Source organism: Cryptomeria japonica, chromosome 7 (genome assembly GCF_030272615.1).
Source record: "Cryptomeria japonica chromosome 7, Sugi_1.0, whole genome shotgun sequence".
Classification (NCBI taxonomy): Eukaryota; Viridiplantae; Streptophyta; class Pinopsida; order Cupressales; family Cupressaceae; genus Cryptomeria; species Cryptomeria japonica.
The window spans coordinates 398,075,865-398,147,953 of record NC_081411.1 but is presented as its reverse complement, the minus strand read 5'-3'; the positions used below and the strand labels follow the sequence as shown (position 1 = coordinate 398,147,953).

The window sequence follows — 72,089 nt, the reverse complement described above, 5'->3', positions numbered from 1 at the left end:
TCCATTCTGTTGTGGAGTTCTCAGTGCAGAGACTTGTCTTTTAATACCATGATCATTGCAAAATAAGTTGAATTCATCAGATGTGAACTCTCCTCCTCTATCTGATCTAAGACATTTCAGTTGTCTTCCTGTTTCATTTTCAACTCTTTCCTTGTACCATTTAAACATTTGAAAAGCTTCTGATTTTTCTTTTAAAAACATTACTGACATCATCCTTGAATAGTCATCTACAAATAATATGAAATATTTATCACCATAATAACTTTGAACTTTCATAGGACCACAAAGATCAGTGTGCACTAGATCTAAAATTCCCTTAGAAGTGTAAGACTTACTTGTAAAGCTTGATCTTGTCATCTTACCCATCTGGCATCCTCGGCACATAGCATTCTTAGATTTTTCAAGACTCGGTAGACCTCTTACTCGGTGCTTCTTACTTATTTTGATCAAATTATCAAAATTTACATGACAAAACCTTTTATGCCATAACCGGGTATCATCTATCTTTGCATACAAACACTTGTTAAGAGTTGAGTCAAGGTGAAATGTGTTACCTTTTGTTTGTGTCCCGGTAGCAGCTAACTTTCCATTTTTGTCATGAACTTTGACAATTCCTTTCTGAAATTCTATTCGGTAACCTGTGTTGTTTAGTTGTGCTACACTCAACAAATTGTATTTCAAACATTCAACCCAATAAACATCATTGCATCTTGCATTGTCAAGAAGTTTTATAGATCCTTTACCTTTCACTGGACATGGTGCATCATTACCAAATCTAGCATAGCCTCCATCATAATCTTCTAATATAACAAACTTGTGTTTATCTCCTGTCATATGATGTGAACATCCACTATCTATGATCCAAGAATCATTAGTGTTTATGTGAGATATTAGGGCTTTTTCTTCATACCTTTCTTCATCTGATCCATCTTTGATAGCCACATAAACTACTTCCTCTGTATCAGTTTCATCTGATTTATCATCATTGGATTCCTCATCAGCTATTAAACATGTCTTTCTATCTCTTCTTCTGAAGTCTCGGCGTCCTCTATAATGATTATCTTTCTGTCTGTCATCTCAGTAATCTCTCTTTTCAGTAGAATCTTTGCCAGGACAGTTAGAAGCTATATGTCCTATCTTATCACAATTGAAACATTTCAAATGTAGTTTTCCTTTATACTTACCTTTGCCTCTCGGTAACCTTCTGGCTAATAGTGCTTCAAACTCTTCTTGCTTTCTGATTTCCTCATACAGTTTGTGTACTTCTTCCATGTTCTTGTGAAATCTTTCACTTGCTCCACTGTGATCTCCTTCAGAGTGCTTATACTTTCTTTCATTGTAATCATTAGATTCATCAAGATGAAAAGAACTAAATGCAGATTCAACTTTGTTTACAGAAGATCCACTGTTATCAAAGTTACTTAACTCAAATGCATGTAGCTTACCAATAGTAGCATCTAAAGAAACTGGCATATTAGGTACAGACCTCAATTCATTGATTGCAGAGACTCGGATTGCATAAGCTGGTAGAAGGGTTCTTAACAACTTACTTGTTATATCCTTTTCTTCAATAGTTCCACCTGCTCCTTTGATTTGATCGACAATCTCCTTTAGTCTTGTATTGTACTGAGTTATGTTCTCACCTTCATTCATCCTCATAGATTCAAGTTGTCCTCTTAGACTATCTACTTTTGCTCTTTGAACATGTTCATCTCCTCCATATACTGATATGAGCTTATCCCACATTGCCTTTGCATCATTGCAGCCTTCTAGATCATTAAACTCTGAATCGTCAATGCAGATGTTATTTCAATCATTGCTTGAATATGTTCTTGCTTTGCCTTTATCTCTTCCATAGTCAATGGATAGGTGCTCGGTGTAACAAAATCATTCTCCAGATAGTATACAGCATATTCTCCAACTCCTGATAGATGCAGCTTCATCCTTTTCTGCCATGTAGAGAAACTGGACTTGTTCAGCTTCAGTGCATCCCTCTTATACATCTTTGGATCTTTAACTCAAGTGCCTTTAAACATTTCTTCTAGAGTCCAAAGCTCTGATACCAATTGATAGTTTTGATACTTAATGTAAGTACAGATCCAATAGCCAACAAGATGAGAGGGGGGGGTGAATCATACAAACTTAATCTTCCATAAAAACATCAGATTCAACCTCGGTAACATATACTTTAGTAATATAACCAAAATTGTTAAACATGCAAACTCAAAAGCATATAAACATCATAAACCTCATAACACCAGATTTAACGTGAAAACCCAAATAGGGAAAAACCACTGTGAGATTTCGGACTCACTAAGAAATATACTCTTCTAGAGTATGCTCGGTTAAAAGCAAATCCTGTTAAAGATTACAAACACATTGCTAGATGTGACCCGGTTAAAGGATTTCCCTCAGATCTGTTAGGATCTTCACCTTGTTAGAAGTGACCTTGTTAAAGGATTTCAAACACTCAATCAGAATGTCACCTTGCTAGAGGGTTTTACAAATAAGACTGTTAAGTCCACTCAGTTAAGAGATTTTCTGTCACTTTCACAAAATAACAGTAATTAAATCTATCTGCAACTTCACATCTAAAATGCTAAAGTAGATTCTTATTTGTTCAATACAATCTAGACATAGAACTAATCTTGTCCATTTGTTGGGCTTCTATACTCTATTATTCAAACAGGTCTTCAAGCTTCTGTGCTCGGTAATCACTATGTAGCATCCCTGTGCATACACTTGCCCACATACATTGTTTATCAACAGTTTCCTATTTATAAACAATTAGCTAACCGCTTAATCTCCTTGATCACATTTCTCATGATCAATCATAGCCATCAGATCTTCAATCTTGTCCAGGTTCAATGCATCTTTCGATCTGAAAACATTTTACCCCGCCTAGGAAATTGCATATATTTCATAGAACTTGTGCCAGAGTATTGCGGTTCAATCTGAACTGTAGATCTTCATGCCGAATTTCCTTTGCCATAGATTCATTAACAAACTATATTTACGACATACCAATCATTTAATCAGTTCCAGCTCATCAGCTTCCTTCATTAAATAACGCATGTAACCATTTAATGCATTCTGTTATAGCTCAGTTACAACTCGGTTATAACTCGATAAATACTAAACTTTACTCGGTAGACATTCCGCCTTCATTAACCGATAGCGATAACCTTAGGGTTTACCGACTAGGTTTTTTGCTTGGTAACATAGTATAGTATTAACCTTACAATTTACAACATATGTATGATGTCAAAACAATCTAAACATCATGATCTCATCATTGTCTGACTCGGTAATAGTTGCCCATTGAATACCTTATTCATCCCCTTATTCATCATATTCTTTCTGTGTCTTTTACCGACATCTTTATATTCTTCAAATCATACTTCTCAAGATATGGCAACATCATACTGAGTTAGAAAATCAATTTCTTGACATCAATGACAAAATAATAATATCAAGACAGTAAACATCCTTAATCAGTTATATCCATAATCATCAACAACCTTCTCAATATCCTTATTGAAATGTCAACAATCTTTCATTGTCTGTTATAATGCTATATTGCCAACATATATATTATTAATTAAAGTTAGACTTGTATAGTTTAGTATGTAAGAACTAGATATGGAATTGAAAAAAATATTGTATAGGGAAAAGGAAAAAACTAATACTATAACAGTAGGCCAAAATATATTTTTTACTTTTGCATTTTTAATAATAAAAAAATTGACTTGCATGTCATTAATTTTTTAGAACTAAAGTGTATAAATATAATTGAATCAAACAATAACATAAAAAGGATTAGTTGACTATTAATTCATTAATTGATTGAAGTTTGATAGAATTTATTTGTTATAAATATTAAATTGAAAAGAAATAGTTAAAGTTAAGATATTATATTATATTATATTATTATATGCATCTTTTTTAGTATTATATTATTATATAATATTTAATTAAATTATTTTCATTATATTTAAGAAAATTATATTACTAAATTACATAAGGATTACCCAATTTAATTTTTATATTTTTAATGTTGCATATATTATATATTAATTTTATAAAAAAATTAAAAAAGTTTTATTTAAATTTAAATTCTTTAAATTTAATATAATTTTTTTTAAAAAATAGAATTTGTTAAATATTTGTCTGGTGGATGTGTAATTTAAATTTGATAATTTTTATAGATTTGAGAGTGGATCCGGAAAATCCGCTAATAAGATGTAAATTTTCCAAGCCAATTAAATTAGAGAAAAATATTTTTTATAATTTAGAAACTTAAAAATCGTGCATCTTAACTTTATAAAAATTAAAAAACATAGATCAAAACAAAAATACATAATTGAATAATAATGAGTTAACAAAAAAACAATGCAACTGATTGCACTAGTACTAACACAACGACAAGTACTAATAAGAGACTGAAAATTTGTAACTCTAGTTTATGTTCCATTATTATGTCCATCAACACTACAAAGCTCAAATAAGAAAGAATACAAGCTTTGAACAAAAATTGTATAATTTTTATATATAAGAATAGTTCATGTCAAACTTTTTGATCCATGTCAATATGTTTATAATCAAAATCAATATAAAAAAAAAGATCTCATAGAATTAAGTGATTTTAAATTAAAATAATTATAATGAAATTTCTTAAATGATACATCAATATAGCTAAAACTAAAGCTATTACCCACCATGCATGAAAGAAGAGAATATGACCCATTTAAATTAAAATATAACTTTTGATTTTGTAGTTTATATAAGTAACATGAAAAAAAATGTTTAACAAATCAAGGTGATAGCTCTATATTTTCTCTGATGGATAAATAAATTCTACTCTACACAAGTGTAATTATAAAGATTTTGCAGGGGAGAAGAATGATGATGAGAAGATGAGTAAGGGTAATAAGTATTGTAGAGATCTTCTGGATTCGATTGTGTTAGCAAGCTTTTTTTATCATCAACGTTTCGGATCAGACTCTGTGATCCATCATTTCAATCCTCTAGCTCTCTTTCATCTTGATGATGGATCACAAAGTGTGATCCGAAATGTTGATGATAAAAAAAAGCTTGCTAACACAATCAAATCCTGAAGATCTCTACAATAATTATTATGGATTATAAAAAAATGATATCTTTAAAAGGGTAATAAGGGTAAATAGGTGAGTCCCTAGGTGAGAAGGGACCTTGTTCACGCACACATAGCAACATGAAGAAGCCTGTAGAGGAGGCAAAGAATGATTTGTAGAACCCGATCAATCTTCACTTGAATTTCTATTAGTTGGAAGCTGCAAAGACTCTTAAAAAGTTGCAATAGGATGTTCTTATCATTTCTTTTTGGTTGGTGTGCATCTATGTTTTGTCTATTGGCTATGTGATGGCTAGTAGTAGATTGTTTAATCTCCCTTTAAAATCTGGTTTATTCTTAATAAAAAATAATCTGTAGAAGTATAAACCAAGTACTTCAGTTACACCAATTTTTTTTTTGGTTGGTAAACGGTAGAGCTAGATGAAATTGTATTAAAAACTAGAACGATTACATGTCATGGTCAAAACTTAGATTGCTCAAAAATTGGGGGTAATCTCCCCAGATAAACCAAATTCTTCTACAAGAGCAGAACCGACGAGAATAATCATCAAAATCTTTAAAAATGAGGCAACCTAATAGCCTCAGAAGTTTGAAGTTTTAACCAAAACCTTCTAACTACTAAGTTTGAAAATATCAACAAAACATTGATCTTTGATAATTATAAAATTAGAAACTTTGCATCAAAACCAAAGACCATGTCTGTTTTTCATGAAATTCAAATAGCCCTAGGTTGAAGCTTCGGCTCGAATACGACCCCTACCTCTACCTCTGCCTAGAGCGGTCAGACGCCCTCAACCACGGCCCCCTTGCAGAGCATCCCTTCTACCAGTAGCAGCCAGCCCTTCGCGCTCTAGCTCTGGCGGAAGGAAACCATTTAATCTGGCAAAGTCTATAAATTCATTCTCCCTGTCTCCATTATTTGGCTCATCTCCCAGCAGCTTCCAATCAAGAAATTTGACTGCCATTACTACAAAATCTCTATGACGCCTTAAGGCAGGGCCTTTAAGGTCCAAAAGAAAAGGGTAGAAGTTAATGGTTTCACCCAGAATTAAAAATAGGATCATGTCTCTAGGGTGAGGCATTCCAATGCCAAGAATGGCATGGTTGAGGATTGTATCCAGGCCCTCCAACACCTCCTACTCAAACAAATGAATTGTCAATGCCAACACCTTCTCCTTAGGAACCTAGTTATCAAGGAGAGAGGCCACAAACCTTGAAGAAATATGGGAATTATCTCTCGAATATTCCTTCATGCTCAGATGCCCACAGCCAAGAATTAACTTGACTGCCAAGATTATCGTTGCCACTGAAGTTCAAAGGAGTGTTTTGAGTCTCAAATCTGTGATTTCTCTGAAGGATACTTGGTGACTGTTGCAGGAGACAGATATAGGAGTGTCCACCCCAAAGCAATAAATTGGCTCTGGGTAAGCTCTGATTATGAAGCTGAAGGGAGCTTCTTCCATTTTTATCGAAGGAACCCAATAAAAAACTCTCTCTGCAACTATGAAAACTAGAGGTCGAAAGAAACTTCTTAAGCAAACAAAATGACAGCTACAAGACTGGACAAAGGCAAAAGTAACTACCCAACATTCTCGATGCTTCCATACTCATAAATGCAAACTGCCTTGAGTAAGTAAGCCCAATGGGAAAGGTGGTGAAAAACCTGCTTCCAGCATGTGGAAAATAAATGATCGATCCTTGGAGAATTGCCAGCAGGATAGCGCATCTCTACACATTCTGATGGCGGCATCCTTTCTTCCTTTTCAGAAATATTTAACAGATTTTGCTGACCTCATCAATCCAACCTTAGACATGGCTATCAAAGTAGAGGGCATCATGGAAAGAAATGTTGTCTGAGGTGGACGTGCCAAGGCAGAGGGCATCATGGCATCCATCTCAGCGACACCTTCGCAATCCGCAAAGTCATATCTGAGTCAGCGATGGCAAAGCAAAAAGGCACCACGGCCACCAACTTAACAACTCCAGCACAGACCTTGTTGTGGTGGAAAAGTGACTTGACTCAAAAGACAAAAGTCATTGGAAACTTAATGGGTCGCTGCATTCAAATTCAAATTCAAATTCAAACAAAGAGCCATTCAAGTGAAGACCCCAAGAGGATCAATGGGCACTTGGGGATTAAATTGGAAGCTATAGCCGTATGAGATCATCCCTTTTTTTAACACTGGAGCAATTAATTATTGAATTCAACTGCCCACCAACTAAGAGCAGTTCCATCAAAAGAAATCTTGGAAAGGGCAACCACGTCAATGTTTGCTTCTCTATAGATGTGCTTGCAAGAAAGGTTGTCAAACGTGGGTAGAACTGCCAGTATTTTATCCACTAGTTCTTGCAACCTCCACCTAGGGGAATTTGTGGTTTTTATTGCATTGATAGCAATAGTTGAATCCCCTTCAATCGCTAAGTTCTTAATGCCTCTTTTGGAACACTCTATGAGGCCTAGCAGAAGGGCCTTGAATTGTGCAATATTGTTTGTATCCGGGGGGTGGGCACAACCATCTTTCCTTTAACTACTCATCTATGATCTCTGACTACACAACCAACTCCAAAAGCACCTGGGTTACCTTTTGACGCCCCGTCAAAATTCAGTTTTAGCCAGCCAATTTGGGGTGGAGTCCAAACTGCACTTCCTCTATCATTGTTCTTCTTCCCTAAACATGGGGGAACTTTTATCCCATTCCACCTAAACCTAATTCTTCCATCCCAGGCCATGAAGGCTTTATCCAAATTTGAAGAGAGAGCTAGACTACTATTTATATTCTCAACAATGGCGGCTTCCAAGGAAGATAAGACTGACTTAAGATTTCTAGCTTTGCCATCAAATAGTCTCCTATTATGCTCTTTCCAGATCTCCCAAACTAGGCAAGAGGGAGGAATTTCCCACAAAGAGCTCAAAATGTCATCTTTTGTTCTAATTGGCCAACTTTGGAAAAGTGAGACAATATCATTTGGGAGGATTGTTATCCAACCAAGTTTGGCACATAACCACCTCCAACATTTTGCTGAAAAGGACAATTTAGAAGGAGATGATCTATAGTTTCCTCATGGGCTTTACAAAAAATGCATTCAGATGGACCCTCAAACCCCATTTTCCTAAATCTCTCAGTTGTAAGGATTTTCTTTTTAGCTACCAACCACACAAAAATGCCAGCCTTGGGAATAATTTTACTATTCCAAAAGATCTTTTGGGGCATTCTCTGATCCTTTGAGGCCCCTTGACTTGCAAGAACGTTATATCCTACCTTGGCACCTTATTGACCTTATTTAGATGGAGTCCAAATCAGGGAATCTGCCCCCATCTCTGAAAACCAATTGCATGTCCTTAATTATCTCAAAAAGTTGGTTTAATTCATTAGAAGGGAGAGGGAGGCCCTCCAATTTCTTCCATCTCCAGCCAAGGAAAGAGAACTCCATTCAAAATTCAACATAATCCCTTATATGAATCCCCCAATGATGTCTCAACCACTGCCTTGTTGTTGGTATAGAAATTAAGCTGCCAATACTAGGAAACCCTCCCCATGAATCTTCCCAGAAGAGACATGAAGAACCATCACGGACATCCCAAGAGACAAAGTCTGCTATAATATTTCTGCATTTGACGATAAAATTCCAGATTCAAGATCCTTTAGGATGGTGAGAGGCCCTCAAAATGTTGATAGCTTCCCCTGCTGCTACATATTTAGTATGCATTATTCTAACCCATCTTTCTTTGGGGTCTATAAGCATTTTCGAGACTAATTTAGCACCCAAAGCCTTATTATGGATCCGAAGGTTGTGGACTCCTAGTCCACCTGAGGATTTGGGCTTACAATTTTTTTCCCAAGCAATTAGGGCAATTTTGTGCTTTTCTTCGGTGTTCTACCAAAAGAAATTCCTCATCTTTTGTATGATAAAGGAATGCATTCCTACAAAGAGAGATAAAAAGCACATGAGATAGATATGGAGAGTTGAGATAACTACTTGTAGCATAATCAGTTTGCCCGCCCAAGAAAGCCACTTCCCTTTCCATGAATTGACTTTCTGATCCTTAGTTATACCATTTTAGATAAAGTAAATAAAATATTTATTAAAAATTGTATTCAAGTTGAAATGATCATTAAAAGGATCAATAGGATCGTCAAAACTGATTTTTCCTTCTAACTCTCGTGCAACCACCATGCAAATTAGCTTGAATACAATATACAAAAAATAAAAACTGCATGCATACATCTTTCTCAACTTGAAACTCAGTAAGATATCGGATCTTTGAATTGTTGAGACATGGAGATCATCTAGACGCTCAAACATGGGCTTGTATACGACTTTTCTTCTCTGTTCCACAATGTTTTTCTAATAGCCAAGGTTTGGATTTACTCATTCATAATAGCCTTTCCCTTTTACTCTAAGAAAAGAGGTCTGGAAATTTATTACGTAAGTCTGAATATTTTCATCTCTAATTCTTTCAGACCTTTCCTCAAAAGGCAAAAAGCTTCGCTTGTATTTTTGTTGGAGTTCAACTGGGCCACTTGGAAGACATTCAATGTACCCATCGACAAGATGCTTGTCAAAAGTACAAACTGCCCTCATCACAGCCTCCCAAAGTGGTTTTTTGATACAGTTGTTCACTGCTAACTTTTCCCATTGCTTCAAGCCCAAGATGAGGATGAAATTAGCGAAGAATTTTTTCAATCAGTGGTCGTCATGAATATGTTCTTCTGCAAACCAGGCCTGGCCATTAATTGTTTTGATTACATTTTCAGACTAGAATAAACCAACACAAGAATCCTCTAAATTTGTATTGATAAATACATTTGTTGATCAAAAGACGCTTCACGTATCTTTGAACCAATCCACCTGAAACATAATCATCATTTGTGGCTCCATATTCACACTGGGTTAAAGGAAGATTAACTAGCATTCTTAGAAGTAAAGTAAAAAAACAGGAGGATGACAACTAGCGAGGATGTTACATTGGTTTTTGTTGACCAATATTTTTGCGTCCATATGTAACTTAAATACGCCTCGCCTCTAGATAATTAAATCAGCCTAAGCAATGATATAATAACAATAGAAACAACACCATTACAATTTGTACATTTATTTAATTGCAAGAAAATACAATAAAAAATTAAAGTAATAGCAAATATTTGTAAATCTAGTGTAAAGGTAAAAGAAAATGCAAGGTGTAAACAACAAAGACAATTTGGAGATGTATACAAGATTTATGACTTAAATTATACAAATTGTTTCATCATCAATTCTCATACTACATGTTCCATCATCAGAATGAAACAAAGAACAGTGTAGAGAGCAAAGTGATGATGGATCATGTATACTACTCTCTATGTTTCATCCTGATGATAGATTATATAGAATGATTCGAAACATTGATGATGAAAAAATTACACATAGTTTAAACCTAAAATTTGCTATAAAACAAAGAACGGACATTTTAGACTTTATAAATTAGCTCTGAACAATGTCTTTCACCTTTATCGAACATTCACAGTAATTGTATTATTTCATATTAGATCACATGGCCAATCATTCCCCTCTTGTTTTTTATTATTAAAGCAACGTTAACAAGGGCACTGACCCTTAACATAGCCAAAAGGTTATCAATTAGCATACAATAGCCCATAAATGGCAAAAGAGAGACAAACAAAATAGGGGTACAAACCCAAAACCAACAAGGTTGGACAGAGCAAACACAACAAGGCCAAAGGCCACAATGAAACCTATCAAATCTGCAACAACCCAAAACCCAACTCAAGAATGGAGAGAAACACCCAAAACTTGACAAAGAGGGGTTTGGGGGAGGAAAGAAGACTTCCTCTTTCGCCTACGACAAACAACCATCGAGGAAATACTATCATTAGGAACATCCAAAGAAAAATCAAGCAAGGAGGACTTCGCAGAGTTACAGTCAAGCTACTGCTATAGAATAGTAGCAAATTGTTTCTCCAAAACAACATCATGAGCAAGAATCACCAAGAGTAGAGCGGAGTTGCCAAGCAGGAGCAGTAGATGGGGGAGCCTCGGGGACAAAGGAGGCCATAGTAGCAGTGACAAGAGGGTCAGCAAAGGCTCCATCAACAATAAGGGGCACCTCATCCCGAGAAGAGACATCATCCTCTTGAGAGGAGTCGCCAGAATTAGACTTAGGAACATTGATCGTCAAGTAATCATTAATAGCATCCTTCCACCAAGTATCAGCACCTTTGCAGTGTGAGAGAGAATAGTCTAAAGCTAAGTGACCCGTTGAGAAGCATCTCCAGTAGAAAAAGGGGAGGCCCTCATAATCCAACGATTGATTTCATGGTCTATCTCCAACCATAAGAACCACATCCCTAGGAAGGGGAAAAGATATGTCGATATCGATTAACAAGCAAGCAAAGCTAGAATGACCCATGGAAGATGTGGCATCATCAATCTTCAAGAAATTTTCAATAGAATTACCAATAGCCTCATAACAAGAAAGCTCCCAGAAATGGATGGGAAGAATAGGAAGGCGGACCCATACCGGATGAACATTAAGAGGTTCGGTAAGAGGGTTGAAGGAAGTAGTCTAGGGCTTCGTAGAGAGGGATTGATCACCCCAAGCCCAAAACTTACCTAGAACCAAATCGCAATCATGAGTAGAGGTAAAGGAAGCAATGAAAAAGCCTTTAGCACAAGGAAAAAGCTCAATGCTATGAGCGACTAAAGGCTTCTAGGAATCACTTACCCAGCAATGAAGGTCCAAAAGAGAAGGTCAAAACCCAGCAAATCTGCAAACCAAAGCGCAGCGTTGGTAGAAATCAACATTTTCCACAACCTCCTAGCCATAGACCACAACAGGAGAGGTCTTGGAACAAGGAAGAGGACAAATTTCCTTGGGAGGATGAGTAGCAGATCTGGCCACATAAGCAAAGCTTTGCCCACTAGCAAAGGAAGGAAGTCTCGGAGGAACATTAGCATTCACAACAGGATCACCCACGGAAGGAGCAACACCTGCACCCACAGTAGCAGAATCGATACCCAAACCCTCAGTAGAAATGGTACCCACATCTCTGGCATCCACAAAAATGTCAAGCAGAGACGCAAGGGCAAGCAAAGGTTGGCTAGAAGCCACAACACCCGCACAAACTACATTGATGACGATAGCAGAACCCCCATCAACAGATGCATTCAAACAGGGGTGGGTAGGAGAGATGTGTGGAGAGAAGCGAGACATTGAAAACACCTACCAACATAATTTGATTTCTAAATAGATAGAAAGAGGAGTTCGAAACTTTAAAAAAACTAAAAGATGAAATACCATACATAATTAAATCAAGGAATTATGGGTTCAAGCTCCACATAGGGTGCTAGAATGTAAGAAGAGATTTAATCAAAATATATATTCAATGTGTACCTTAAAAATAATTGTAAACCTTAGATAAAGCATGATTAGGATTTGCTTTACTTTCAATAAAGTGTGGATGCTCAACAAATATGCAAGTTTCTCTATAGTCTATTGATGATTTTCTTTAATTTTTCTCAAAAGGGATTGAAGAAGAAGAATGGATTTTATTTTATTTTAAGAATAAATGGTTGTGGATCAAATTTAGAATAAGAAACTTAATTTAGAATTAATTTATTTGATTGATTTGTGAATTATGTTGTTTGACAAGTTAATTTGACTGATTAGTCAATATTTTGATTGAAATGTTTAATCAATTAAATTAATTTAGAGTTGATTTGATTAACTAATTATTCTATTTATCTAATATGAGTACAATGTGAATAAGGATAAAAGGACCTATTTGTTTAATTTAATAGGTATGCACATGGATTAATTAGGAAACAAATCAATTAATTAGTCATTTAAAAATTGGGTGATATTAGGGAGATTTAAACGAAATTAATTAATTGGTGCAATATAATTAATTAACCAACATGATGAATTAAGCATGAGCGTGATGAAATCAATGTCGACAAAATGATTAGTTGATAGGATGACAATAGAATGATGATGCAATTAGTTGATGAAATGAGAATAAGATGAGGACAAAATGAAGAAATGGATGATAGATGGGCGGTGTAATCTAGGTGTCTATAGCATGAACTCTACAAAACCACTAAGATGTTGATAGATGAATTTTTGTATCCATTGGAGTATTTCACTTCCTTGTTCATTTAAATGGCTAGTGTGCATTGTCATATTACTCTTAGAGTTGTAAAAGGCTTGAAATTTCATAAGTTGGTGACTATCCTAAGGAATGTTCTCAATAGTTCATGTATGAAGTAGTAACAAAGCTTGTTTCATTATTTTGGGGAGTTACGCAGGTTCTTTCCCACAACTTGCCTTTTTAAGGTGATATCAACACTTAAGAGGAGAGTTAAGATAGGCATGGAGAGAGAAGAAAATTTTGTTGTGGAGACAAGATTCTTTATGATGGAGGGTGTCATTGAGAGCCTTTCTCAATCGTGAGAGGTCGTGAAGAACCTTATAAAGGTCCTTGATACAAGATTGGTAAAAGATACCAATCTAGATGAGGAAAAGCCTAAGGTAGAGAAGAGCCATAAAAGAAGTCCTTATTCAAAGAGGAAGTTGTTAATATTAGAACCAGAAACATAAGATACGGAAATCTGAAAATTAGAAAAATCTCACAAGAACAAGATACACGGAATTTATCCTGGGAAAGCCCTCCACCTAAGGGTGAAAAACCCAGCCACACAAAAAAAAATTATTGAATGCACAAATTGTATAGATAACTTAAGAGATCAAATCCTCACACATAGATGATCTTAGTTGAACATAATAATTATATCAGAAGATTGAAGATGATGCAAGGTCACAGCAGCAAATTCCTGAGCTTTTCATCAATAGTCATCAAATACATCAGAATATCAATCACACTAAACTTCACATCCCTCAGCATATATATAACACATAACATAGCCCAATATAGCTCACGAAGAAAAAAGATGGAAGGCCAAACACCAAAAGAAGATGTCAATTACACAACCGACATACACAAAGAGCCAAAGAACTTCGACAGAAGAAATCCATGAAGAAGTAATTGTTGCCAGCTCACATACAGATCAGAGATGGAATACTTCCAGCTAATCGCCAAACAAGAAATAAGGAATAGCAAAACAGAAAGACAACCATTAGAGAAATAAATAAAATCTCCTGAAGCGTACGCAAACATTAACACTCCCTCTTAGCAAAGGAGATATTATATTCTGATTTTCAAGTCATGGAGTCTCTCAACATGACAAACACAATGGCTACACCCATATGTGTAAAAAGCAACATTTTATCATGGATTCTCTCAACGTGATAGCGTCATGGATTCACTCAACATGATGTTCACCATGGCTACTCCCATGAGTGAAATAAACACAAGCTCTCATCGTGGAGTCACTCAATGTGATGTTATCATGGAGTCTCTCAACATGGCATCCACCATGGCTACTCCCAGAGGGTGGAATAAGGGATTTCACCTCAAACTTCTCTAGCAAAGAAGAATGCATTAACAAGGGTTTGCACCTCAAATTTCTCCATCACAGAGAAAAATGCATTACAAGGGCTTTCACCTCAAATTTCTCCATCACAAAGAAAAATGCATTAACAAAATCTTCATGATGATGTGGCTCCCTGATGTCAACCTTTTGACCCCCTCATCCAAGGTTGCCTCTAGTGAAATGGCAGGCTCCTGAAGAAGTTGGATGGTAGGCTCCCTCTGAAGTTGAAATGTCAGGCTCCCTTTGAAGCTAAAAAGATCACGATCCTGGGACCTAGAACATGTGAAGCCTTCACCTCTTTATTGTCGGTTCCCATTGAGTTAGTCCTGTAGCTGAGTCTTATCTTCTCATAAGACTCTCCTACAGCACTGTTCTTTATATCAGGAATCTTTTGGTATGTTTTAAGGTCTACTCAAATACACCACACACTAAGTGTTCTCTCCTTTGAACAAGATAGAGATTGCAGACCATAGCAATGACAACAATGTGATAAATGATCATAGCAAATACAAGTTGATAGGATGCAGATGCCAGATAAGAGCAACGAAACAGAGAAGTCGAGATCTTGTCCTTCCAAAACAATAAAGTGGACCTCACACGATGTGATAACCTCATATCAATTGTATTACAGAGATCCTGTCGTGTTTTGCAAGGCTGCTCAAGAAATCCGAAATAGACAGAAATGAAGTCGCAGCTTAGAGAATGGTGTTGTCTTCAGAAAACATAGATCAAATAACACCAAACAATAAACAAGCAACCCTCCCAAAATCTTGAGGCCTCCTGTGAGGGAGATGGCCTTAGACTTGCTCTGATACCATGTTAATGTTAGAACCAGAAACATAAGACTCATAAATCTAAAACTTAGAAAAATCTCACAAGAACAAGATACACAGAATTTATCCTGGGAAAACCCTCCACCTGAGGGTGAAAAACCCAGCCACACAAAAAAAAAATTATTGAATACACAAATTGTGTACAGAACTTAAGAGATCAAATCCTCACACAGAGATGATCTCAGCTGGACATAATAATTATATCATAAGGCTAAAGATGATGCAAGGTCACGGGAGAAAAGTCCTGAGTTTTTCATCAATAATCATCAAATACATCAGAATATTGATCACACTAAACTTCACATCGCTCAGCGTATATATAACACATAACATGACCCAATATAGCTCACGAAGAAGAAAGACAAAAGGCCAAATACCAAAAGAAGATGTCAGTTACACAACCGACATACACAAAGAGCCAAAGAACTTCAACGGAAGAAATCCACGAAGAAGTAACTGTTGCGAGCTCACATACAGATCGAAGTTGGAATACTTCCAGCTAATCGTCGAACAAGAAATAAGGAACAACAAAGCGAAAAGACAATCATCAAAGCAATAAATAAAATCTCCTGAAGCATACACAAACATTAACAGAAGCCAACATTGAGAAACCATCATTCATGGGTAATTTGGATGTCGATAAGATTGATATTTGGTTAACCCAACTTGAGGTGTATTTTAGCATGCGTACTCTTAAATAAAAAATATATTTTGCTAGACTACAATTGGCTAAACATGTTCGCTCTTGGTTTGAAAATCTCTTATTTTCCACATCCTTAAAGAACATTTCAATAAGTTATTGGGATCATTTAAACAACTAATTGGGAAACAATTATATCTTATATGTTACAAGGAGGGGGAAATATAGAATGATAATTTCTCAAGCAACAAGAAGGCTACCATATACAATAATACACTAGTGAACTTTTTACCAAAGCTATACAAATAAGTAAAGATGTGCTTGATGTTAATATTTAGATGAAGTATATAAGAGGTTTACACACTCATACATGTATGCTCGTGTTGTTTTCTAAGTTGGTTGGCATAGATGAGACGTGTCCTTAAGCTCATTATCGTGAGATAGATCGTTGTTCCAATGCTACTAAAAAAGATTAGTAAAATATACAAGCACTAAAAAGAAATCTACACATGGTGACCATTGTAGTAAGGATGGTCATGTAGAGCCCTCATGTTGGAAATTATATTTGAAAAAGAAACCATACAAAAAAAGGATAAAAAGGATGCTAATCACACAATGGAAATTCTTAAGGGTGCATAGTGGTGAGTCAAATGGTGATTCTAAATTTTCTTACACCATTAGAAAGGTTGGTTTGGCAACCAAAGAACCATTATCTATCATTAATATTTATGTTGATTTTGTTAAGATTGATATTTTATTATTGCTCACAAACTTGATTACATGAAGCTTGGTTGAGAAATTTAAGTTGAATACATCTGTTTTGAGTTGGATTAGGGAAGGTGATTAGATTCTTGTTGAATGGCAATGTAAGTTGAACATTGGTAAATTTGTTGATGAGATTGTGGTAGATGTTGCTCTCATCGGTAATTGTGGGGTTGTATTTGACAAACCTTATTTGTATGACAAGAAAATAATTTTATATAGGAAATGACCAAATGCTTCACCCCTATAGAATTACCTTGATGCAATGGATTCTAAGTGGATCATTCATTGTCATAAGGGATGATTCTTGTGAAATATAGATTGATGAAAATAAGACTCAAAAACTATGCAATTGAATCCCAATAAAACATCATATAAATATTGGATCGTCAAGAACGCAAAATCTTTCACGTTACACTCTTGTCATCCTATTAAGAAGTCTTTTGAAAACCTGATTCTTCATTGAAAGATGAGTGACTACAATTTTTCATTATATCACTCGAATTCGTATGAAAAGATTTTTCCTAAGTTTTGGTTTGTTTTTAATTTGTGGTGCAAAATGAAGCATATATGTCACATGGTGTCGAGTTCTTCCACCATCACCTATTGAGTTCCTATATTTTGTTGACCAAAAAGCTCCTTAATTTAGGATGTATGATGAAAAAGATTATGACTTGTATTTCATGACAAAGAGAGAGATTTGTTGCAGATCCAAAAATTGAATATGCTTGCATATTTGAATTCCTCTAAAAAATTGTGCAATGAAAATACAAATATAAAGTTTAGTAAGATAAAGCTATAATAGTAGTTTTGCAAGTGTTAAGGTTGATTTTGTAACCATTAGAGCAGTTTTGAAAGTGTCAATCCATTAGACTGGCAAGGGCTTTTAAAGGCTTTGAAACTCTAAAGCTTGAAGTATGTATCAAGGAGAGCCTTGAGCGGTTTTGGGAGTTATTATGATTTTGTTAGTGGAACTTCTCCATTATGACTCTTGTAGGTTGTAAAAGATAAAAAGAAAGCTTTGTGTGAGTGTGACGTAGCATATTAAGAGTTCTATTAGAGTCTGAGCTGTATAAAGCAGTTTAGAAGCTATCCAATCATTGCTTGTAGCCATTGTAGGACATCTAGGTGGACTGTTCGCAACCTTGGAAGTTATCCAATCATTGCTTGTAGCCATTGCAGGACATCTAGGCGGACAGTTCGCAACCTTCTATCTGGATTATTTCTAGTGTCTTAGTGTTTTACACTCTGACTTGCATTGCCTTGTCTTAGATGAGGAAAAATTTATGCTTGGCAATCAAGGATTGGCCATAGATGAATATTATCCCAGCAATGTGTGACCACTGCCCGTATGTTCTTTGATAAACGTCATACAGTATACATATAATTGGTGCGCCTTCTTGGTGAGCACGATATTCTCGACCCCCATAAGGAGTCCTGCAAATGGAGTCCGCTAGATTGTATTTTACATCTTGCAAAAAGAAATGCATGGCATATTGTAAGCAAGAATTGAAAATCGATGTAACATGCGAAAATGAAAAACTTAAAGAAAACAAATTGACTGAAATTAATAGTTACTAACCTATTTACTTCTAGCAATCCTTCGAGATCGACCTTGGAGTAAAATTATGTTTGGCATTCATTGAGACCTTGGGGGAAAAAATTATCCCCGCAATATGTGACCAATCACCAATGCCAATATTTCCTTCGGACGAATGATGGTCATCAAGGTGATGGCGTACACAAAATTCTTTAATAAATTCCACATGCTTGTACAAGTGTGAATCCTTCTTTAATAACATTCACGAGATCAAATAGCCTATAAAACTTACAGATAGTCAACAAACAGTACAAAATATTCAAAACAGAAAAGTCTAGCAACACCGTCTCTATTAAATCTCTTTTTTCTTTTGTATCTTGGATCCTCTAATGTATATCTTAATCAGGAAATCTGCAACTTTGGTTATCTTTTCTTCTTCAAACGGATCACTCCAGGTATTCATGTTTAGTATCTCAATGTAATTGATCTGAATATTCTTATCAGCCGAACACTCCATGATATAATGTCATTCTATCTCCACCACTTTTTGAGTGAAATAGCAACGCCTTCTATCTACCCACTCTTCTTTAGATATCATCCATCCTCTGATTTCACTTCTAAGTTGAAACAAACTAGTTCTTTGCTGAGACATTAACATTTTAGTTTTCCATTTTATTTTCATTCCTATGTAGTTCTTTTGTGTATGGTCATGTGCGATTGAAATGTTTGATATAATATTCTCTTTTCTTCCCAGGTTTTCTGTTCACATGCTTTCTTTGAATATTCCTTGCACATACTTTTCTATTTCTCCATTTTTATTTGGGCACTATTTTATGTCAATACCCCACATATTCATCACTTGTTATTTGGGCACTCTTTTCTTTTTGTCTAATTTCTCTTTTGCTGCCATTTTTGGTCAGCGATGTTGTTTTATGTTCTCTAATCTTCTTAATTAACTTAGCAGCCAGAACATAGCCGACACCTCTATAGGTAAGGCCCCAACCTTAGCCAAGACAATCTCATATGGAACGACTTTATCTTGAAGCTATTTGTGATTAGATGTTTTTGTAAACTCACTATCTGTCTTCTTAAGTATTGCTACCCCAAACTTCACACTCATATAGTACCACAGGAACCACTAGAAGCCCAAAAAAAGAGTTCTTAGTTTTCCAATCTCATAGTTCAGCTCTTTTGCATCTATTTTGTAATGAGTATAAGGCCGTTTTGTTTCATCCAGGTGCTCTTCTTTCTTTCTAATTTCTTTTATGTTGCTATTTTTAGCCAGCACTGTAGCTGCATGCTCTCAAATCTTCTTAGGTAACTTAGCAACCAGAACATAATCAGCACCTCTATAAGAAAGACCCCGTCCTCAACCAAGACAATCTCATGTAACAAATGATTTTATCTTGAGGCTGTTTGTGATTAAATGTTTTTGTAATCTTTTTATCTGTCTACACTTTCTTGTTGAAGTATAGCTACCCCAAACTTCACCCGTCTGTGTATAGTACCACCAAAGCCACTAGCAGCACAACAAGAGTTTCTTTAATTTTCAAATCCCATAATTTAGCTTTTCTACATCTATTTTGTAAAGAGTATAAGGATGATCATCTGACAAAAGAAAATACGACTTGTAAACAATAACTGAAATTTGTTATAAGATGTGAGAAGGAAAACCTAAGGAATTAAGGACACTAAAAAGATAAATTGGTAAAATTATTAAATACATTGCATCTTGAAGTTCTTGTACAGCCACCCGAGGCAACATGAATTTAAATTAGCTTCAATATAAAACAATAATCTGAAGGAGGTGAACAGCAGTAACAGTTAATACACTATTAGAGAGGAATGGTGTCTGCAGGTCACATATATTGCTTTCAAGATACGTTTTGATTACTGGCATACTCTCAACAATCTATTTTGCTCCTATCTGCAGAGTTTAATAAAGGAATAATTAAATGCCATTTAGGGTAGTGGGTTAAGACAAATGTTCTTTGGTGGCAGTGCATGCACTCAACGACAATTTCTTGGAAACCTGCCGTTCAAATTTCAATTTCCTTGTCACTAATTCCCAATTGATAGAACAATTATACTACTTCCCCGGAGCAGAGGTTATATTTGAGTCAGACTTGCCTAAACATATTTTTTTATGATGTTTATACATTTTTTATTGCCCTTCAATTTTGCTTTTATAGTTCATAGTTAATTAAGGCAACATCAAATAACCATAAAAATATGTTAATTAATTCACTCAATGTTTTACAGTCTCCCGAAATTGATTGCATTGTTCATTAAAGAATACAAATAAGGTCATACAGCAATCACATTTGATTCCTGCAATCCCTTGAGATTTTCATGGTTGTCACCAAACATAGGTGTTCGCTTCAATGTTTTGCAGCTGCAGTTTGGCCAAACGTTGTCCCATTTTTAGTGATACAATAAAAGAACATATATACAAATACATAACCAATAAACCAAAACTGTCATCTTTAACTACTCAACAAGCTTATATTTATAAATTTGCATTTCTCTTGTTCGCACAAGATTAATAACTTAAATTTAACAATTCCTCCACGTTTTGCAGTTCCATACAACAAAAGATGATGCTTAGCTCAAGATGTAAGCTAAAATTGCGTCGCCAGTCAAAGCTTGCACCGACCACTATTTTTAGACAAAATTAATATAATGATGATTTTAATAAATTTGAAGCACAAATCTTTCATTCAACTTTCATATTTCTTTAGGTTGGTGAACGGAATGGTTATTACTCAAAACTTTAGTTGTGTGACAAACTTATTGGGAATACCCCGCATGATTCATACCTGTAACCAAGAATGTGTAGGCCATTTTTGCCTACCACTGAACCACAGCGCCCTCAAGCAAATGTCATATATCAATATTTTTAAATATAATACAGGTTATATATATTTTGACATTTTCTTTCATTTATGCACTTGTCCATGCACAAATTATTTGCAACTTGAACGCCTTTTAAAGTGTTTACAGTAAATCAACGGCCACGATGAGACCAATATTTGTAGGTATACGACCCATCTCCTCACAGCCATGCTGACATATTGTTATTTAAACATTTACCTGCACTGCAATAGAATCTACCCAAGGGCTGCGACAATATATTAAAAACTTAGCCATTGCCCTAATCATTTTCTCAGCATGCCACCTTACAAAATGACACAAATTTCTAATAGTGCTTCCAAAGATAGATGCCTCCAAAATTTCTCATACATGTCAATACTGTAAAGTAGATGAACATCCTTTTACAGAAAAATGTTGAATTCTGAGAACTGAAGCCCAATGCAAGGGTACATCTGAGATGTTACCATCTTTTAAGTTCATACTTAAGAATTCTCCTGATAACCGAGGGCTGGCATCAGATAGGGATATAGTCAAACACATCATTTCGTATGAACAAAAACTCATGTTAGCCAGCCTGCAAGCAACCCTTCCAGGACAGCAATGTTAATGGTACGGAGCATACAGCTCAAAAAATTACTTCCATGTACAACTTGTAACAGTGCATTCCCAGAACTATTTCTCGGGCAGCAAAAAAGTAAAGATACATTATAGAATGACTACAAATTCGTTCCTCAACTCCTGCACAATTGTTTCTAATCCCTACCCCATCAATCTATTAGCAACACGGACTCAAGTCATAAAAAGGTATCTCAAGTCTTCTTCTGTAAGGTGTGATTGACGACCACCAGATTCATCCTCCCCAAATGCTGAGGCAACCATTAATCGTTTTCGTTCCTGCACATCATTATAAGTGACTAAGAAATTTAGGCAGTTGACAGATCCAAATATTACAAAAAAACATCATGGTAGATAAAATAACAATAATAATGGTAAGTACATATCACCTGCAAAGCTAAAATACGGTCTTCAACAGTATCTTTAACAGTAAACCGAGAAACCTGGACAGGGCGTGTTTGTCCGATTCGATGTGCTCTGTCAATAGCTTGGTCTTCGGTTGTTGGATTCCACCAAAGGTCAAGGAGGAGAACATGACAGGCAGCAACCATGTTGAGACCAAGGCTTGCAGCTTTTAGGGACATTATCATCACAGTTACCTGCAACAATATATGGAATATAGCAGATTTATTCATTCAGATGCATTCAAAAGAAATTATAGTAACATGCATAAAAACGACCCTAAATTGCATGGTGATATCTGTATATTTAAATTATACTCTATTCATCAGAAAAATTCCAACCTCTGGAGATGTCTTGAAATCATTCACAGCTTTGTCCCTTGCTAGCACAGACATTGTTCCATCCAATCTTCTATACTGAATGCATGATTTTTTGAGTTGACCCTCAAGCAAATCAAGCATGCTAGTCCATTGGGAAAATACTATTGCTTTTTCTGGAGCCTCTATGATGCGCTTCTTCTGACTTGGCTGCATATCTGGATTTATTTCCTCAGACAATTCGCTTGCATTCTCATGTAGAATATCATCTGGCATGCTGCCCTGATAACCTGCATCTTTATCCATATTATTGACAGAAGGGCTCCATGGGACACCAGTGCGTACCCTTTGAAGAGCTTGCAGAGTATCCAGAACAACTTTAATCTTTGATGAAGTTATCTCCATATCCTGGGAATCTGTAACTGATTCGTCTGACGAACATTCCAAAGTCCCATCAGTAATTTGATCACCCAAAACACGTTTCTGTATGGTATTCTGTAAAGTGGCTAAAGAGAATACTGAATCTGCTTTCAGCTGACACTTGCAATTTGGGGAAGGACAAATAGCTTCATCAGGCTGAGTGAGGTGGGTTAATATGCACTGATTGCAAAATACATGACCGCAGAGAGTAACAACAGCTACTTCTGGGGCATCCTGTAAAGTAAGTTTGCTATCAAAAACAAAGGACTACATGCATATCAATCTTCAGTCAAAATCAAGTGGTAATTATTATCTAATGCTTAAAAACAGTTTCTATATAGAGAGAACATACAAATGGGATGATATGAGAACAAGCCCCATCAAAATATATTTTTGCAGGACACCAAGCAATTAGCATTGCAAAATCCATACATTTGATGACACCGAAGCAGAAAAAAATTGCAATATAAAAATCAAGTGAATTTTCCAGTGTTTTGACAAATAAAATTTCAATGGAAATCTTGTAAGTTTTTTACTATAAAGGCAGGAAATATTGATCCTCAGTTCAATAATGTTTAATGATGTTGATGACATCAATGACTTTTTTGTCCTTAAGACCGAAGTCATCTGCCAGATGTGTCAAAGCATATCATTCAAATATACATTATGGTTTGTCAAAGCATATCATTCAAATATACATCAATTAGAGAGTCCTCTGTGCAATAATAAGGCTACAAGTTGCATGTGCTTGCATGAAATTGGTTCATCACCTGATCCTATACTAATCCCATCATCACTCACCCACAAAGATTGATTCCAATCCCTAGATCCGCCCTAGACCAGATCCAAGCATGCAGACCGACTGAGCTCTTTTCAGCAATAGCAGATCTGAACCCTAAACTTTTAATATTCAAAATTCAAATTTACACCTTTCACTAGCCGTTGTGAGCCAGCCATGTTTTTGTATTAAATACTCATTTGTTCATTTATTTTTATATCATGCTAGAAATCATTTAGGATATCTAGGAGTTTCCAAAACAGCATTTATGTTAGAGAGCATCATAGAAAAATGAGGAGAGCATTGCATCAGCATTTATGATTGTACTTTTTAGGTACATTAAACGCTTGTTGTCTTTGACCATTGTTCCAAAGCAGTTGAATCGGTCATCTAAGGGGGTCATCTATGAGAACATGACCCTCACAATCAGCAGATTCCTCAAAGGTGTTTTTCTAAACACCACTAGTTAACTAAGATTTAGGCACCAGAAGATCAATGTGAAAAAGTTCGAACAGTCAAATTTCTTTTAATTCATTCCTGTAATTATAAGTTCAGATCTGCGCATCAGCTCACTTCCGCAAACCCAAAGATGATGTCCATAGTTACAGATCTGAATCAGATCAGTGCATAGTCAGTTTGCAGATATTGACATTCTTTTCATTATTGTCTGATCACGCCCTAAAATTCCACCACTGTATTAAATCGGTTACTACCACTTCAGCTTCATTTTCCATCTACAGAATCCACGTAAGTATCACATTTAAGTTCATTTAATTTTTGCAATTAATTCAACATTTGTTATTTCCTATATGACATGGGGACATGTACCCTTGGCTTTTCTGGACATCCCTATACCCAAGACATTTTGACAATACAAAGATACGCTGAAAATGTCCTTGGGCCATCCCCTATCCCTGTCACACTACCAAAAACGTTTAGGAAATGGCTATATGACATATGAGGCAGCTGACCATCCCTGGACAAAAATCATAGATTTTTTTAAATCACCATTTGATTAAAAATATGAGAAAATAATAGGGGAGGGGAACCCAAATGACCCTCATGCCCATAGTTTTTTTTAAATCACCATTTGATTAAAAATATGAAAAAATAATAGGGGAGGGGAACCCAAATGACCCTCATGCCCCTTTCAAAACCCTAAGGACAAACCTAACAAATCTAGCTCTAAAAACAACAAAACCACACCAGTAAGTGCAATGAAAATTAAAATATTGGCATGAAAAAAAAAGAGGTGGGGCTTCATCAAGGTGCAGGGGTAGTGCAGATGAAGTGGTACAACTTCACAACCCGTTAGAATGTCCTTCCATCATTTTAAGAACATATGCAAATTCAAATTGTAATAACTTTAGTCAATGATAAACAAAAAATTCAGGGGGCAATAGAGTGAATTTGTGCTATTTGTGCAAGAAAGATTTCAGAGGTAGCACACAGGGGTATCTAGTCACATTTTGTATGCTACAAAGTTACCAGGTTCACCACTTTTGGTCCACACATCCGAACTGGGTTCGCCCGGGTACGCCCTGGGTACGTATCTAGGCGTTCGGGTTCACCAGGTACGAATCTGGGCATATCCAAAGGCGCTGAGCACCAAAACATAACAAAAACAGACATTTTGACCTTTTTTTGCATCCAAAAACCCTAAAATGTCCCTAAAAGCACCCCTTCTATCGTTGGGTTCTCCTCATGCATTGATCAATGATGAAGTAGCATACTCTTAAATGTATTTAGATTTATAATTCTGAATATTTCTTGAATTTTTTGCATATAATATGTATATATGTATGTACATACATATGTATATATATGTGTGTGTGCGTGTGCATATGTATGTATGTATGTACTATGTATGTATGTATGTATATATATATTTATGCATGTATATATATGTGTGTGTGTGTGTGTGTGTGTGTCTATATATATATATATATATATATATAATGTACATTCATATGTATGTATGTATGTGTAACATATGTATATATATATATGTATATTATGTAAATACATATGTATGTACGTGTATATGTGCATATGTATGTATGTGTGTGTAGTGTGTACATATATACATATGTATGTACATATACACGTACATACACACATATGTATATATATGTGTGTACATACAATGTACATGTACATGTAAATATATATATATGTACATGTACATATGTAAATATATATATATAATGTACATGTATATATACATGTGTGTGTGTGTAGTGTGTACATATATACATATGTATGTACATATACATGTACATACATACATATGTATATATATGTGTGTGTGTGTGTGTGTGTGTACATACAATGTACACGTACATGTAAATATATATATATATATATGTACATGTACATATGTATGTACAAGTACATGTACATATATATGTACATTATGTACGTGCATGTACATATGTATGTGCATGTACATGTACATACATATGTACGTGTCTATATATATATATATATATATGGATGAACCTGACCCACAAACCCAAAGGGCAAAAAAAATTTTACCTGAACCCAAGCCTGAACCTGAACCAGTTTAGTTTATATACCATTGTTGACAAGGCAGAGGTAAGTATTATTTACGGAGGGTAATGCAAGTAGAGTCTATACAATCTGCTATGCATCCATGGTTGCCAGTAGTGAGGGTTCTATAAACTAGAGGCAGTTGAAAGGTTTCTACAATCATGGGAGGGAAATGATTCAGTTGCCTAAATCTTTTAATGCATACATGGCTGGCATGTTCTCCTTTATTTTAAAAACATGCTGAAAAAACCAAACAGCATTGGTGCCTCCTATGTTCCCGTTGGCATACATAAATTATACACTACTCTGCTTGAGAGGCAGTATTGAAAGGTAAGTTAGTTGATGGTGGATATGAGACAAACTTACCTAAGGATGGTTTGCTCAATAATCATAGTTGGGTGGACCAATGTATGTGTGTGTGTGTGTAGTGTGTACATATATACATATGTATGTACATATACACGTACATACACACATATGTATATATATATGTGTGTGTGTGTGTGTACATACAATGTACATGTACATGTAAATATATATATATGTACATGTACATATGTAAATATATATATATAATGTACATGTATATATACATGTGTGTGTGTGTGTAGTGTGTACATATATACATATGTATGTACATATACATGTACATACATACATATGTATATATGTGTGTGTGTGTGTGTGTGTACATACAATGTACATGTACATGTAAATATATATATATATATGTACATGTACATATGTATGTACAAGTACATGTACATATATATGTACATTATGTACGTGCATGTACATATGTATGTGCATGTACATGTACATACATATGTACGTGTCTATATATATATATATATATATGGATGAACCTGACCCACAAACCCAAAGGGCAAAAAAAATTTTACCTGAACCCAAGCCTGAACCTGAACCAGTTTAGTTTATATACCATTGTTGACAAGGCAGAGGTAAGTATTATTTACGGAGGGTAATGCAAGTAGAGTCTATACAATCTGCTATGCATCCATGGTTGCTAGTAGTGAGGGTTCTATAAACTAGAGGCAGTTGAAAGGTTTCTACAATCATGGGAGGGAAATGATTCAGTTGCCTAAATCTTTTAATGCATACATGGCTGGCATGTTCTCCTTTATTTTAAAAACATGCTGAAAAAACCAAACAGCATTGGTGCCTCCTATGTTCCCGTTGGCATACATAAATTATACACTACTCTGCTTGAGAGGCAGTATTGAAAGGTAAGTTAGTTGATGGTGGATATGAGACAAACTTACCTAAGGATGGTTTGCTCAATAATCATAGTTGGGTGGACCAATGTATGTGTGTGTGTGTAGTGTGTACATATATACATATGTATGTACATATACACGTACATACACACATATGTATATATATATGTGTGTGTGTGTGTGTACATACAATGTACATGTACATGTAAATATATATATATGTACATGTACATATGTAAATATATATATATAATGTACATGTATATATACATGTGTGTGTGTGTGTAGTGTGTACATATATACATATGTATGTACATATACATGTACATACATACATATGTATATATGTGTGTGTGTGTGTGTGTGTACATACAATGTACATGTACATGTAAATATATATATATATATGTACATGTACATATGTATGTACAAGTACATGTACATATATATGTACATTATGTACGTGCATGTACATATGTATGTGCATGTACATGTACATACATATGTACGTGTCTATATATATATATATATATATGGATGAACCTGACCCACAAACCCAAAGGGCAAAAAAAATTTTACCTGAACCCAAGCCTGAACCTGAACCAGTTTAGTTTATATACCATTGTTGACAAGGCAGAGGTAAGTATTATTTACGGAGGGTAATGCAAGTAGAGTCTATACAATCTGCTATGCATCCATGGTTGCTAGTAGTGAGGGTTCTATAAACTAGAGGCAGTTGAAAGGTTTCTACAATCATGGGAGGGAAATGATTCAGTTGCCTAAATCTTTTAATGCATACATGGCTGGCATGTTCTCCTTTATTTTAAAAACATGCTGAAAAAACCAAACAGCATTGGTGCCTCCTATGTTCCCGTTGGCATACATAAATTATACACTACTCTGCTTGAAAGGCAGTATTGAAAGGTAAGTTAGTTGATGGTGGATATGAGACAAACTTACCTAAGGATGGTTTGCTCAATAATCATAGTTGGGTGGACCAATGTATGTGTGTGTGTGTAGTGTGTACATATATACATATGTATGTACATATACACGTACATACACACATATGTATATATATATGTGTGTGTGTGTGTGTGTACATACAATGTACATGTACATGTAAATATATATATATGTACATGTACATATGTAAATATATATATATAATGTACATGTATATATACATGTGTGTGTGTGTAGTGTGTACATATATACATATGTATGTACATATACATGTACATACATACATATGTATATATATGTGTGTGTGTGTGTGTGTACATACAATGTACATGTACATGTAAATATATATATATATATATATATATATGTACATGTACATATGTATGTACAAGTACATGTACATATATATGTACATTATGTACGTGCATGTACATATGTATGTGCATGTACATGTACATACATATGTACGTGTCTATATATATATATATATATATGGATGAACCTGACCCACAAACCCAAAGGGCAAAAAAAATTTTACCTGAACCCAAGCCTGAACCTGAACCAGTTTAGTTTATATACCATTGTTGACAAGGCAGAGGTAAGTATTATTTACGGAGGGTAATGCAAGTAGAGTCTATACAATCTGCTATGCATCCATGGTTGCTAGTAGTGAGGGTTCTATAAACTAGAGGCAGTTGAAAGGTTTCTACAATCATGGGAGGGAAATGATTCAGTTGCCTAAATCTTTTAATGCATACATGGCTGGCATGTTCTCCTTTATTTTAAAAACATGCTGAAAAAACCAAACAGCATTGGTGCCTCCTATGTTCCCGTTGGCATACATAAATTATACACTACTCTGCTTGAGAGGCAGTATTGAAAGGTAAGTTAGTTGATGGTGGATATGAGACAAACTTACCTAAGGATGGTTTGCTCAATAATCATAGTTGGGTGGACCAATATTAGACATTAGTCATTAAGACTTTACAAGTTATGTAAAGTGGTGAAAATTAACCAATTGGGAAAAAGCACAAGCACTCGATGAGTCAGCAAACTATGGGATGAGGTAGTCCCTCTTGTTGGCACTGGCCCAAATTCAGACCCTGTTTTTGATATAGATGAAAACGAGGCAAAGGCACAATTGTCACTTTGTAGTTGTAGCTTTTTGGCCTTTTCAATTCATAATGAAAACTCACCAAACTCACCAAGCCCAAATGATAACCTTCAAAATGACAGAGACTATGGCACACACCATTTTCAAAAAATTTTAAAACATAACAAACAATGCTTATAAAGCCAACAAAATAAGATTTTGGAGTGTTTGATCCACTCTTTTTCCACATTTTTGATGCATTGTTGGCATGGGTCAAGTCGTCAGACTTCCCAAGTACTCACCCAAAAGAGTTGTCCTCGCCAAAAATCTGCATCTAGACTGCATGAGTTGAAGTAGCGAAAATTCACCAGCCAAAAAATGCGAGTACTCGGTGAGTTGGCAAAACTATGGAATAAGGCAGTCCCTCATATTGGTAGTGACTCAAACTCAGACCCTTTAATGTAGATGAAGATTTGACAGAGGTACAGCAATGGTAGATTCAGTTGTCTACATTTTGTCATTTTGTAGCTGTAGCCTTTGGGCCTTTTTATTTGTTGTACATGTACATTATTAATGAAAACTCAAATAATCAGACATTGAAATTTCGTTAATTTGTATATCAACCCACATGAATTGTCAGTTTAGCTCCAATGTTTCATAATATTGTTAAATATTTAATATATTGAATATGACGAATGCCTTACTACATGAACGTTTAAAAGTTACTATATTTTTTAAATCTCTCTGTTTTTAATCGTTGTCCCGGGCTGTACCCCTAAAAAAGGCCTCATGCACCATACTCTCCCAGATATGTGTCTCCCATCACCCCATCTTGGTAAAACAATGTAATATACTTCAAGATCTTATTGCACAGATAAAACATTTATTAAACACTATAAGACTGACATTGAGGGACAACAGACACAATAGTAGTATGAATGGAGATTGTCGGGCGAAAATCATACATTACATATTCCACAGATAGCCAATGAACCTTCCAAACTATTTATGAGTTCACTCAGCTTTTCGCTAGGCAGTTTCTTTGCTATTTCTGCAGACGATCTCCAAGTGGTATCAGATGAGCATGCTTTAACAAGAAGAGGATGATCACATGCCTGACGAAGACGTAATAACATCAATAATATGTTAACATAGTTCTGTTTCACAGTTCCAGCATCTTGATACACCTGCAAAAACAAAACCATTAAATAAAAAACCAATTCTTTCAAAGAAATATATTAAAAGATAATAGGCATGCAAGAGAGGTTTAAAAACACTGTAGTTGGCATATTTAAATACCTTAATATGTTAAGGTTAATGTATATGGCATTCATTACATACCACTAGCATAGACTGATGACAAAACAAATAATCAAGTCAGTTCATCTACATTTAGAAAAGTGTCTTCTGGAAAAATAGGTGCTATGCATAATGACTGGTATATTTATCTAACAGAATAAGCTCCGTGAAAGGCCCCACATAATGTATTGAAGAGTTAGAATTTCAATAACATTATTATTATCTAGTATCATCCTGATTATGATGAAGGATCACGGAGTGTGATCCGAAACGTTGATGCAAAAATTTACGCACAATCTAATCCAGAAGCAATTGAGTACCAAAATTATTATTATCAATGCAGGTTTCTGGATACAAGGTGTGAGAGCTTAATATTTTAACAAGAAAGCTACGAAATACTTAAGTTTATCAGAGCAATATGATAGTTACCATAAAGTTTTGTTTCTTGAATATAATTATTAAAATACAATTTTTTTTGTTCTTATAAACATTTTAGCATTACCACATTTATGCCACATTTATATTGTTTATAAGTTTATTACTGACATAAATTTTATAATCTTCACACAACCAGCATCAATACAATTACTGACAAGGGTAACAGCTTTAAAGATTCAAATTTTGGATTCATATATGCATCCAATATACAATTCTTGATTCTTGAAAGATGTGATGATTAAAAAAATTGTCATGCTACTACGTTCTACTATGGCATCTGCAGGCCTCTATCATCGCAGACTTGTTCCTCATCTTCCAACAAGTGCATCTCACAAGACAAAAGTTGGATGTTACTGGAATAAGGCCATCTTCTTCCATAGGGCATTCAACAGTTCAGACATTTGCGGGAAAGCTACCCCTCCAACTACTCAGTTTAAATCTACTGAAACCATATATTACATCTAGTTTCTCGAACATTTAACAGTAACTACCCAAACCGCTCAAATTTTCAAAAATCCCCTTCTTGTGGGATGCGTCTGTTGACGTGCTTCCATTTGTCTGGAGGCTCGACAAAAGGAATTTCCATGTCAAGAAATATGGTACCTATATATGTTCTTTCAAGGTGCTAATCATAAATGCGTCTCTCTCTAATGAGATCCCCAAAAACCTTGTTAATTATCTAAGAAATTGATGCAATTTCAGTTTCCACAAATTCCCCAACACTGACACAAAGGAGTACAGAACCCAGCTTTTTGCAGGAAGCATTAAGGATTCTTCACTGAATGACTTAAGAAAGATCAGACAACTCTGAGAAATACAGTACAAGCACTGCTCCAGAGGATCTCTTCTGCTGTTACTTGGCAAGTTGCCTGATGCAGTTCAAATGGTTATGCCACCTGCAATATGAAAACTTCTTGCAGTCCGTGCACTTAATTCTATACTAGTAAAAACAGATTTCATTTCTTTTTAGTCTAGCTTTGATCTGCATGTTCAACATAACATTAGCCAAAGACTAAGCCCTTAAACAAGTACTTACACATGACCATTTGAATACTTTAGGCTTGCATTTTATTCTGACCATCAGCAATAAACAAATAAAACATTGCCCATGCCTCATTGCTAAGCAAATTTGATCAGAAAAGGAAAGACAAATAACTAGTGGCATAGTTTAGTGAAAATAAAAAAAAATGATTATTTGGACGCTCAAGCAAGGCAACTGAGTGGCAGAGTTCAATAGCAGCAGGGTCAAACATCACTAAAGAGAAGCAGGGCAGTAGCAGAGGTAACTATGCCTTTCCTCCTTTTTTAAGTTTCAAAGGTTAAAAATTTTTATCTTCTTTTTTCAAATTGCAGCAGCCATTAAACAAAGATGAGTTTCAGCAAGGGATTCATCAAGGTGTTGGGGTGGTATGGATCATAGAAGCATTAATCCTGAAAAAAATCACGATTAATCTGTATCATTTGCGGCCCCAATTTTTTCCCTAAAAAATTGTGGAAAACTCAGTCAACAATTTTACATGATTTTTTGGGGGTTTAATCGCAATTAAATCGCGTGACTTATTGCAGAAAATCGTCTTTGCTGGGGAAACCCTAAAACATGCCAAAATCCAGAAAAAAACACTGCGAGCTTGTTGTAAATGAGGTTGCCTGCTAGGGTTAAAATGCATTCTGGCATCAAAGAGCAGATCATGGTCGAATGTGAGGGCAGACCAGGAAGCAGCGCAAAGAAGGGCTTGAGTTAATCACGGCAAGCAACGGCGAAAGTCCAATTTTTTTTTCTCGCAATAATTCTGAATGTTCAGAATAAATTATTGAAAATTTTTCTGAACGTTCATTTTTATTCACAGCAATGAATGTATAGATTTTTTTTCCTACATGTTTGGAAAAATTTTGTTCGATCATAATATGTTAATAATTTATTTGTTTATTAATTTATTTTACTAAAATTATATTATAATTTAATATAATTATTTAAAATCAGTAATTCTTTTATATTGTAATTTATTATATATATATATATTCAAGTAAGATCTGCCTAAGGGGGCAGTACCCTTATATTAAACCATAAAAGATTACATAACATAGCAACTGAGAGCTATGCTCTCAGTGATACAGATAAGCCATTCCATTACCCAACTCTACCAACATAGCTACCATCTCCTCCGTCATGATCTCGTTGTTCTCCTTCATGAAAGCTTCAAACTTCTCCAAACTATACTCCTTAACCACCCCAGATTTATAGAGAGACCAAGCCGCCTTCATCTTTATCTTCTTGCCCTCAGCATTAAGATCAAAAAAACCATCACACCAGAATCTGGGACTGTTTTGATGCCATCCAAAACGGTCTTAACTGCAACCAAAAGCTCCTTTCAAACCATTCTCTGCACAATCCAATAGGCTGATAACGGGTAGCCTAAAACCTATATGATCGGATCAAACAAAGACTCAAATAATACACCATCGTGCACATGCCCGCCACTCCAGAACTCTGTGCCCAGAATCTGGATGACCGTCTCTTTCTCCTTGTCGTTCGCCTTATCGAACAGCCTGTTGATCTGTTCCTCCAGAGCCTCGGTCAAACCAACCTGCTTGGTGCATAAGCATTTAAATCCAAACGACTCATCCATCACACAGAAGACCTGAGGACCTCTTGCTATGACCATTGCCAACTCACGTCTCCCTTAAATGGAGGACCGATCCAGCAAAGAACAATCGGGAAGCATGTCGTCTAATATCTTTCCCTAAGCAACTCTGTGAAACCATCAACTCTCTGATGCTGCTAATCCCAAAACCCGGACGCCAAATCTACGAGAAATCCATCACCCTTGGGAAAATCCTTCAAACCTGGCTTCTCAACTCCCGAAGCCACCCTGGTAGATAAATCAACCTCCAAAAACCCTACCACCTGGACCTAAAGAGGAGGACAAATCTTAACCAATCCCAACCCGTGACTGTACCACTCTCTGATCCAAATCTGCATCAAGGATTTCCTTCAATTCCTTCTGCATTGCAGTCCTATCCACCTTGACTTCTTCTTTACGGCACCTGATCCGTTCACTGGCGAGCCAGTCTGCCGCCTTGTTCCCTTCTTGGTAAGTATGATTGATACAAAATTCTAAGAATCTGTCCAATTTCTCCCAGATAGCAGGTAGCTATTGTTTAAGCCGCTAATTGCTAAAGTTAGATTTCATCACCCCATTAGCCACCACCTGGGAATCACCTTCAATTAGAACCTTGGAAAAGCCCCACTCCAAGCACATCTCCAAGCCCCTATCCAAAGCCTTCAATTCTGCTTCGTTATTAGAAGCAATCCCCATAAAACCCATTACAGTAGACACCACGAATCCTGATTCATTCCTCAAAATAGCCCCGAATCCGGATTCTCCGGGATTCCCCTTGCTAGCACAGTCAAAATTCAGTTTAAGCCAATTGTGCTTAGGAGCCAACCAGTGTATCCCTTTTCTCTTGGACCAACTATCCTCAATAAGACAATCTCCCACTTTCAAAATCTTCCACTTCTCTTCCATTAGTTTGTCCCAATTCAAGAACGCCTTAATGCATTTTCCAAGCAACTTCCTGTTCACCACTTTTGCTATCGCGATCTTGATCCTCCCGATGATTACTTCTACAGGCAGAGCCTCCTCCTTGAAAACCCTTCTGTTTCTCTCTTTCCAGAGCTGCCAAACTACCATGTATGGCCCAACTGCCCAAAGATCTCCCCATTTCGAGTGTAGCCTTTCCAACGGCCAGGACAGCAAAAACTCATACAGCGTTTCGCTTCTCACCGAACTCCAAGCGACCATATCCATAAACTAGTCCCAGCATTCCACCACCACTGGACACCAAAGAAGAAGATGGGAAGCTAATTCTTCACTCCTCTTACACATTGGACACATATTCGGCCCTGCTATCCCTATGGATTTCAATCTATCCCCAGTTAAAATCCTGCCATGGAGCACAATCTAAAGAAAGGCCCAGGCCTTCGGTAGAACCCGCTTATCCTAGCATAATTTAAACAGCCAAAAAGTATCTCTGCACCTTTTCCTCTAAATAGCATAACCCAAGTTCACTTTATACTCCCCCGATTTAGCCGCACACCAGACAAGGACATCCTCTTCCCCTATAAAAAGAACTCTTCTACAATCCAAAATCCCACCGAGTATCTTACCATTATCCCCGCTGCTTCCAACACAATTCAGCCTCCACCTAACCTGGGAATTCCTCTTAAAAGGAACCTCAAAGTAATCTGCCACAAACATCCCCACCTTCAATTCACTCACTCACCCAATCCTTGTCTTCAATGATTTCTTCTAAAGATGTCTCCCCGTTCCACGAATCCCTCCAGAACTTCGCCTTCCTCCCGTTACCAATCTTCCATGAAATGTGCTCTGTGATAAGCCTCCTACTTTCCCCCACAAATTTCCAAATTTCCGAGCCCGTCTCTGAATTAGCCAAGGTAAAAATCCTCTCAGGTTTGCTAGAATCCAGGTATTTCTTCCTCAAGATCTTATACCAGAACTTCTACAGACTTTTATAGAGCTTCCAAGCGTATTTCAATTCTAAAACCAAATTCTGAAGGTTCGTCTTTCTCAGACCAGTGCCACCCTCCTCCTTAATCAAACAAGCAGTGCCCCAGTTGATTAAGGGAATTCTCCTAGCCTCTTTTGACCCTTCCCAAAGAAATCTCTTCAAGAAACTATCTATAGCCCTGATAGCCCTTGGTGAAAGCCTAAAGCATGACATGGTGTACATAGGCACAGCCGACAATACAGATTTGATCATCTGGATCCTCCCAGCTTGAGAGAGGCACTTGTTCTTCCACGCCGAGGCCTTCACTTGACAACTATTGATGACATCCTCCCACAGAGCCGTCTTACTACATCCTACGAACAGGGGAACTCCCAGATGCTTCATGGGGTGGGGAAAGAAGCAATCTGAAATTCCAAAATGTTAGTGATCCTTCTCTGATTCCTTTTGAAAGTGTTTATAAAATACACCTGCGATTTTTCTCTGTTCATACATTGACCTGAAGCCAATGAATACTTCATCCAGAGTAGCTTTCATCACTGTAGCTTCATTCAATGATGCCTCCCCAAACAAAATAGTATCATCCGCAAATTGTGAATGAGTTATGGGGTCCAAGTCTCTATATTACTGATTGTAATTTATTTATTATTTATTTCACTATAATTATTTAATAATTTTAAGAAATTTTTAATATACAGTTAATTTTTTAATATATACTATTTAAAATCAGTAATTTCTTTAATATATTGTAATTAATTAAATTGTAATATATTTTAAAATATATTACTGATTGTAATTTATTACAGAAATATATATTACAATATTAAATAAAATATGCAATAATATTAAATAAATTACATTATATTACAGCAATTTATCTTAAAATATTAAATCAGTAATTTAATATACTATAATTTATTTTATATTTTTGTAGTATTACTGTAATATATTATAATTTATTTAATATTACAGTAATTAATTTGATATTACTGATTAAATTAGATATTACAGTAATATATCTTAAAATAAATAAACAAATACCGTAAAATTTAATTTGATTTGAAATATTCATATGAAATTAATATTACTGTAAATGAATATAAACAATGAAAATCCATTTTCTGCAATTCACGTGTTGAAGTCTCTATTTTATTTGCTTACAATATCTTATGGTATGGAAATGCCCTTAAAATTTTAAACAAAAGTGCTTTTTGACTGCTTTTTTGCAATTTTTTACATTTTTTTGTACATCAGATTTTTTCCCAATTTTTTCAAAAAAACTTATACTTTTGTTTTTCCAACTAATTCCCCAAACAACTGATGCTGCTATGGTGTGGATGAAGTAGGACAGCTTGCTAACCCATTTAAAAAATGGCCCATTCAAACTCTATAAACCTTTCTGCAATTTGTGATAACTTTAGACAAAGAAAAAAAAGAGTTAGATTGGGTCACTTGTGCAACAAAGATTTTACAGAGGTCTACACTAGGGTATATGGTCATCTTTCGGGCATTGCAGGGCAAGGAGTTAAAGTTTGTTGAAAGATAACTACAGCTGAGAATGCAGTGGTAAAGAGATTGTTTAGGGAGAGTAATTCAAGGTCCATGGTTACGCCATTGCCAGTAGTACATATAGAATCTTCTATACCATCCATGGTTGCTAGTGGTGATATTCCTAGTAGAGGAAAAAGGAAGACTAGTGGTAGTGAGAGGCTGAAGACAATTAATTGTAGGAATGTTTGACATGCAATCATGAGAAGTGGAGTCTTCAATAGCCAAATCATTCTTTTCCCATGCCATCCCATTTCATGTGCCACATTCTCCCTACTTCAAACAAATGTTCAAAGATGCAACTTATGTTCATCCTTCATTTAACCCCTTGGAAACATATACGATGCACTAGTCTCCTTGATAAAATGTACTCTAAGGCGAATATGATGATGAAGGACATGAGGTGGGGAGAGGTTGCTCTATTACCATGTATAGATGGATTGATATTAGATATCAGCCATTCATCAACATCGTAGTCACTTGTGTAGTGGACTCTTATTTTCTTAGAGCGATTGATTGCTTAGAAAAGTGCAAGGATGAAAGCCTCCAATTTGAGATTTTGAAGGAAGCCATTAAGGAGATTGCGGCCTCAAATGTTGTACAAGAGGTCACCTATTCGGCATATGCATGAAAATTAGTTGGTGTGATAATGGAAACTGCTTACAAGCACATTTTTTGGATGTTGAACGAAACATTGAAAGACAGACAGAAGATAGATTGGGATAAAATAGCAGTGGCAGAATTAAACGATGTACAGATGTTCATTTGTAACTAACACACCTTTCTCTCTATGAAGCTTTTACAACAAATAAAATTAAACCTGTGGAGACTTAATATATCAATTAGTTCATTTTTTCTGGAGAGGATGCTTGAGATGTAAGAGCCCCTACAATTGATGATGAATGATCCAAAATGTGATAGATGACCTAATAATGCAAACTCTACTAAGAGAATTCTGATTTCATTACTAAATTATCAAGTTATTAATGTTTGTTTTGTAAATTATTTTCATATTTTGTATTAGCATTCATTCTTTGTCATTTAAGTCATATAATCTTATTGTTTTTTTGGCATTTTTGTTTGCAAACATGTTTGCCCCTTCATTTCACTTCTTGTACAAGTCATTCGATATGCCAATACAAACTCTACTAGCCTGAGAGAAATTTACAAGACATCTGGCACATACTTAGGCAAATGCAGCAAGCAATTCACAATAACAATCCTAATTTGGGATGGTACAAGGTGCATATTAAGCCCACTGTGATGTAGTGATGGAACACTATAACCCACTGTGATGTAGTGATGGAAAGCTATAAACATCCCACTTCATATGGCAGCCTATTCTTTGAATTCCAAATGGCATGCTAAAAGAATATTCGAGTGATGCCTCAAATAGTGACAGTTCTCATTTCGGTGCTTCACTATATCCTTATAAAAGCCCCTTCCTATATGGTATGTTGGAGAAGGTCAAATTTGTACATATTGGAGGATGCATAATTGCATAAGACCACCCTTACCTCTTGTAACAAGCTTCCTTTGAGAGGCATTTTTTGGATGTAATTTCAAGCCAAAAGCTCCATATTGCCTTGACAATCACATACAAAAAAGAAATGGATGGAATAGAAAAGACAGATCCCATCTAGTCAAGGTTCAACCAAAATTTTAACTTTTCACAGTTGCAATAAACCAGATGACGTAATATAGGCAGGTTGGAAAAATGGCTGTCACTCAGTTCTCCTAACATTGAACCTTTCATGTGTTACAAACTAGGGTTGCCGTTGCACCAAAAGATCGACCTGTCAATGCTCGATACAACCACTAGACTTATAGAATCCACAGGAGGCTGTTAAACCATGTCGCGAATCCCCACGAGGGATGCTGGCCCACTACCAACAATCCCCCTCCCAGCGTCACTCGTCACGGCCTGTGTAATTCGAACCTGTGACCAAGCTCTGATAACACTTGTTACAAGCTAGGGTTGCCGTTGCACCAAAAGATCGACCTATCAATGCCTGATACAACCACTAGACTTATAGAATCCACAGGAGGCTGTTAAACCATGTCGCAAATCCTCGCGAGACGCTGGCCCACTGCCAACATCATCCTCTACTATATCCCTAAAAGAACACTCAGTGCAAAGGTTAAAAGGAGCTAATGTGCAGAAAAAACTGCATTATGGAATAAAGCCTTAAGACATAGATACTTTTCATCAAGCCCTAAAATTATATCTAGTGCTGCCTCAAATAGTAAAGGTTCTCCAGCATTGAACCTTTGGCGCTTCACTCTATCCTTGTATAAGCTCCTCCTCATATGGAATGTTGAAGAAGGTCAAATGTTGAGATTTTGAGGGATGCATGGCTGTGTAAAGACCCCTTTACATCTTCTGACACACTGCCTTTGAGAGACCTTTTGGAGGTAATTTTCAGGCCAAGAACTGCATAACATCTGACAGTCCCATACAAAAAAGAAATGGGTGGACTAGAACAGATATAGATCCCATTTGGTCCAGCTTCCACCACAAAGCTAGAACTGTTTTTAACCTTCCAGATGATTTAATATAGGCAGGTTGGAAAAATGGTTCTCACTTGGTTCTCCAACATTGAACCTTTTGTGCTCTACTCTATCCCAAACAGAGGACTCAGTAAAAGGAGCTAATGAACAGAAAAAACTACATTATGGAATAGAGCGTTAGATATAAGTACTTGTCCTTAAGACTTAAGATGTATATCTAGTGCTGCCTCAAATAGTAAGGTTCTCCAACATTAAACCTTCGGTGCTTCACTCTATCCTTATGAAAGCCCCTTCTTATATGGCATTCTGGAGAAGGTCAATTTATGCAGAATCGTGTAAGGCACCACTTACCTCTTTTGCCAGGCTGCCTTTGAGAGACATTTTGGATGTAAATTTCAGGCCAAAAACCACATATTATCTTTGACAGTCCCATACAAAAAATAAATGGGTATACTAGGAAATACATAGATGCCATTTGGTCATCTTCCAGCTAGAACTGCTTTTAACTTTCTGTGATCCCAGTGAACCAGATGATTTTCATTTAATATATAGGCAGGTTGGAAAAATGGTTCTCAAAAAATCAGTTAAAATGGTATACAAGTTTATCTTCACTTCTTCCCAATTTTGATTTATTTAATGAGTGCACATTTCAAGTTCTAGTAGTTGCTCAGTTCTTGATTTAAGCTTTTCTGTGGGATTTACAATATTGGTTGCAATAATTTATATAAACAAAACAGAGACTAATTCCTGACAAAATAACAACTATGCCCAAAAAAAAGACTTTCAGAAGTCTTGTTTCTCTTAATAAGCTATTAAGGCCAATTTCCAAAAAAGCTCTGAAAAGTCTTATCACACCAAAGAAGTTGCACACAGGTTAATTATCTAGGTCACAAGTCACAAGTCTGGATTTGCAAAAAGTTTCAAGAGATAATATAGTTTTCAATGTTCATAACAGCCGTAATTTTATATGTAGACAGAACACACAACCCATTCATACAGATATTTTATCAATTTCCCTAGTTTATGTGAGTAGTAGCAGACAAGAACTCTTAAATACCAAAATATAGATATAGCTCTCAATTTAGCCACAGACTTTACCCTCAGCATTATGACCTCTACTGGATGAAGGGAGGTTATCAAACACCTGTCACTTAAATCTTTCCTGTAATCTTTACCATAATGTCTTCTGTAGATGCAATTTACTATGATGCCACACAAAGCAAATGTAGTAATTTGGTTGAACATATGATCCAGTGATTCATATAATATTTTTTATTGCTACAAAAGGATATATACTTACCACTTCAAATGTGATTTTTTAAATCTGATAGTTGTAGATCAAATAGCTGTCAAGCTTGCTATTACTTTTACTGTCCTTTTGTGAGATGAACAGAGAATAAAAACAAGAACATTCAATTAAAACATAATCCTAGACTCCTACCACAACTGCCAAATAGCCATAACATAATACTTCATTCTTCAAAGGTATTCGAAATTTATTTGAGTACAGCTGAACTATAATGAGTAATATAATTCATCAATCTGTTCAAAATCTACTACATCATGAACGTGAAAGACTTAATTCCACTGCTCATGAGGAAGAACAAACCAAACTTGCCATTGTTAGCAGGACATTTCATTGCACTTTCAGACACAACAGACTTGGTAGAAAACTCTTGGCAGTGCCGCTGAGAACAAAGTATCATGCAAGGTTTCAACATATTACTAATGGCAGTACCAGCTGAAGGGTTGCACTACCATACATAGTGGTGTAATGACATGTACATAACCAACATCTGTATCCTCATGTATCTTATTTGAATAGAGCATTATGCATGCTTTGCAAGCAAAGGCATAAGGGATATAGATTGGAAGAGAGACTAAGAGAAGAGATGTGCTAATTTGGATGGTCGAAAGGCATTCAAAATTTATTTGAGTGCAGCTAGACAACAATTAGTAATATAATTCATCAATCTGTTCAAAGTCTAGTACATCATGAAAGTGAAAGAGTTAATTCCACTGCTCACGAGGAAGACCAAACCAAACGTACCATTGTTAGCAGGACATTTCATTGCACTTTCAGATACAACAGACTTAGTAGAAAACTCTTGGCAGTGCCACTGCAAACAAAGGATCCTGCAAGCTTTCAACATATTACTAATGGCAGTACCAGCTGGAGGGTTGCACTACCATACACAGTGGTGCATATGCCCCATCATCACTTTGATATTGTAATACCAACTTTACAAAAGTCAATAATTGTTAGTCAGGACCCAGTTATGGATTATCAAATTCAAAATGTACTAGACTATTTAGCTATTACATGAAAGTCATTTTTGTCATTTGAAGAGCATTATAGAAACTAAAAGACTTTACGGCACCGTTAAAAGCATTTACATCATCCTTCTAAACATAATAGTCTCACTCATTTTATTAGATAATAAAATATATGGAATTGCATCAACATCTGTTAGTACCAACAAAAGCAGGAAGATCAATTTCCACAGAAAAGTTTCTTTACAAATTGTGTATAGATCAGAAGTAAGATGGTTGAAAACTTGTGGTGGCATGCTTTTCTTGCATTTTCAATGATAGGATAGAAATTAGTCACAAGAACCGTATCTTATAAATTAGCCTATCTGTTATGGTACATCATTGTTAATTATACAACTATGCAGAGTGCATTCATATATGATTTGACAGTCCAATTGGGTACCACATGTTTATGAGCCACCTGGTTTGAAAGTGAAACATGCCTCACATCTGAATGATGTCATTTCTAGCATTCAGCATCCACATTATCAAGTTATAACACTTGATAAAAGAAGATAAGTTATTAAAAGGGCACAACTACAATGTAAGTACTTGATTGGATTGAAAGGAAGTATTCCCTCCAAATTACATCTTCTAGAAGCAGTTTTCTCATTTGTAACAAAAAGGAGAGCAATTTACTCTAAGCAGAGAAGAAATGTTAACTAAAAAATATTATATAATGTGTGTTATATCAGACAAACATGTACATAGGGAACATGAAAACTTGGCATCATATTTTCTGTACAATCATTTAAAATTTTATGTTTATGGCATCAAATTTTCAGTTATCAAAGGAAGCAACACATCAACTGAGCCACTTAAATTGAATATCAAATGAAAACTTAAGCATCCACTCATGCAGCCAACTGCATAAAATGTAAAGCTGAAAATTTAAAAATTGTTAAAGATAACACCATACATTAAATATTTAATTAATATTTTAATGAACATTGAGTCAATATCCCAAAGTATTAATTGTTTGTATATTCTTCTATAGTTGCCATAAAAAACAACATTTTGAGAGATCTCTTTGTAAATCATCATTGCATTAAATTTGCAACTTAATATAAACTAAAAAAAATTTTACCAAACAAAACAAAACTAAGCAAATCCTTGATTACAAATTTTAACTGTTTGTTCATTGATGTAATTCAATCTAAAATAACACAATTACAACTGGCAACAAGGGCATACACAGCCAGTCAGCATCCCACTTAAGTTAATTCTTGGGAGCGGAAAACACGCAGTGAGATAAGGTATGACCAAAATCTTGAATTACATGATTCGTCCCAATCCAAGAAGTGCATTACACTTGTGTTACAATGGACATGATACCACGATGAAAATTAAAAAGACTACTAACATTAAATAATTTATTTCAAAAGTAATCCAAGAATTAATCAGATCTTGAACATGATACCATAATGAAAATTAGTATTACACGACTACGAAAATAAAATAATTTATTTCAAAAGCAATCCAAGAATTAATCACAGACCTTGAATCGAGCTTGAGAGTCTATCTCAAGTTTCTGATAGAATTCACGCTCTTCCAAAGAGAACTCAATTTTCTTCAAGGTAACAGTTTTTGGTGGTAAATTTATAATAGGCTCTCCATCAATGAAAGTACCTAGAAGCAAAAATTAGTATTATAAGCATGCCCAGCACTGAATAAGCAAACAATATCCAGTAAGTTGTAGCATATTCATAGACATACATAAGTCAGAGACAAGTTAAAACATATCAAGCACACCCCAAAAAATATTTTGCAAACACCAGCTAGCAATAAATTTCATCAAATGTATTTTGAGAGTGACACAACACAAAAACAAGAAACATAATGACAGGAAGTAAGTGTGCTGACAAACATCATATGACAACACTGTTGCTCTGTGAGCACTAGATAATATAATTTTGATGCACTAACACAATTTCTTAAGGTTGCAGACCACCCACATCCTATAAAAGAATGTATACATCAAATACAAAATATTCTCTTGGCAACAGACAAAAACTAACTTCAGATTGGTCAAGAAATGAAAGCAAGATAAATATTAGCATAGAACGTGAACCTGTATAATATATCATCTATACATACCACAATATTGCTTTCAGCACCCATGAATAGCTTCTAGCTAATACAGGAAGATCTTTTAGTGATGAGTAAAAAAGTGACTTAAATTCTATATGCAAAGGAGGATTTAAATCAAAGTTACCGGATACAACACCCCCTTCCCCTAGTATGCATACAGTCGCACCTGGTATGGATACAGGTAGAATAAAACTTGAACATGGCTTGGGTATTGTGCCCCATACCCAAAATGAGAGCAAACTTGGAGCTGCGCTAGATACCACAAGATTTGGTGGCCTAGGCAAACTATGTCACGTATAACATTTTTCAAAATAAAAATGTTAAACCCTAAACTGATTGTAGTACAGTTATTTTAGGATCTGATCGATGATCATGTCCCTGAATGCTTTTGACTCCTTTCCTTTATATCTCTCAATGTGAGGGAGAGGTCACACCTCTTCATTATGGATGCCCTTTGGCAAGAGACACACCCTTTCACCATTAGCACCCTTTGAAAGGGTGCAAGTCTTCATTACTTCTGCCCTTTGGAAGGGACACAACCTTTCATAATCAGATCTGCACTTCTGATTTCCAAATTATCCCCTTCTCAAAATGAGGTTCTCTTCTCCCTTTTATATCCCATGTTTGAGGGAGTCGCAACTTTTCCTTCCATTATTTTATATTTTAATTTAAATTTTATTTTTATTCTTTTCTATTTTAATATTATTATTATTATTTATTATTAAATTCTATTCCAAGTGGGGACATTACAAAATGCCCAAGATTTTGTCAATGAAACATCGAAGATGGCTGTAATTTTGGGTATATCTCCAAACAAAAGGCACAAGAATTTACATTAACATTCCTTGAATATAAGAATCTTATTTTACAAAGATTCACCACCAGTTGTAAGGTCACATTACCAGGTCAAAGATATTCCCAATTTTCTGCATACTTCATACTTTTAGAATGGCTTTCTGTTTGATAGAAAAGCTTCACATCAAGTCTCTTTGTTAGTTCCCATGAGATGCCCAATAAGCAGTACGAATTTTCAAGTGTACTTGATATTTTGGAATATACTGTTTGTGAGTGGCAGTTACACAACCCCATCTCAGAGTCAACTATGTGTGTATAAGACTAGTAAGTCGTTAGTGTTGTTGTTTACATATCAATCAGACTTCGGTATGTTGAAGTTCAAAGTGGCATGAATAAATTAGGATGTTTTGTAGGAGACATATCTCAACATTAACTCCTGTCATGAACTCACATTCCTAATTTATCTCATTGACCGATGAAATTCAGTAAGCAACTTGAGATGGGATTTTTTCAAAAAGGACGCTTGCATATTTATTCTTCTTTCCTCAATAGGATTATTAACTAATTTTGGACTGATTTGAAATGTATGCACCAAATTAACAACTACCAGCAAACATGTGGTCAAGGTTCTCAAGGTCTGGGAGTGGGTGCTGAACTAATTTTGGACTGATTTGAAATGTGTGCACCAAATTAACAATTGATACCAGCACACATTTAGTCAAGGTTCTCAAGGTCTGGGAGTGTGTGCTCTAGACAAGGATGTTAAAATCATACAGGTTAGAATCAAGTTTAGGAATTTAGAGGTTTTCGTTAATGGTTCTAAAACTCTAATTGTATGGGCTCTTTCATATCAACATAAAACCAATCATTTCTAAATTTAAAAACTGAAAAAACCATTATGGGACCAAAGAGAACTTGTTCGGACTGAACCTGGAACAGAAGATAGACTGATAAACATGATTACAACTATATAAATAACAAATCGAACATCATCCAAAATAATCATTGTGGAATTTTTTCTTTCGCCTATTCTATTTTAAGGTTGCCCAAACAAGATTTCAACTATAATTTCTTGATTTACCTACATTCTGTTACTCTATTTTGCACTATTGCATTATGTGCAACAATATCGATTGTTTCAGTGTATCTATGCTATTTCACTCACATACAATAGAGCATTACACCTTAGTAGCTCAAATTACTTGTCCCTTTGAGAATACTAAAGATTGTATCAAAGAAGTCCAAACACCATAAAAGAATTTGGCTAAATTCCTAACCATGTGCATCAACTCCAGACTCACTACAAGAGCAGTAAAGTAGTACTGAATGGCAAGATAAAGACCACAGACAAGCAGAAAGTTGGATAAGGTGTCACTGTCAATCCTACCAGATATGAGAAACAGTAGCAAGGGTCAAGGTTGTGTATTAATATATGAAACAACCTAAGACTAAAATTTGAGGGTGGGCAGAACTTATTGCTGTCTGATAGCAAAAAGAAAGAATTGTCATTGAAACAGAAAAAAATATCTGTAGGAAAAGCTGAAAACAATCTCCAACACTAAACCAGAAACCAGAAAAAGGTTAAGATTGATATCACTTGTTAGGGGAAGTGAACAGATATGACACAACTAGCTCTAGATCTCCAACAAAATCGGCCTAAAAATTGGCCATTACCAGGTACAAGTTATGCTGGAATCAGCTACAGAGTGGAATCAAGTATGGGTTTGCATAGGGTTCGTTTTGGATCATTGGATTTGCCTGAAAATGTTGCAGCTCAAACCTAGGTGATTTTAAGGTTGATGTGGCAAATCTACAATGATTCCAACAATCAGTGAAGATTTCAAAATATTTGTTTTGAGTCTTTAACCAGGAAATGCTAAGCAACTATTGCACCAAAGCTAAACCCTATACAATTTTTAAAAGGGGCACTTGTGTTTACTTTGTTTACATAGAGGTGGAAAGGGCAGTTATCAGTCATGAATATCTGAGTGAAGGCATTTTGAGAAAGCTGACTGATGTGGCACGAAACTAACTTTAGGAACGCATCATATGGCTCGAGGCCTTTGAGCAGTGCATAGTGACATGGAAGTTAGTGATAGCCCCATATGCCAGTTTGCTCATTTGGCTCCTCTTCAACAACCACCCATCCCATTTAATGGCAAGGGGATAGTGAAAGAGAAGGCATATCCTATTGAGAATGCTATTTTTGCTAACTCAATTCTAGTGCTTCACCATTGGGCCATATAGTGTCAAAGCTAAACTTCACAGGTCTCGCATCGTTCACATATTTTATTCTCTATTGGGAGTCATTATTCATAAGGACACATGAGAATTTCGGCAGCATATCTAGGTATTGTTAGGAATATAATTGTCATGAAGAAGAAAACATAAAAGCCACTTACCATATATAACGATTGGCATCCATACAACCTTCCTTTACCATGTTTAATCTAAAGGAACAAGATTTTAATATTTTTATACATATTACTACAGTATATATTTTTATAAATATTTATAATAAATATATATTATCACAATTTAATTTTATATATTGATATTGAATATTTTAAATATTTAAATATATCATATTTCAAAGTTTTAAATACTTATAGTAGTTTTATTCAGCATATGCAACATTTGGGTTTTTAACTTTTTTTAGATTGAAAATATAAATATATATGATTTTTATATGGTTTCTGTATGGACATACCCAAAACATACCCAACCCCAAAAAAAAAAATTATTGTATCAGCAAATCCTACCCACATACCTATATCCATCTCCAATTCCAATTCAGTAACTCAGCCAACAAACATGAAGCAAATGAATGAAGGCGCTTGCAAAACTAAATGACCAAATAGACAAAAGGAATACAAACACAAGGGCTAGAGGAAGAACTTGACTGATGAAGGTTTATGCCACATCAAAAATCAGAATAACAATCAACCTCATTATATAAATTAGCAACTTCAATGGAAAAACTTTCTAAATGCTATGAAAACAAGACGTTTAATCAAGGGAGATGAAATACCTATATAATTGTGGCAAGAATCTAATCACAAATCATGCAAAAATCCGTAGTATAAATCTATCAATAAGTCACAAAGCCAATTAAGCTGAAGTTATAATTGAATTTAGTGATCTTTGTAAACCCAACAAATAAGAAATTTAGCATAACTTTTCACTTCAAAATAAAAAGTGGGTCCCACCACTAATAATGGAGTTGATGGTAGAAAAAAGAAAAACAAAAACAAAAACAAATCTGTGGAAAAAACCCTCTTGGATTTATTATATAATCTAAATCCAGTTTTGACTGTATGATGAAGGTAACCAAGGGCTTGTGATGCAATTGCCTCATTTAGGTACTCCTTGGTTTGGGAATCACTCCTAAATGATTGGAAACCACATATAACACTTTATATAATATTTTTGTAGAGCAAATAATGTGTGCTATGCTATAGGGTATAAAGAACACTTTAGAGCCATGCATTTAAACCACGTCAACAAAACCTTTCATTTATATGGTAGTGGTAGATATCTCCAATATACATACATACATTACAGGTATGTACGTATATACATAAAGGTAGTTAAAAACATACATACCCATGATGTAGGTTTGATGTGTATGTATTATGTATATATTTGGTAGGAGATACATACATATATACCCAAATATATATATACACCCAAGCGTGTGTGTGTGTATATACACACCCACACACACATCAAACCTACATTATATATACTATACATACACATCAAACATACATTACAGGTAAGTATGTCTATACATATAGGTAGGTAAATACATGCATGTATACACATGATGTAGGTTTGATGTGTGTGTTTGATGGGGGTTGTAATGGACTGAATAGATAACAAGCCAACAGTTCTTTCTGGATCTTCCAATAAATTATGGAAAAATACCTGTGAAGGATACTGAGGTACGCATTAATAAGAAAAGTGACTTAAGTTTGTGATGAAGGGAGCAAAATTAAAGACATCAAGAACACAAAAACACAAAATTGAGATTGTAAATCAACAAAAAAAAAAGTCTCGCTACAGACTATGCTGTAAGTGTAAAATACCCATAAATTGCAAGACATTCAGAGTAAGTGTGACTAATATGACCTTAATTATACAGCATAGATTGAAATGTCCAAAAATACATAGCATTAAGAGCCTCACATTTTGTTCGCCGGAGCATTATTTTCTTTAGAACAAGTTGCAGCTTTTTGTATCCTGCTGATGGATTTCTGGAAATCGGCATCTTTATTTCTGAACAAAATGACCTGTAAATAGCAAAAGGATCATACTTGAGAAACCTGAAGTAGCTGTAAAGATCATCAATCGAGTTTTGGATTGGTGTCCCAGATAGACACCACCTTCTTTTAGCTCGCAAACCCCAACATGCTCTAGCAACCTGAGTCCTATGATTCTTTATGCTCTGAGCTTCATCCAGCACCACCCTAAACCATCCCACTTTTGCAAGAGGACGAGGAATAAGTTCACTTGAGGAATCACTCCCTCCTTTTCTATTCTTTTTCTTAGCAGTCTCTGAATTGTTCTTCTTCTTCTTCTTCTTGTCAGTAAAAGCATCGATTAAGCCACAATCGTCTCGATTTCTTTCTGATTCCTCATGATCATCACCTAATTCTGGTTTTGGAACCTCCAGACTTACAATGCTGTAAGTAGTTAGAACAATATCATATTTTGCCAGCTCATTAGGATCCTTTGTCCTGTTGCTCCCATGATACACTAGAACAGACACATTGGCTTTGGTTGTCACCTTGTCTTGGATTTCCTGTGCCCATTGTCTTAGAACGCTTGTTGGACACACAACTAAAGTACCAGCAGAAGGGCGGCCTTTCTTTACAGGATGTGTGCTTTCCTTCGAAGTCAAATCATTTGAACTGTTATTTGTTGAATTCCTTTCAAAGTCTTTTGCCGTCACATCATCTTCATCAAGATTGACTGCAGATGTTTCAAGTTTTACTTTACTTGTATCTTCCTGAAGAAATTGGTAAGCTGGTCTCTCCTTCAAAATTAGAGCAATTGTTGACACTGTCTTCCCAAGCCCCTGCATCCAGAAAAAATAAAACTTCTTAAAAGAAAACATACTCTAGATGGCTAAAACATACTCTAGATGGCTTATCCTGCACTGCAGACTATAAATACCATCGATTGCCAAAGGCAGCAAAGAAAAAATAGTGGATATTCCTTGTAAAATTGAAAAGCTAACCTGATCGTCTGCAAGAATTCCCCCAGCACAATGTATATTGCTTGTCTCCTTTTGAACCATCCATGCCAAGGCAATCCTCTGCAAAATGTGTTTTGATTTATTGCCTTCAGAAACAAAGCAAGCACTTCAAACTGCATAAAAAGATTATACAAAGCAAACCTGGTGCCTAAGCAAAGAAACAGCCAAAAGGCCATCATCAGGGCTTGCTTCCAATGTTGGCTGAGCCAAGTCCTGAAAATCAAGCAAACATCATATATGAGATAGTATCAAGTAATTACTTCAGCCCATGGAAAAAGAAAAACAGGTGACAGAAGATGGAACATAAACATGCCAAATGAGTTCAAGACACTTATGATATATTTTCATACTGCAAAAAGTTTACATATTAATCAGACATAATTTAAAGTCTTCCACTCCATATATAAATGTATGGAATATGGACCTCCTTCCCTTGCCTATACATCAAAAACAAATAAATTTAGTATATAAATAATTAATATATCATAAATAAACAATAAATAAATGGTTTGTAAATAATAATGTATATAAAAATCCCCGCTAATAGGGTAATAGAGAAAAAATTAGTTGTAAAAAGGTGCATCAAATAACTCCAAGATCTGAGAATGTTAAGATGAATTTTGATGCTGCTGCCAAAGGGAATCTGGCCCTACAGGTGCAAAGATTGACTTTAGACTGATCAATGGGAATTGTGTCAAATAGACCTCGTATGTTCTTGGTTGTAAAGCGGATAATGAAGTTACAATGTTGCCAATGTCGAATGGGATTTAATTGGTAATTGCACATAGTTACAAGCCTCTTGAGGTCAAGAGTTGGATTCCTTATTGATAATTATTGGTTTGAAACTCTGATAGAAAACTCAGCATAACTCGCTGTAACTTGCAAGCACCGCAGAAAATTGTGTCAAGTCAACATGATTCACGAGCCATGTCACCACCAAGTTTTTTGAAGTGATTTGCGCATCACGCAATTGCACTCGCTTAGTATGGAAAAAGATAACCCACATGCCCAATATCATTTTCCATTCATTTTTTTACCTCCTCTTTGTGTTTTTCTCTGTTTCTGACCAAGCAAAGTTGTAATTGACAACGAAGGGTTTGAATCAATTTTTGGGCAAATTTGAACTCAGTTTGAAGATTGAACCAAATTTGGATTGTTTTCACAAATGCATTCATCTTTTTCATTTTTAAATTTAAAATAAAAAATGTTGAAAACCTAGAGGTGATGTTGCCCAATTTTTTGGTTTTTCCCCCCCATTTCCTAAATGTAACATATGTTCTTTCATTCTATTTTATCTTTTAAACGTTTGCCATAACAATTCTGTAATGTCCCCTTTTTAAAAGGGTTAATAATATATAATAATAACTCGAAATATAAAAAAAATAAAAATAAAAATAAAATATAATACAATTAAAATTTCTTAAGTTCAATGAATGGTCGAAGGGTATGAAATGGTGTGATAATTTTTCTGGTCTTTTTGACGTGTTTGATGAGTTGGATAGCTTTGTTACCCAATGAAACCTGAGTTTATTACAATTGATAGTCCAATAGCGGATCAGATACCCAGAGTCTCATTTGAAGAGGTTCTATGGGGTTGAGCTTAATTGGTTAAAACATTGAATTTTCATTGTAGAGTTAAAACATTGATTTTTCATTGTAGAGTTAAAATATTGAGTTTTCATTGTGGAGATCTCCAGTTCAAATCTTAAAGGGACACTTAATGTGGAATTTTAAGTTGTCACTCTTGATCTTCTATTGAAGAGTTGTGACTCCCTCAAACATGAGAATACAAAAGCGAGATGATTTCATTTGAGGACATCAAAATATCATTCATCTACCAATGGTCAAGGAGGAAAGAATGGAGCATATGAATCAAGGAAGAATTAATAGAAAGGAATGGATAGAAAAATAAGGAAGTGATAATTTCAAAGGGCAGAAATTACAAAAGGTCGTACTCTTTCAAAGGAGGGTAATTGTGAAAAGTTGTGACTCTTGCAAAGGGCAGACATGATGAGGAGGTGTGACTTCTCCCTCGCAATCAAAGATTAAGGGAAGAAGGTTTCATTTGAGGAGGAGAGGAAAGGAATCAATTTGGGAATCATCGAAAAGAAATTAAAGAATTCAGATCAGCAACTCAGAAGATAAATCAATGAAGGATCAATGGAATGATAAAGGGAATTAGAGCACATCTAGAGCAGAAGTATAAGGAAGGATCAAGATCAAATGGTCAAGCAGATAAGTGAGATATAAATTAAGATCTGAACCGAGTAAGAGCAGAAAATAAGACAAATAAAAAGCAGATAGTGATCTAATATTAACAGCCTGAATTTAGTAAGTTTATGTATGGAGTGATTTAAAAACAACATTGATCTGACATCAGAAAGTCAGCCTAATAAGAAATGAGAATCTGAGTTTAATTCAGAAGAAAGGCAGCCAACTATAACATTTGGGTAAAGGTGATTGGTATGCAATATGGTTGAATCTATTATTTGTTATTAAATTGGTTAGGAAGCATCAATTATTTATTGAATTACATTGCCAATCCATCAAGGATTTAACATAAGTAATTATTTATTGATCTTAGTAAAGCAATCATATTAGAAACTAACAAGGAACATAATAGAAAGTTGCAAGAGTATGAGTCCCCTCAATTGAGTAGACACACATTGAGTTGGTACTTGTGGGCCCCCATTGAGGCCAAGGGGTTGGATTTTCTTGGTTGAATGTTCAACGCCCTTAGGCTTAATTGGGGAGGATAGTCTCCCGGCATCCTTTGGTGCTTTCCCCTCACATTTCTAATATGATTGAAGCTATAGTGTGAATGTTTATAGTAGTAAACTACATTATCATTGGTTTAATGTTAATTATTTTCCTAGATTCAATTACTATTATGTAATTTTATGAAAGAATACTCTTGTAAATAAATTATTTGGATTTGTTATTCTTAGGCAAAAATTAGGTATATTCCAAAAGGGGATATTACAAATTGTTTTTGAAAACCATCCAAGGGGTTGTGTTCTATTCTTTAAAGCATTGAGATCTCATCGTGGAGATCAAAGTTCAAATCCCAAAGGGGCATCTAATATGGAATTCAAAGTTGTGACTCTTAGTCTTCCACAGTTGGCTTCTAGGTGGTTTCTAATAAGTGGATTCTAATTTGTGACTCTTGGTCTTCCATATGTTGATTCTAGTGTGGTTGCTCGAAATGAGCTAATGGTGGTTTCTAATAAGTCGATTCTAATTTGTGACTCTTGGTCTTCCACAGGTTGATTCTAGTGTGGTTGCTCAAAATGAGCTAGTATTAGTGTCATGGTTGTGGTTGCTCAATATGAGCAAATATTAGTGTCATGTAATGGTCTCAAGTTGGTGCTCGTATGAGCAAAATATTTGTAAACGATCTGGAATATTAAAAAAAAATTGTTTTTGAAAACCCTGTTGATTTTTGTTCCATGTTAACTGTGCTGATTTTTTTCCTATGTTAAAAATCAGCAATGGTAAGTTAAAGGCAAAGCAGCAGTAAGAGGAGGGAAAAGCAAGTGATAAATGTCAATCCCAATTCATCTCCAAATTCATTTGTTGACCCATGCAATCATCATTCACTTTCTACTATTAGTGAAACTATAGAGAGTTCTATCTATCTTTCTTCACCAATTTCTTTATTCCACTCAATGTTCAAGGAGAATATAGTTCAGTTGAAAGTGTCATTTGGAATAAGAGAAACACCATGAGATTAGAATGGCAGCGACAAACTTTTGGTACTACATTAATTTTTGCCCTTCAATGTGGCAAAAAACCCATATTGGGAAGGGTCGATCAATGCATTGATAATTGTCAGTGAGGGGTTTAAGACTCCAGCAACTGAGGATTAAAAAAGGGCCATTGCTAGAGGAAACCGTAAAAAATACAAGGCTTGTAGTTGATAATCAAAAGTAAGTATGGGAGAAAAGAAACTGCAGCATCTTATCAAATTGATGGACGAATGGACGGAATAGAATTTTCCCAAAAGCTTAAATGGCTCTGAGTGGTACATTGGTGTTCTTTAAGTCCATAGATGCCTCGCATAAAATCAAAAATGCTAATATTTTGTGAAATCTATTGGATGGGATGATCCAAGAGGTTGGCATTGAGAATATTTTCCAAATTGTCACAGACAATGCAATAGCATACATATATGAAAAGAGACTTAATATGGAGAGGCCTCTTACTATTTCTTGTACTCCATGTGTTGCACATTGCTTGGATTTGATGCTATAGGGCATTGGGAAGATTGGATGGGTGTGGCTGAAAATGCTAAACAAATTACCAAATTTATTTACAACCCTACTTGGATCCTTTCTTTGGTGAAAGATCACACGAATGGCATGGAACTTGTGCAACCAAGAGTGACACAATTTGCCGCCCATTTCCTTATTTTGCATAGCATTGTAGCCTCAATTCCTTATCTCTACCAAAGGTTTGTGTGCAATGCTTGGATGGAGTCTCCATTTGCCAAAAATACCTAAGGAGATAAGGCTGCAAAAATATTTTTTGATGAATAGTTAATCAAAAGTGCAGATGAACTACTTAAAAAAAAACAATTACAAACATTAATTTTATAGGGAATTATCATTATCTATTCACTATTTTATAAATCTTTAGTTAATTTTATAATAGTTTATATTTTATTTTCAATTTTTTAGGTGAAAAAACCTTTGGTCAAGATTTTGCATTTGGTGCATGCAAATAGAATGCCAATGAGTTACCGAGACCATGGATGGAGCCAAGGAAGTGATTCTGCATTACTATTATAAAAACAAAGGAAAATATGAAATCATCCAGCACATCATCGATCCCAAATAGAAAAATAGACAAACCAACTCCACTAGCCATTACATACCTTGACCTACTACCTAAACACAAAATTCCAATGTTCCACGGCCGTTGGGGATGGGGAGACAGGAGGACGCGGGGACGGGCTTCGGGGATGGGGGGACAAAGGGCCTAAGTTTTGGGGATGGGGGGACTTGGGCCAGGGGGGAAATGTGTTTCTGTGGAACACTGCAAAATTCTACTTCTCTTAACATATTTAAGACTGGTGATGAGGTAATGGCAAGTGTTGTTAAATGCATTAATAAGATGGTACCAAATAATGAGATAAGAAAAATAGTTCTTCGTGAGTTGAAGGTCTACAAGGGCGCAAAGAGGAGGCTCTTTTTTCAACTCAAGAATTTAAAGGAGGGAAAAACAACAATTAGGAGAAAAAATTATCCTTTCAATTTTAGCTTAGTATTAAAAACTTGAGAGTTTGGACAAATTATAAATCTTTTACTTAATTCTAATATTTTATTCATGTTTTTATTTATAGATTTGTGGTGGGAGAATTACACTATTGGCACACCAAATCTTCAACGGCTAGCTATATATGTTTTGCCTCAACCTTGTAGTGCTTATGGGTGTGAATGCAAATGGAGCCTGTTTGAGAGCATTCACATGATGAAAATAAACAAGTTGACCTATGAGTGCCTCAATGACACTGTCCTTGTCCAATACAACATCCACCTTCAAATCAAAAGGGTTGAAAATACTTCAAATGATGCCATCAACTTAGATGACATCAATGCTTTTGTTGATTGTACTACTACAAAACATGATGATATCTTGTTATTGATGAAGGTATTGATAAATTGGAGAAAGCGGCAGGAAAGCTGGATGAAATTATTTAATCATTCCAGACTTTTGATTGCCTCAATAAGATTAGAAATGTAATAATGTTTTATTATTGGTCAGCAGACAGCTCACTTCTGTAGGGGGAGGTATATCCCACTCTTTCATTTTAGTGCCTAAGCAGCTAGTTGTTCTTGACTCATATGCAAGACCTATTTATGTCAATCTGGATCCTCCTAGAAGATGCCATTTTTGTTTGCAGAATTTTTCCTTGTGCAGGTGCCGATATTTCTAAGGGTTGCTTGGTCTGCAATGATGAAAAGATTCAAGCAGGATGCTTCTTATGCAGGCATGATATTTAACTATCACATCAGGAATGCCTTATGCATTCCTGATATTTCAACCCTGAACTTAATTAAAGAAATTCTCAGCACAGATGGGCTTCCAATTTAGGAGTGCAGCAAACTAATGCCTTGATCACTGAGGATTTTGTGAAAAAATTAGTCGAAAAAGTTCTGAACAAGGCTATTCAAGAGTGGATTTTGAGTCATTTGATTCCTAATGACTATCTGATCATGCAAGCGACAGTATGGAGGAAGATAGTGGAATGGGTGCTGCTGCAGGTTCTCTTCATTTGGCAGATTCCAAGCATCTTAAGGTTTTTACCTATGTCACAGGGTTTGCTGAATTTCGACCATGAGGTTTGAAATTCGGCAAACTTCAAAACATGTATAAAAAATCCATTTAAATTCACCAAATATTTGTATGGATAGAAGGGCATAATTTTTTTTAATAAAATATATTTGAAAAGAAATGTATTCTGGGGTTTTTCTCGGGTTGAGTGATGCAAATAATGGAAATCATATTTCTTGCTCCATCGTTAATGAGGTTGGAGATGAACAAACATTCTGAATGCAACCAGGAGCAAGTGAGATCTATTTTTTGTTGAATGGTAGTGTGGTCTTGCAGCCATGAGCAAGGTCATTCACGCTTCATGGATGGCTGCAGCAGCAGGTGGAGCTAAATAACGAATTTATTTTACTCAAATCTTAAAACAAAAAATTTATTTAGACTATACGCTTCGCATCTAAGAAGAGCTTCTCATTTAATATTTAATATTTCTATTTTAATTTTTAGGTTTTCTTTTTATTTTTGGTTTTTTCAAATAAAATTTATCTTTATATTTTTAGGTTTTGATTTTATTTAATTTTTTTTTTCAGTCAATATATTTGAATTTAATATTTAAATAATTTTTTATTACAATATATTTATTATTTAATATATAAATTTAATGTATTTACTAGATATATATTAATTAAATTTAAATTAAATTTTAAAAAATACTATATTAATGTTTTTAGATTTATTATAGTTTATTTAAATTTAATATAATATTATTTTATCTTTATAGATTTTCATTTATTATTTATATTTTTAAAAATCATTTTATATAAGGAGAATTTAATTCAAAAAAAAAATTTGAATTTTTTCTTGCCGAACTTCATCCAAATTTTATTGTTGTCGAACTCGAACTCAAAACTTGTGACCTTGGTTTTTACAGATACCTCGGCTTAAAAACAAGAAGACCTTGACCATACCACCAATATTTAGAACTTCATGTGGAAATCCGAAAGTAATCCATAGGGAGGGATGCTTGGAGATGTGTGTATCACCTCCCTACAATTGCTAAGAGCAAAGTGTCAAGCTGTTAGAAGGATGGAATAAGAATTCAGCGTCTTGGTTTCCACTAAAGAAGATACCACCCCAGGGTCTTCTTAACTTATGCATTGTTTGCATGGTCTGCGACATAGCTGTTTCTTGGTTTTGCTTTTAGCTGTCTTTCCCTCAAGCAGGCTTGCCTGATTTTGTAACCCATGCTTTTGTCAGTATTTATAATTAATACGTGCTCATATATAGATTGCTATTACGTCTGGGAGAGGTTCCCTTTTGAGCACTCACTAAATCTATCCAAAATATATATATGTATACATGCATTTGATATTATTAATATATTGTAGATGTGTAAAGGATATAGTGAACTGTAGACTTATTGTAATTGGTAGAGTGTATGGACTCAAATTCTGGCAACCTTTAGCATGCAGTTTTTGTCAAAAAAAAAGATGGTAAAGACATGAGAAAAGGAATAAGAATTATCACCTGAAGTGCTGCTTTGTAAGCTTGTCTTTCATCCTCTGTCTTTGTCCAGGGGATTCCAGGAGCTAAATTCGGAGGAAGATGCCGTCTAACGTTGTTATCAGGAATCTCTGTATCTGAATCATCATTCAAATATGAGGTAGGCTTTTCATTGGCCTCCATCTCAAGATTCACAGGACCTGATTTCCAATTAGAGAAAGAGACTCCACTTGTCCATTCCTCCTTGACCTGATGTACTTGTTCAAATTTAAAATCACCATGCTGATAAGAATTCCCTGTAACTGAATTCTTTTCTTTAAATATTCCATGACCTACAGCAGCTCCTGAAACCCCCTGAGATTGTATCCCAAGTACTCTTCTTTCTTGTGCATTAATAGGTGGCTTTCTACTATTCCAATCCGAAGTATCTGTAAGGGTCGAGTTCCTCCAGGATGGTTCTTTAGATTCTGCATGCATGCAATCTAGAGAATCCATAAACTAAAGAAGAACCTATGAAATCCACAAAATAATAAATTAACAATGTCAGGTAATTAATATTTTACCTTTTTTCATTAAGCTTTTCCCTGATGTCTGACCCCAAGGAGGAAGTTTTCTAACATCAACATTATCCCCATTTTGACACCACGAGGGAAGTTTTCGAACATCAACATTATTCCCATTTTGACCCCAAGAGTGATGTTTTCTGAAAGCATCAGCATTATCCCCATTATATCCGAAATTGTTTCCAAATTGTTCTGTCCTTATTTCAATTTCATCGTCACTATCTGTCTGAGTAAGGTCAACCAGCTCCCTTGTTGCCGGTACCTGGCAACTCCTTTCTGGAACAGACTTGTCAATATTGTTTGGATTTAATTTTAGATTTTGTGAATAGGAACTACCATTAATCCCACCAAACATTTTCGCCTCTCTTGCTGTATTCGAAGGATTTAAAGAAGGAACATCTATCAAATTGTTATTATCTGAAATTGACAGGGAGATCCAATCAGGTGTCAAATCTGAGCCACTTGTCTGCTGAGGTCTTTCAGAATCAGCAAAAGGAATCAGCTCATCCAGGTAATCTTCATAAAGATCTGACTGTGAACTACCAGCACTACCACATTGATCATCTGGTTGGGAACTGTCACCTGCACTTAAATTCAAGCAATCTGATACCGATGCATCCAGCAATTCAGAAAGAGAAGACTCACCAGCACCTTGGAGGCCTGCAGTGCACAATCTATTAGAAAATGGTAAAGTAATTGCATAAACAAGAACACCAAACATTGTTGATTTGCATCTGCCACCAACATGTCTGTAAATTTTTCAACTATGATGCTGGCAAACATAAACAGTTGTGAGGTACAAAAAGTCAAATATGCAGGAGCATTTAATTCCCTCGTACCGTAAAATTTTTGCATATCAGCATCCTTGGGGAGTTGTGAGTTCAATGAAGCTTCATTATGTTGTTGGGAGTAAGTGTGGTTCAAGGATTCCAAATGGACCAAACCCACTAGAGGCACGTAATTATTGGATTGATGGTCATCACCATTCTCCCGTGGTAAAGGCTTTACCTGGTTCTGCACACTCAGTATTTGATAAGTTGATATTGAGAAGTTCTAATGCCATGATTACAAGCTACAAATAACAACAAAATAATTTAATAACAAATTTATAATCATGAAATCAATGTATATGAAAATTTTCAATGAATAAAAGATTAAACTATAATGCTTCTCACAAGGCAACTATTGGATATTTTGGTGATTATACCAAAAGCCAGTACTTGTGGGTAGAGATGAGAGAAGGAAATAGTTTTCCATCTTCCCCATCCATGGAAACCCTTGAAGATTAAACCATAAGTAACATTATTTTGGGAGGATAGATGGAGGTGCAGATTTTCTACTCAACCATCCCTTGTTTGTACAGCGATCTTTAACCCTGGTTAATATCAAGCATCTGTTTCTTATAAGAAAATTTGAAATATTACAAAATTCTTTTAAACTCAAGTTTAGTTAATGTTTAATTGTGTCAGTAACTGAGATCCTGTCAATATTTCAGTAGAAATTCGCTTTCGAAATCTCTGACCTAGAGTTTCACATTTAGCTTGTTTTCTATCTGGATAGACCAACTGCAGACAACTGGTGAGTTGACTCTGCAAATAGCATACAGACATGACTATCTAGGGTGGCCTCCATTGGCATTTGCTTTTTGGCAACAACTCTTTGTCTCACATGGTTCTATGCATAGAATACATATTTGTAACAAACAAAATTCAGAAGCTTAAAAAATATTTGAAACATGCTCATGTAAGAAAATTGTGGATAGAAGCAAAGTAAAAAACAGATTTGTTCAAGCAAATATCCCAAACCATGTAGAAATTGCTTCATATAGAGCTCTTGATTAGTTTAGCTGGGGTCAGAGCCATTGTTTACTCAATATCTTCAAAGAAACAAGCTTTAATACATGCAGCAGGCAAAGGCATGAAATTGTAAAAATGTTTTTTTTTTCATTTTGGTACTTTTTAGTTTTTACTACAATATTGCATATATCTTGTTTTTACTACATGAAGAATTGCCGCCAATGTGCAATATTTCACATTGCATGGATTTTGATCATATTATCAAGTTTACCCAATATGGTGTCACACGAGATGAGTCCGGGTCTGAGTAGAGTTGAATACACAATCTTAACTGCAAAACAGAGATCCAATTACAAAAAGTACGAGTGCTTGCACTATACCCGTTGTGCTTGAATCAAAAAAGGAAGGAGAATTAAGAACGTGCATCAACTCCTATGCTATCAACAAGATTACCATCAAGTATAAGTTTCCATTGTCGTGAATGGACTCAATGGATGACCTAATGGATTCTTTGAGCGGAGCACACTAGTTTTCAAAGATTAATCTCTAGAGTGGTTATATCAAATTACAATCCATGAAGGAGATGAATGGAAGACAACTTTTTAAACCAAGGATGGACTATAAGTGGATGGACTATAAGTGGATGGTCATCCCCCCTTTGGATTGACCAATTCACCAAGTAACTTTATGAAGTTAATGAATGAAGTTCTCAAACCTTTCTTGGGAAAGATTGTTGTTGTTTATTTGGATGATATTTTGGTGTTTAGTACCTACAGTAGGTTTTGTACGACTAAGGAAGGAAAAGTTGTGTCTACGGATAAAGAAGTGCAGTTCTGTGCAAAACGAATTGATTACTTGAGATTTATAATATCTCAATATGGATTGAAGTTGGCTTCTAAAAAGGTTCTATCCATTGTTGAATGGCTAGAACCGCAAAGTGCGACAAAGGTTGTAAGTTTCCACAGGCAAGATTCTACAAGAAATTCATCAAAAACTTTGGTTGATATGTGTACCTTTTAACACACTGCATACAGAAGGGAGGATTTGACTGGACAATTGCTGCTGAGAAGAGTTTTGATATCTTGAATAAGATAACAGAGGAACATATGTTAGGAACTTCCATATTTCAAGAAAGTTTTCCAAGTCTATTATAACGGTAATTGTAAAGCCATTGGTGTTGTTCTAAAGTCAAGAGGGTATATGTATTGCATATTTTAGTGAAAAATTGAAACGAAGCTAAGTGGAAATATTCAGTTTAAGATCAAGATTCTTATACTTATGGAAAAAAGATATTTCTGGTCACATTTGCATCAGGATGTCAAAATATTTGTTGAAGAATGTAGAATCTATCAAATCGCAAATGGTATAGCCTAAAACACAGGATTGTACAAGCCACTACCAATATCAAACAAGCCTTGGGAAGAGCTTCCTGTGGTTTTCTCCTTGGACTACTATGAACTCAGATACATTATGTTTCATGTTTCTATCTTTATGGCTGTTGATAGATTTTCAAAACTGACGAACTTTATTACTTGTCAAAAGTCAAGTGATGCATCCAAGATTGCAGATTTGTTCTTCAAAGTAGTCAGGTTGAATCTATTTTTGCCACAAAGTGTCGCCTCTAAGTTTTTGAGTTATTTTTGGCATATGTTGTGGAAGAAGTTAAGTACATAGTTGAATTACAATTTTGCATACCATCCACAGACATATGGTCAAAGTAGTTGTTAATAGGACACATGCTCAAAGTAGTTATTACTAGGACATATAGTCAAAGTAGTTGCTAATAAAGTCTCGGCAATCTCTTAAGAAGTTTGGTAGGAGACAAGCCAGCACATTGGGATTCCTTGCTGGTGTAAACTGAATTTGCATTCAACAACTCAAAAAAATAGGTCCATAAGCAAGACACTATTTCAAATTGTTTATGGGGCATCCATTAAAGGTGTTACAAATATGTTGAGGATTTTAAACGATGAATATGTTTGCAAAAATGCAGCAAGCTTTCCACAACATTTTGAGGAGGTGCATGCACAAGTTAGAAAGCAGTTGGAGAAAACTAGCGGCAAGTATGAAGCCAGTGCAGATGAGCACAAGAGAGAAAAGACTCACTCAAAGGGAGACCTAATCATGGCACATATGGGTAAAAAAAGGTTCCCTGGGGGAACTTACAATAAGCTAAAGCCCAAAAAGATTGGTCCTTGCAGAATGTTGTGCATATTTCCTGAGAATCATTACAGAATAGAGTTATCTAAAGGTCTAGATACCACACAGATGCTGATCTGCATGATTATCATGAAGCTAAAGATACTTGTTGGTTCCCCATAATGATCTAATTGATTGTAATGAGATGATAGATATGGGTCGGCAGCCAATGTTGCAGTGACTCCCAAACCCACCAATAAGCAGCATCATTCCGCTGATTCAGATTAATTTGCAAAGGCAATTAATCATAAGCTGGTTCCTAAAATTGCTTAAATGAATTGGCATGCCCAAATCATCTAGATCCTCAAGTTTGGCTGAATCAGATTAACATGCTAAGCCAAATTGACGAATGGGTACCTATTGGTGTCACACCATTTCCACCTGAGCCTGATTGCAAGCAGTAAGTGCCTGAGAAGCAGTACGATAAAATAGAAGTTTTGAATATGTGCCCTAGCAAGGAAACTATGAAAAATAAGTACAAAGAATAACTTGTTAAATGGAAAGTAAATGGATCAAGGGAGGATACATGGATGTCCAAAGAAGTGGACTGGCTTAGGTGGCCAGAGCACCCTCCTTTGCTTCCTTCATTCTGTGCACCTGGTTGAAAATTCTGTTACCTAGGATGTGATGTAGTGGCATATAGGGGTCAAATAATCTTGCATCACACAAAAATATTTCTTCCTTGTTTGTTTCTGTCTGCAGGTACATTAGAGTGTCATGGCTATTCTCTTTCTATCACAGCTGTCAATTCTAAAGTTCACCACATCTGAGTCATAGACAACATTTCTACCATGCAGTATCACAAATTTATTATAGAGCCTCCAAATTGTAACCTCAAAATTGTATTGGGACTTCGAATATGTGTCCACATGTCTTAGCTCACTTATTGTCAGATGCAGCATGTTCTTATGACCAAATTGAAATGTCCTGATTTTGGGTATTGATCCCAACGTGGTCCATAGGAGAAGTTTCATCAAGTCTCAAGTATTATGAGTCATGACTTCCCGCATAGGGCATTGTGCTACACTTTTGATCAGCGTTACCTCACGATACTAAGGGATCTTTATACAGGGTGTAATAAATTCATTCAAGAAGGACAAAATCGGGGAGGGAGACAAAATTGATTAAAAGCTAAACTCAAAATATTGTATCCTTGGCATGTATTCTTGCACCTAAGTTTTGTAAACCTCTATCATATTGAAAATAGGGGAAAGGGAATAGAGTTCTTGTCCATATACTGGAGTTTCTGTTTACTATGCTTTACTCATTGCTGGTCCAGTGCCATGGCTAAATAATTTGTTGTGCTTTTAGCTTTTGTCCTTAAGCTTTTTCACATTTTGGACTTCATTTTTGAGTCCTCCTTCCTATTGCAACAATCTGTATTTTAATTTTCTGTTACCTGATTTGGCCATTGCACAAATATTACTAGAATTTTTTTGTTTCTTTCTATGTTTGACAATACTATATAAATGTCTATGTTTTTTAAATTCTATATTTTTTTCTTAATCAAAAGCGGACCAAGTCCAAAAGTTCATCCAAGCAAACAACTTAACCAACCACAAAACCAGGCTTAAAGACCTACAAAATAGCCATTCTAAAGGATTTATCTAGATAATAAGAGCTATGCAGTAATAAACAGGTAAATGACAACAGCTAAGTGAACCACATGACCTTTTCCATTGTCAGCTACATCACTCATATTGATCTGGGCAGGGATCTCAACATCAGGAGTCTATCAGTAACAATATCCATATGAACCACTGTGATGTCATTCTCAGAAAAGATCTCCAAACAATAACAAAGGGTTTTGACTTGATTATTTGTTTTTCCAAGCTCCCGATTAAAATTGTCAGACCTTTCAAGATAAATCTTTGATAGCAGAGAGTACTGCATGTCCATATTAATTTTTTAGTGTTCTACATTCTCCTGGCAAAATAAACCATTCCTAAGGCTCTGTGAATGATAGTCAACTCCATGCCCCATAACCGAGAGTAGTAGGAAACCCAAAGAAATAGTATCAAACTTGACTGAAGCAATTCTCTATAACAAACCTCCTCAACATCAAAATTAATGTGACACTTATTTTCCTCTATAAACAATGTCTTGAAAGTGCTTTAAACTAAACTTCTACACTGAAGCGTCCATAAAATGCCTAGACAAGCAATATTCTTCCTATTTTAAGAACAAGATGTGGGCCATGCTTAGCATCAAGAAAGAAATAAGTGTTTTGCAAGCTTACAAAATTGTCTGCATTTCATTCTTTCTAACTTTGGGTCTCTTGTTTTCATTTTTCTAATTGTGGGATTTAGTGGGTGTAAAATGGCTACTGGCTTCAAAGATCACATACTGAAGTTAAAATCCTAAAAGAAATTTGAGGGCATTGCTCTCGAGCACTGCCAGAACCCATAGCGTATGCACGCGAGCATTTAACTTCCAATTCAGCAATTGGAAGAAAGATGCACATATTTTGCATCCAGAGAGTGTACAATATTTCGCCGTGCGCAAGACAGTTTTTACTGTACCAGTTTCCTAAAACAAAATTTTGCCATATTGTTGTATTTCTTTTAGGGGGAATGCATGAAGAGCGCAACTTACTGGCTGCAAAAGCCACCTATTGAACATAAAAATCTAAACGAAATTGACCTAAATTCTACACAGTGAATCGGGCATTATTCTCCGGCTGCAGTATCCAAACTAGGGTTGAGCGTTTCTTATAACTTGCAGCATAGCGTTGTCGCTGCCTGGATAAAAATTACTAAAAAAACAGATTGGCTCAATCCTGGCACTTTAGAAAACGAAAGTTGGGTTAAATTCTAACATACTAGAAAAAACAACAATTGGGTTAAATTCTAACGTAACTCAAAAAAATCACATATTTGAGTTACATCTTAACATAATTCTAAAAGACAGCAATTTGGTTAAATTCTAACATACCTCAAAAAAATTATATTGCGGAACAGCAATGGGATTCTCTTGTAAATCATATGACTGAAGGGGTTCCTCTTGCAAGATGCTCATAAACTCATCAAGTTCGATCCGATCATCTGGAGCTTCCAAATCCACCAAAGGATTCTGCACGGCACTGTCACCCATCTCTTCAAATCCAGACTTTCCCCTGCCAATTTACATGGAAATCCTAGCCCTAAGTAAATCACCCCTCCCGCCAAAATCGACTGCAAGAATTCAACCCGGCAAAATCATCGGGAAATCACAAATCAAAGGAGGGGCTAAACAAACTAAAAAATTGAAGAATTACAGCAAAAAGTTGCTCGGTCCCGGGAGCAAAGCTGCCCTTGAAAAAACCCTCAATTCTTTCTTGTATTTTTCTGCCTTGATATGCGGGACGCTCTCATAGATGGATATTTCCGTGTTGGCTTAAATGTTGTTTTTACCGTCTTCAACTTTTTGTTTTATTTTTGGGCCGCTGATTTAATTTTGGCTCCGCTAAACATAATACGTTTGATTTCGCCAGCGCGGAAATTCCCAGTGGCCTTGCATGAAACATCGCTTTGTTCTTTTCCATTTTGAATTGATTTCAACGATCCATCCTTGAAAACATGCATAGATTCCTTGATTCTTTTGCACGGTGTTAAGACTTGTTCTTCTCCTCCATTTCCTTCATTCTTCTCCTCTCCTTCCGTTCACATTGCTCGAAGCTTAGGGTTAAAAACACAAACCGTTCAGGTGTGAAAATGTACTTTGAGTAATTGTACAATTTGATTGCCTCCACCTCCATCTTTTCAACTTCACACATACCCAAGAAGTATCTACACTTAAATACGTTGTATTTGTACCATACTTCAAATCTACCCTCCCCCAATACATAAGTTTAATTCGGTGTGTTGGTTTTTTAATTATAGAGTGATTTAAAACGTGGGAAGGTTTTAAGTGGTCCATTCTCATTAGGTGAAAGTTTGTGATGGTTTGAGTTAGATTAAAGAGAATGACATTGGGGAATGATAAAAATGTGTAAAATAATCTTATTTTAAGAAGTTAAATGTAATGGAATTAGTGTTCTTAATTTTTTAATTGGTGAGGAAATGTGAAGGATGATGAATAGAGTTGATTTATTTATATTTTGAAGGTTCAAATTTGTAAGCGCAACAGTTCAACAAGGGTACGAAGTTTGTGAGCACACCAACTCAACGAGACCCTTCACAAAGTAGTTTAGCCACTTGATACGAGAGCACAAGCCTATAGGTGGAAATCTATTCGACTAAGAGCCAAGGACTGAGAGATACCCATTATGCCAAATTCACCCAGGGCACGATCAGAGCCTCATCCCTTATGATGTTAGAGCCTTGCACTCAACAAGACTTGATCCCTAGTGAGCTCATTTGGAGTCATTCAACTTCATCGGTTGAACAAGGGCCCATTGATAGTTGATTCATTTTGAATATTAAAACTGAATGAATTTGAAGTGTGAATTGTTTTTTAATTATGTGCAAGGTTGAAAGTTTATGCAAGTCAATCATGTGGCTTTGGGTCAGTTATATTCTATGTGGATTTGATCAATCAACTGAAGAAGACTACGAATAGGAAGATCTGGCCATTGCTACCCTTGTGAGATTGTCTTGGAATAAAGCTCGAACAATAATATATGAAGGCAAAAGCAATTCAAGCTCTAATGCTTGAAGCAGTTCCACCGGCATCATTCCACTTGATTCCAAATCCAATAGCATAACTATTTAGAGAGCATATTCTTGTTCTAGTTATAATTTTTGTTGCTTGTTCCAATTCCATAACTACTAAATTACATTTGGCAAGAATTATAGTTGGTGACAAGCCCTTGGCGGAGCATGTTAAAGAGTTAGTGGTCGTTCTGCATAATGTGCAAGCTATTGAATGTATTGTTGGAAAAATCTTAGTCACGGAGAAAAAGGTCAATGAGATGGGAGATAGAAAGGAAATGGACAACAAACTGAAAGATTTTGGCAGTAGAATTGACAAGCTGGAGCACAATGTCAAGCAGCTTGCTAATCAAAATTTCCAAATTCTTAAATCTTCGGTGGACAACATGAACATCTTTATCAACAGGTACGAGAACAATGCAGAGAAGGAAGGTGATAAAGAGCAGGTGAACAAGAAGGGTCATGAAAGGAGGACCAGAGCCAACACAAAGAATAAGGTCGACATCGAAGGTCGTGAGCTGGAGGATATGAAGACCTCAGCAAACAACATGAAACAAATGGTTGTTCACGCTGAGGAGATCCTAAATAGTATTTAGTTCTAGTTGTTGTCCTTGGTTCTGTCTCTTTCCTGTCTTTTGCTTTCCTGTTGCTGTATGTTCCGAGTTTTATGTAATTATGTAATGATGTTTTAAGCTGTGCCCATCCAGTGGGTTCATTTTGACTTTTTGAAGTGATCAGGCACTTTTTTATGCTTTTCTGTTCTCCTGGCTTGTAAAAGGTTCGGGTACCTTTCAAATACCTGTTTTTACTTAATCAAAACTACTAAAATACCTTTGAGATTAATTCTACTCCTTGTTGACCATTAAGCATGTAAGAAAATATAATATCAAATAATAGAGTGTCAACAAACATTTGAGATTGAGTCTACTCCTTGTTGACCATCGAGCATGTAGGAAAATCTAGCTTCAAATAATAGAGTGCCAACAAAGTTTTGAAAGTTGAAGAAGATAAGTGATAGTGTGATAAAGTTGAAAGAAGTTAACAAAGTTGGACTACTTAAGTTGATGAAGTTGAAATTTTGCTATTAAAATCATCATAATTGTTGATGTTGTCCTAGTTGCCAAAAAATATAACAAACAATTACAAATAAAGTCTTATGTTGTTGAGGTTGTTAAAAAACTGGGCATGGTTAATTTTTAGGAAGGTAGTTTAGAGAATTTTATTTATAAATTAATAGCTCATTTTAGGTGAAGTTAGTCACAAATTTTTGGAGATGTTTTTTAATATTTTTAAGAAGTATTTGTAGGAGGACAATTTGTTGATTTTAAACACCTTGTTATGTCGAGAGGGATATTACATTCACATAATGGATGTCAAAACATCTGTAAACAAAAACTAAATGCATTTAATTTGACGTGTTTGTGAGTGTCAATAAATTTAAAATAATTAAATAAATTAAATTAAGTGCTCTCGAGTTAAACTCGATTTCCATGTAATAAATTAAATAGCTTAAATTAAATAGAATAAAATAAATTAAATTATATAATTAAATTAAATAACTTATTTTAAGCTAATTAAAATGGCTTAAAATTTAATAATTGTTTAAGAATTTAAAAATTAAATTAAATTATTGTGAAGGTCAATGAAATTAAAATAAGTAACTAAAATTAAATTAAATTAATTAATTAAAATTAAGTGCTCTTGATTTAAACTTGATTTCCATGTAGTAAATTAAACTAACTTAAATAAAATAAAATAAATAACTTATTTTAAGCTAATTAAAATTTAATAATTGTTTAAAAAAAAATTTAAAAAAAAATTAATTAATTAAATAACTTAAATTATATTATATTAAACTAAATAAATTAAATTAAATTAAATTATTTAAATTAATTAAATTAAATAATTTAGGAGATGACCCCACAATGCAGCGGTTAGCTATGAGCCTCCTACATGGGAGGTGTTGGGTTCGAGTCTATTCGGCGTTCATGTGTCCCACACACAGGTAATGGAGAGATAAGATGATGTATGAGCGTGGAAGACAGGACGACACAAGGAGATATAAGGCTCGAAAATATGGTCTCACTGGTTTGTAGCTCCAGTCAAAAGCGAATATTTCTTAGGCTATAATTGACCAAAAAAAAAAATTTAAATTAAATAACTAAAATTAATTACTCTTGATTTTAACTCAATTTTCATGTAATAAATTAAATAATTTAAATTAAAATAACTTAAATTAAATGAATTAAATAGCTAAAATAAATTTCTATGTAAAAACTTAAATGACTTAAATTAAATTAACTTAAATTAAATAGAATAAAATAAATTAAATTAAATAACTTGTTTTAAGTTAATAAAAAAAATGATAGGTAAATAGCTGGAGAGGGCCACCTCCCATTTATATTAAAATATTTTTAAAATACATTACATGTTCATCCAACAATGGACATATCTACCACCCTTCTAGCCTATTTGGAAGTACACATCAAAAATACCATAAACCCTAACTTATGTTACATATCATTCGCCCAAGGATAAGACCAGTATGTAAATTTTTCTTCCCTCCTTATATTATTTCTATTTTGTATATGCTTCCCTATATTCAAAATGGAATCCAAATTCTGCAACTTCTACCCTCCCTATATCAAATATCCTATACATGCTTCCCTATATTCAAAATGGGATAGCAAATTCACATTACTAATGTATTATCCAGACTGTATAAAAATATCAACCAAAATATGACCTAGCCTTGGAGACCCTTACTCGACCCTTACTCATCCTCCTCAGTTTCTCCTTCATTGGCTTCTTCAAATTCTAGCTCATCACCCAAAGTCTGTTGATCCATTTCAAAGCGATAGATGACAAGACATTCATGACCACAGGCAGAGTGAGTCGGTTCTCATGCATTGGCCATGAAATCTCATAGCTCTTCCTCTAGGTAGACTTCCTCAGCATTCACCCTGCCTAAGCTCTATGTTTCCAAAAGGGACCTCGGTTCCTTTCCTGGAATGTCATCTTCTTTCATGTAAGTGCCAAGCCACTCATCATCTACAGGTTCAACTACCTCGATCAGATTTTGCGGAAATGTGATATTCCTCCAAATTATGTCCCACCTCACCTCGAATTTCTCCTCTTGTTGAGTTTTGATAAGAGGGGAGATTCCAATCTCCTTATCCCCATTCTTTATCATATAAAAATTTTGGGGCTAGGGGATAGATGCATGCTCAGATACGTTGTCCAGTACCCCATCATTTTCATCTAAGAATTCATGTTCGAAGATGGAGTGACAAAGTTTCTTTGCCTTGCCTTTTTTTCCCATCAAAAAACAACAAATTTGCAAGAAACATGGTCAGAATGTCAGAATTTACCCTGTAACGATGGTAAGCTTTTAGAAACTCCTCACCCAAAAATGACTTCATCGCATGAATCACCAAATAGTGCCCCGATCTCATGATAGATCCCAACCTTTTCTCTATGATTTCACCAATGAATGCCATTTGTCTTTTTGTTTCCCTAAGCACCACAAGTGTATCCATTCTATTAAGCCACTGCACACCAAATTTATAAGCTTTATCTGTTTAACAGATACAATAAAATAGTTTGTGCTTTGGTTTTTAATGAGGCGTCGGAAGTTTCTCGATAGCCCATACTTTTTTAAAATTTGTGTTGATTTGCTTTCCCTTAAGATGTTTGAGTTGTCACTTTGTCCTTTTATCAAGAATCGATCTGTTGAAATTGTGTCAAATCCAACTCAACGCACTTCAGTATTAAACCATGATGTCATGTTCTTTTTGGACATGCCAATAAATATTTCCAAATTTTAACACTTTAATGATTTGGATTGGCATATGACGCCTTCTTAGCCAAGTCATCTACCATGTCATTTGCCTCCCAATATACATGGCTGATTTTGAAATTTGAATAACTATCGATTAACATTTTTTATTAACTCTAGCCATTTGTTTAATTTCCAGTTTGGGGTGTGGTTTTGTCTGATTGCATTGAAGGTGATTAGAGAATCGCCTTCAAGGTGAATGTTTTTTACTCAAGTCTCCTTACCTAGTTCTAAAGCTCTCATTGCCGCCCTGAATTCTGCCAAGTTGTTTGTAGCAATACCAATTGGTTTGGCTCTTTCTGCAATGACCTCTCCCAAATCATTTTGGGCAACACATCCAATGCTACTTGGACCTGGTTTTCCCTTAGAGGCACCATCAAAATTGATTTTAATCCACCTGGGCTCTGGTGGTTCCCATTTTACATTATGTGGGGAATCTAATGAGTTTTTCATGCCTTCTCCAATCAAAGGGGAAAAATTAGCCCATTAAAAATTTTAATCATTTTCACATCCCAATTTGTGTAGTTTTTTCCTTTTATTGTTTTGCTTTTGGCTACAAAGTTTTCCAATTCCACAATGTGGGCCTCCATCTTCTTAATCAGATTGTCTCTATTCATGGATTAATCTTTGAAAACTCTTTTGTTGTGTTCCTTCCATAGCTCCCAGACAACCAATGATGGGATTATTTTCCACAAGCATCCAAAGACCCCATTTACCTTCCAATTAGGCCATATACCAAACCAGTCCCTCAATTTGAAATAGGGCATTGCAAATTGAGGATTGTGGTAAAATGTTTCCAGCAATCTTCTGCACAAGGACAAGTAAGTAATATGTGATGTGCATCCTCTTCTTTACATTTGTAGAA

General features: G+C 35.3%; 1 protein-coding gene across 2 annotated transcripts; it reads right to left on the bottom strand.

Annotated features, from left to right (window-relative positions):
• Positions 1 to 21,586: 21,586 nt before the first annotated feature.
• LOC131062303 (helicase-like transcription factor CHR28) lies at positions 21,587 to 66,440 on the bottom strand. 2 transcript variants are annotated; one of them, XM_057995929.2, is made up of 12 exons: positions 65,690 to 66,440; positions 59,600 to 59,774; positions 58,761 to 59,420; positions 58,222 to 58,679; positions 50,563 to 50,634; positions 50,404 to 50,481; positions 49,350 to 50,241; positions 43,771 to 43,901; positions 30,602 to 30,823; positions 22,613 to 23,242; positions 22,259 to 22,468; positions 21,587 to 22,148 (listed from the first exon to the last, which is right to left on the bottom strand). In XM_057995929.2, exons 1-12 carry the CDS (start codon positions 65,846 to 65,848, stop codon positions 22,044 to 22,046), a joined length of 3,792 nt encoding a protein of 1,263 aa, XP_057851912.2. In that variant the 5' UTR covers positions 65,849 to 66,440; the 3' UTR covers positions 21,587 to 22,043. The 2 variants fall into 2 exon arrangements, with proteins under 2 accessions (XP_057851912.2, XP_057851914.2); XM_057995931.2 differs by having other exon boundaries at positions 58,222 to 58,664.
• Between the last annotated feature and the right edge of the window lie 5,649 nt (positions 66,441 to 72,089).

What these genes read in the sequence shown, in the direction of transcription:
- LOC131062303 (XM_057995929.2), bottom strand. Translation starts at nt 65,848, where the DNA reads ATGGGTGACAGTGCCGTGCAGAATCCTTTGGTGGATTTGGAAGCTCCA. An exon ending in GAATTCTTGCAGACGATCAG is followed by an intron (nt 50,242 to 50,403) that starts GTTAGCTTTTCA and finishes TTCTGGATGCAG; the next exon opens with GGGCTTGGGAAGACAGTGTC. An exon ending in AATGCTCCGGCGAACAAAAT is followed by an intron (nt 43,902 to 49,349) that starts GTGAGGCTCTTA and finishes TTTTGCTTCTAG; the next exon opens with GTACTTTCATTGATGGAGAG.